General features: G+C 49.0%; 1 protein-coding gene across 2 annotated transcripts; it reads right to left on the bottom strand.

Moving 5' to 3' along the window:
- Positions 1-33,971: 33,971 nt before the first annotated feature.
- Positions 33,972-68,266, bottom strand: CD99 (CD99 molecule (Xg blood group)). Of its 2 annotated transcripts, XM_059909943.1 has the most exons (10): positions 68,146-68,264; positions 53,331-53,363; positions 51,937-51,981; positions 50,620-50,661; positions 49,916-49,984; positions 48,556-48,600; positions 45,460-45,504; positions 43,542-43,655; positions 37,214-37,270; positions 33,972-35,930 (listed from the first exon to the last, which is right to left on the bottom strand). In XM_059909943.1, exons 1-10 carry the CDS (start codon positions 68,210-68,212, stop codon positions 35,905-35,907), a joined length of 543 nt encoding a protein of 180 aa, XP_059765926.1. In that variant the 5' UTR covers positions 68,213-68,264; the 3' UTR covers positions 33,972-35,904. The 2 variants fall into 2 exon arrangements, with proteins under 2 accessions (XP_059765926.1, XP_059765928.1); XM_059909945.1 differs by lacking the exons at positions 33,972-35,930; positions 37,214-37,270 and adding an exon at positions 37,878-40,196 and having other exon boundaries at positions 68,146-68,266.
- Positions 68,267-71,732: the final 3,466 nt, after the last annotated feature.

The raw sequence follows: 71,732 nt of genomic DNA, 5'->3' as shown, positions 1-71,732 counted from the left end.
TGAAAGACACGAGAAACATCGCCTACTGGGAAACCAAAGCCCCGTAGGTCACCCTCCGGAGGCTGGCACTGCGTGCGTCTCTCTCCTGTACGTGCATACGGCCTGCACGTTCACTGATACGGGAAAGAGTCTATGCGGCCGCTCACACTTCAATTATAGAGAAAACCTTACACTCAAAGTTTCATATATACATATACGTATGTGTAAAGATATCTATACACAATATAGATATATTCATATATAATGTTCTATACATACACACATACAGAGAGAAGTTTATATGCATATATAGAAAGGCATATAAACATAAAAAGATGTATACATATATAAAGATATAGATATGTACACATATGAAGGTATTTATACACACTCATAAATATATACATATATAAAGATATATGTACACATATAAAGATGTATCTATACATACATAAAGATACATACATACGTACACATATGAAGCTATACACACACATATACATACATAAAAAAAGGTATATACAAACATAATTTCATAAAATTTTTCTCGTGTTTTTTAAATTTTATAAAAGTGTATAAAAACACATATTAATATATAAACACAAACATACAGGAAGTGTGTATGCAGGTACAAGTATATAAATATAAAGATATGTATAGAAACATACACATACACATAAAGGTATGTATCTATAAGGATGTATATGTGTGTAAACATATAAAGGTACATATATACATAGGTATATACACATATATAAAGGTACATATATATCAAGATACCTAGAGAGAGAGAGAGAGAGAGAGAGAGAGAGAGAGAGAGAGATATCTGTGTGTATATATATAAACACGCACATAAATATACATATACATACTTATATAAGGATATGTGTAGAAAGGTATATATACACAACTATAAAGATGTATAGAGAAAAAAAAAAAAAAAAAGATGTATAGAGGAGACTAGATCTTTGTTCCCGTCACAAATAAAAGAAACGGTAATTATGTAACAGGACAGAGGTGTTAGCTGAGGCGACAGTGGTGATCACACCGCAATGTATAAGTGCATCAAATCATCACACTGTACCCCTTACACTTACAAAATGTTATGTGTCGATTGTATCACAACAAAAATACATTTTAGGAGAGATACATAGAGAGAGACATGCATCTATAAAGGCACGTATAGACACAACATCTGTATAAAGATGGGACTGCAGACACACGCATACGGAGGCACGTATGTAAGCACGTGTGTAAAGGAATGTACGTACAAAGGCACATGTACACACACACATACACGTTCATATGGAGATGATCCCCACTTCTGAAGGGCACCTGTGCCGTGGCCAGTTTGGTCCACCTCGCAAGGCCCCGGAGCGGACAGACGCAGGGACCCGCCGCGATGCGGGGTTGGAGGGGAGGGCCCGCGCGTCACCTTCCACGGGGGGGTCACAGATCACAGAAGCCAGCGCGTACCCGCGGACGGCCCGGGCCTGGGCGTGTGGCAGCTGGCATCTAGGTCCCTGTCGCTCAGGGACCCTGTGGACAGAGCGCAGGGCCCTCGCAGCCCGCCCTCCGGGGAACCCTCTGCACACCCAGGCCTGTGAGCGTGAGGGGGGCACGGGGGGCACTGGGGCCAAACGCCAGAGGTCCTGGCGGCCGGGGTCCCTGCCTGCGGGCGGTGTGCGGGGACCCGGCAGCCTGGGAAGGGCCGCCGCTGAGACAGACCCCCTCCGACTGCAGAGCTTAGAGGGAACACGGCCTGGGGGGGAAAGAGGCCCGGCTCTTCATCCCTCGGACCCCCCAGGTCTGCCTTCCCCTGGATGGGGCCCCTGCTTCCGTACCGTCCATTCGCTCCCCCGCCCGCCTTGCTGCGTGGCTGGCACAGTCCGTTTGGTGCCCAGAACCAGGCTCGGCCCATAGCAAGCGCTCAAGGAAATGCTTTCCGAGTCCTCAGCGCAAGCTAAGCTGCCGTCCTCAGAAGGGGCCCGTCGGGGGGGCTGCTACAAACCTGCCGAGGACGCTATCCTGCCCCTCGCGCCCACCTGGGCGGCCTACTGCGGCCCCGCTGTACAGCCCACACGGCGGACCCCCCGGGGCTTGCCCCCAGTCCCGGGACGGCCTTGATGTCCCAGCCGGGAGCGTGGGGCCCAGCTCCAGGCTCTGTCCCCTCTCCCCGCCCCGCGGCCTCCCCGTCCAGGCCTGCCTCGGGAAGAGCGGGGTGGTAGCTACAGACGACAGCAAACTCCCGCCTGCGGGCCCTTCTCCGGGGACCCCAACCTGCTACTTCCACCCCCCTAGCCTCAAGCAAGATTTACAAAGAGGATGCAGACAGCGATACTGTGATTTTAACCAGAAATGTACATATTTGGTTTTCCTCCCTAATCCAAACACAGAGCCCTTTGGAATTTCCTAAATGATAGGAATGATAAAGGGGTCTTTTGTGAAGTGACAAAAGAGATAAAGGTGTCTTTTGTTATTCAGAACAAGCCCCTTCAAACCACACCTGAGTTTATGTTAACGAGGTGACTTTTGGAAAGCCCTGGAGGATGCTGGTCGCCGGGGCAACCAACCGGTGATTGGAGGGTTGGGACTTCCAGCCTCACCCCCGTGCGGTGGCCGAGGAGTTCACCAGTCAGGCTCACAGGACAGAGCCTTCGTAAAAACCCAGGAGACAGGCTTTGGAGAGCTTCTGAATGAGTGAATTTATCTACACGGTGGAAGGCAATGCACCCCAACTCCAGAAGCTCCTACACTTGGGACCCCCCTCGCCCTGTGTCTCTTCATCTGGCTGTTCATCTGAGTCGTTTATCATATCCTTTATGTGAAATAAAATTCAGGTTCTATGGCAGGGAGAGAAAAATTTAAACATAAGAAATTTTCTCTTCCCTTTGGCCTCCTCCCTTCCCCCCGCCCGCCCCGCTGTGCATGGTGTACCTGCCTTAGGCATTGGTCGGACCTCCCCCATCAGCAGGAATATCTGCTCAGCCATAAACAGCAGCGTTCTCCCAGCATCCACAAGACGACTCCTAACAAGGTAACCTTCCTTCTCCATCTTGTAAGGGACCACAATGATGCTTAGACCTGGGTTGTGTAAACTGTCACTAGTACATGCTGTGGTGGCCAGCCCTCTGTCTCAAAAAACTTGTAGAAGTGGGCCTTGACTTCTAAACGGGGCGGAACAGTTCTCAGACTTTTCCGAGATGCTCTACCTGGGTTATAATCCTCAAATCTGGCTCGAATAAAATTTTCCATGTCTTTCTGAGATCGACTGATTACTTTTTTGTCCACACTTAAAATAAACTGGTAAATGTCAGTCAGAAACGTTAAGTATTTCTCTGAGTTCTGTGAGCTATTTTAACAAAGTAACCGAACCCGAGGCGGGGTCGTGGGACTCTCCGATCTATAGCCAGTGGGTCAGAGTCACAGGTGACGAGCTGGGACTTGGGACTGTTGTCTGCAGTGGGGACAGTCCTGTAGGACCGAGATCTTAACCTGCGGGGTCGAAGGCTAACTCCAGGTAGATGACACCAAAATCGAATTAATCGCTGGGGTGGTTTTGGAAAACACACACGGGACAGACCGCGAGGTTGCCCGTTGGAGAAACCCAGACACGATCCCTGTGGTCCTCCAGAATATTCCTGGCCTCCTTCTTACTGAACTTGCTCCTGTCCTGAGCAGATTTTTTAACTTTGTCAAAATAGAATCAGATTTAACATGCAAAGCGTCGGCAAAGCTCATCTGTGGGCTTAGTCACTGCCATTTCTTAAGCTCTTCTAAGCAGCAACCGTTCAGACCCTTTTCTGGGGATGCTTCTAGGTGAAGTCTGGGGACGGGCATGGCGATCACAGCCTGGGCTGCCCACCGCGGTCGGGTCACAGAGACAGGTCTGTGTTTCGGAATCAGAATAAACCTCAGGGCTTTCAGGGGTTTGGGGCGAGTCTCGCTGCTGGGTATAAGCCGACCTGTGGGAGATCCGGGTGCCATGGGGGCGTCAGGAGACAGCAGAGCCCAAGACGGACGATGGCCATGCCAGACAGGAAGCTGTGCACTCTGTGAGCTCCTGCGGGTCACAAGCCGCCGCCCCGGGCCCCCTGCCTCCCGCCCCCTGCCTCACTCCACCCACCCATATCCTGCAAACACGGGGGGATCCCAGCCCTCAGGTCTGAGCTGTGCCATTTGCTAATACTCTCCAGATGCCCACAGCCAAGTGCAAAGTTGCAAGATGCGGACAGAAAGGAAAACAGGGGAAGCCCCTCGACCCCGGGCTGGGGCCGGGGCGGGGGGGTGGGAGCATTCGGGGCTGTACGTGCTGCTGGATGCATGAAATCTATGTGTTTCCTCTCCAGAAGCCAAAGAGATGGCCCCCAAAGATGCACTCGTGAGAGAAGACGGTCCTATTGCCCTGAGGGTCCACCCAGCAAAAGCTGGCACCGCCGTAACCCACCATCCCCGCTTTGGGAGCCTGGCGTCCCCAGATCTCCTTTCCTTCCTGCTCAGACGTCAAATGCCCCTCTGGCCTCCGGAAACTTGTTGAAGGCCCTGCTACTTGGGGCCACCATGAGATCCAAGGGGATTGTCTCATGATGTGTGAGACCCCTAATGGCTCTTCCTCTCCCTGCCTGCTCCCTGCAGAAGTGACTCGGTCCGTCTCCAAGAAACCCACGCGGAGACGCAGCCCTCCCTCCAGGGTATAAATCGTGCTGCTGGGAGTTATGAAAAGTGTCAGATGCAGAAGGCAGGCAGGGGTCCTTCTGCCTTCTCTCAGCAAGGATCACCCCCTCGGCGAAGCCTTCCCAGAGCCGTGGGGAACCCCAAGGAAGGGGTGTCCCTTGTGTGTCCTGCCACCCAGCACAGGTGTGAAGCAAAAGACAGGGCAGCGTCTCCAACAAGATCAGATGAAGCCTCTGGAGAGCTCAAGGGATCTATTTCCCTTAAAGGCGTGTCTCAGGACTTCCCTAGTGATCCAGTGGTCAAGACTCTGCTCTTCCAGGGGACACAGGTTCGATCCCTGGTGGGGGAAATGAGATCCCACATGACGTGTGGCCAATAATAATTAATAATAATAATAATAATAATAAAAGGGTGTCTCCTGAAACATCTTGGAGCAGAGAACAGCTTTGTGAGAACCCCTTAGGAACATCTTGCTGGGTGCTGTCAATCAAAGAGCACAGCCTTTTGGAGGCGGGGCCATTAGACCTTTCAAGCCAACAACACAGTGGAGGGTATGTGTCCTGATGAAGGCGTTTAGGGGTGAGCCCTCCGTCGCTGAAATTAGCTAAGGCATTGCTCATGCAACTGATCTTTACAGGACCTACTGTGTGCCATGCCTGGCTTCTGGCTCTGGGGATGCATCGGTGGAGGAAAGGCAAAAATCCCTGCGCGCGCGTGTGTGTGTGTGTGTGCTTTTCATTCTAACTCAAGGAAATAAATGAACCACAATTGCATGGCATTGCATGTTACAAAGTATAACATGATCTCCTGCTGCAGGGCAAAGGGATACAGAGAAAGGATCACAGTTTAGGATGTAGAGGTCAGGTCTCGGAGACAGAGATGCCCCCCCAAGCTGAAACCTGCAGGGAAGAAATGATGCTTGGATCTCTCTGAAGGTTGTCTGGTTGGGCATAAGCAACGGTGTTTTGCACCCTAGGAATTCAACGTTCGAATAATATCTCAAGAGAATCGGAAACAGGGGAACTCCCCATTGCCAAACCAGCTGGAAATGAGGATACCCGTAGAGCTGACCTTTCCCCAGCACCCATCTGTCGGCACACGTGTCTGCCCAAGCCCTGGAATTCTTGCGATTCTCCCACCACCATGAGCCGGCATCCCTTCCCGAGTGGTCCTCCCCCAGGTGCCTGGATTCCCAACACGTCACTCGATCTATGGCGGGAACTCAGGCAACGTGGCCCCAAACGGCTCTTGACAAGGGAAGCAAAACTCAACGGAACACCCAAAACAGAGCAACCAAGGACAAAGAGAATCCCCTTCCGCCATAGTGACGTGAGATGCCTTTGGGGCGCATTGCATTTTTTCAGCCCCAGACCAAACAAAACAAAATGCATCCTCTATCAACAGAGGGATTGGTAACAGCAGGTGAACTCCTTGTTAAAGAACCTCTGCATATTTCAAACGCCAACTCGTATTTCACCCTCCCAGGACAGAATTCCAAGATGGTCCGTTGCATCCCTCCCAACGCTTCCGGAAGGCGTCTCAATACTCAGGACTCACCTCCACTGTTGTCAGAGCTGCCAGGCTGGGGACGTGGCATTGGCTTTGGCCTTGGATAGATATCTGTTGGAAAACACCAAGGTGATGTTAGGAAAAGAATGACATCTTCCCGCAATGAACCACTCACACAATACAAAAGACCGAAATACAAAATGATATTCCGGCTTATTTATATTTGCTGTTTATCGCTTTCACAGAACCTCTGGTACTCAAAGTCTCCAAAGCTTTAAAAACCATGTTGATCTCGGGGACCAGAACCTCCTTATTTGGTTCTGAAAGCAAGAAGTTCATGGATTCCTGAAATGAATCTGGCAGACGCTGCCCTGTGAATGTTCTAACGTTTAGCATTATCGCAAACATCAGGTTGTTTGCAAAAGCCCGTCGTCAGTATTAGGACAAAAGCATCGCACGTTTTTGATGACGTGTTACCCTTCCTGCTGTGCGTGTGTACATACCCTCACTGGAGTTAATCTTAACTTTTGTCACAAATGCCCTTAATCTGTCCTTCAAACTTAGCCCAAGCTTCCTGCCCCAGAGCCTTGGCACAAAACACTGTCTCTGCCAGGATCTCCCATTCCGCCTGCAGGGCCTTTCTTGCACAGCAGAATGTTCCAGAACAGCCTGTATTCAAGGGACTGCTCACCACTGCCTTCAATGACTCACCTTTCTTCTCGAGAGACACATACAGGAACTGGGTGAGCCAGGGAGCAAGCATGAAATTTAAGGAGACCTTCTCCTCCTGTATTGCCATTTCAATACTTAAGTTCTAATCAAGTCCTTTCCCTCCTTCGTTTGCTCTGTGTGTCGAGTTTGCTGCGTCCCTGTTTTTACATGTTTTATCGTTTCATTATGAATCATTCCAAATGGGTTAGGCAGAAAGCATATTCACTGAGGCTGCTCAGTGTTCCAAAACCTCTTAATCATGTTCCCCAATAAACAGTAAACCATCAGAAGAACTAGCATCTAAGGGAACGTCAGGCTGATACCAAAAGCCACATAACTCATATCAAATATCAATTCATTATTTGGGGGCACCATTCTAAAGGCATCTCCCCACTGGGTTTTAGCAGAGCTTGAAAACGAAGGCCAGAAAGCAACCTTCCTCTAATTTGGAATGTGTCAGCTGCTGGAACCCTGAGTCATAGAGGGACCCCTCCCAAGCGTGAGGCTTGCTACCCACGCCTTGGGGTGGTGAGTCACCCTGGTCCTGGTGACTCATCTTACAGGATGGCCAGCGTCTAACATTCTCTGCACCCCGTAGGAGGGAAGCCCATGGGAATACGTTTAAGCCGAGATCCCCAAATAGACTGTAGCAAGAAACACTCCCCAGGAGGGATTTCCATCGGCATCTTGTAGAATAACAGCGCTCCATCGGACAATAGTTTGTCGAAAAGGCTGGGGGGAATTTTTACAAGGAATCGATGGAGCTGGGATGTTAAAATTGGAGGGGAAAAAAAAAAAAACAAAGAGGATGAAACCGAGCAGGACCCAGTGGGGCTCCTGGGCACAAAAGCCTTCCTGTGTCCCCCGTTTCTTGATCACAGGAAATAGGCTTCATTCAGCCCCCACGACCTTCCCTGAGTTCCAACGGGCAGATTCAAGCAGTTGCTAATCAGGGAAGGGAGGGGACGCAGAGACAAGGGAGGAGCAGTGAAGAAACAATAGTGCAGCCTGGGGGCAGGTCCTGGTTCCCCCTCCAGGGTACACATGACAATACTGTTTGGCAGCTATTGAAACCCCCAACAAACGGTCGGTGTTGACTACTTGATAAAGCATTCTTCATTCCACAGAGAAGGCCACAGTTTGATAACCTCTGAGAAGCACAAACCCCATCAGGAGACCACCTGAGCGCAGGTGATGTCTAGATTGAAGGAGCGCAGGCCCTGCAGGCACCCTGGTCCTTTTCGGCAACCCCACCCTTTGAACCATGGCTATAAAACTCCTCACCGAATCCCACCCCAGGTAGGGACACAGTTTTGAGGGCAGGAGCCCACTGTGTCCCCCTTTGCCGGGCAAAGCAACGAAGCTATTCTTTTCTACTTCACCTGAAACTCTGTCTCTGAGATTCAATTTGGCATCGGTGTACAGAGGCCAAGTTTCGGTACCAAGGATGACAAAGCAGTGACGTAAGCATCCCTTAGCTAACGCAGTTAGTGGCCTGGGCTGCTTTGCAATTAGGTAACAGCTTCGTAGAACCTTACGTCTTACTTTTCGTGACATCTCCCTCACCATGGCCATGGCCATCGCCACCGTCGAGGAGATGAATTTCCACCCATCTCAAGGCCACACCAAGCTTCCAGGAAGCTTCCGCAGGCCGTCAACTTGGCTAGCGTCACTGGTCACCTCTGCCTGGTCAGCTTTTAGGTCTTTAGGGTTTCTGAATTGCTGAGGACTTTATGGGCTATTGGCTAAGATTACCCCCCTCCAGCCCCTTTTTTTTTTTTTTTAAAGTGATCTATAGGCGCAGTGTCTGCCAAGCTTTTAAAACAAAGGAGAAACTGAGGATAAATGACCTAAAACGCACAGTGCACGGAAAGTCATTAGGAACCACGGAAACAGCTAGAAAAAGACTCGACCTCCAGCCTGATTAAAATTCCAGCACAATAATGACCAACGTCTCCAAATGCTCAGTATTCTCCAAGTGTCTGAGCAACGAGGAAATAAAATAATGCAATCTGCTCCCCCCGCCCCTGTAAAAGCTAAGCTGGCTCTTACTTCAGAAGCAGCCAGATGAAAACTCATAGTTAAAAAAAACAACAACAAAAAAACAGGCACCTTTCATCAGACTTGTTTTGAAATGAATGAACGTTCTTACTTCCACTGTTGTCGGGATTTCCAGGCTGTGGCTGGTAGGGAGGCCTCGGCTTTGGGTAGATATCTGTGGGGAAGACAACAGTGCATGTTTGGAAGAGAAAAATGTCCTTCCGTCAGTAGCAGCCTACAAAATAAGAACTAGAGCTTATATTTTATTCACAGTTGCTGCTCACAGACTTACAGATCACCATCGAGCCGCTAAAAATCACTTAGCCGCTAGAAATAAAACCTCAGAACGTAGAACTTAAAGAAAAAACTGCATACACACAGTTACAAAACTGTTTAGCCTTTACACTGTACGCAAAAAAAAAAAAAAAACACCCCAAAACTGTTTATTCCTTGAAGATTATTTTGTCTGACCTTGCTACATGATGCCATTTTCCTCTGGTTAGTATCTGTCTCCAAGTCTTTACCCAAACATTTACTTTCATTTTGTTTAATAGCATATTAAAGTGCTTTAAGCCCTGTCTTTTAACATAGTCGTTAAATCATTTTACATCTACAGTAATTAACGTTACGTTATTCCTACTATTTTTTTTTTCCTTTCTTTTCTTTTTTGAAATTTCTGGACCTCTACTTAGTTAATCAAGTTTACTTTATTCTTCATTCAGTCAAGTTTATTTTATTCTTCATTTAATCCAGCTTATTCTTCATTTTTCTCTATTTAGTTAATCAAGTTTATTCTTCATTCAATCAACTTTATTATTCTTTTCATCAACTTTATTCTTAATTTGTTATCTCCTGGGCTAATGTAGGAATTATACACTATCAACCTAAGTGTGTGTGTTTCTGTTGAAGTCCTTGTTTTCAGTTCATTTGGGTCTATACCCAGGAGTAGAACTGCTGCATCATAGGGAAATTGTATACGTAGCTTTCTGAGAAGCTGCCAGACTGTTTTCCGCTGAGGCTGCACCATTTTCTATCCCCACCAGCAACGCACGAGGGCTCCAATGTCTCCACACCCTCACCGACACTTGGTATCGCCCATATTTTGATTCCAGCAGTCCTAGTAGGAATGATGTCTCACTGCGATTTTGATTTCCAGTTCCCCAAGGGCTAGGCTTTGCTTTAAACACCTGCCCCCCTTTCACACGCTCCACGTCCCTAGAAACACCTTCAGAAAGCTCGTCTCAGGGGCGCAGCCTCATTTCTGGGCAGTAGTCACTCACCTGAACTCGGCTTCTTGGTGGGCTCTGCGGACAAAGAGAGAACGTACATTCAACACGCATCGAGGATTTACGTGCAGCTCAAAGAAAGAATCGTTAATGCCCGAATAAACAATGAGAATTTCAAGGCACTAACCCAGACATGATATGAACACAAATTCCACTCTGTATTCAGGGGGGGAAAAAAAAAGAACAAAAGCATCCTAAAAACCCATGCCCACCGGTCTCCACGGGAGCTGTGCAGAGGTCCAGCTGGGGGAGCAAAGCTTTCCTGAGGTGGTCAGCTCAGCTCCTTAGGAAGTGAGTTTCCTCCGAGCCTTGCAGGAGGTGAGGGAGCGAGATTTCGGACGCCCGCAGGATGACCGGCTGAGCAAAAAGCATCCAGAGGGCAGGGGCACGCAGAGCTGGTGCCACACAAAGGTGCAAGGTGACTACACGCCTGCAGAGCAGAGGTAGGGCGGGTGACGGCAGATCTGGAGAGAAGCTTCCCCCGATTCCAGGACAATGCTTCTCTCACTTTCTTGCACGTGTTTCTTCACGTGACAAAAGTTTGCGTTGTGCCTGTTGATGCCGGGGGTGTGTAAACGGGGTGGTGCACACCTTCCCAGGTGGTTTCAGTTCCCCGAGGTCAGCACTCGTGGACGGGGCATCAGGTGCACAGTACCTGTCTGCCAGGCTCGGTGAGTCTGGGGGTGGAGTGTGGGGGGGCAGACAGGGGCAGCAGGAGGAGGGGGTTTGGGGAAGATGCTTGGAGGGGTGGCACCTGACGAGGGTGAGGGAGGTTGGAGCTGCCCGGGGGCACAGTGGACAGGGTCCTTCCCCTCTGCAGAAAGCCCTCTCTCACTGAGCATCGTGGGTTCAAGGTCCATCCACGTGGTAGCCTGGGTCAGAGCTTCGCTCCTTTTCATGGCTGAGTCACAGCCCACTGTGTGCATGGACCCCAGGCTGTTTCTCCATCCATCCGTCCATGGACATTTGGGTGGCTTCCGCCTTTTGGCGATGATGAATTACGCCGCTGTAAACACGTATGTGTCTGAGTCTCTCCTTTCAATCCTTCCCTTTCTTCCTAGGAGGGGAACTGCCAGCTCACAGGTTGATGACATTTTTTAACCGATAAAACGCCTCCGGTGATTCTGCACCACAGCCCTCAGCTGTGTGTGCCCTACCCTGGGCGTGATCCTTCTTTATCCACCCCAGACCCTGTGCCAACCACCCTGGCTGAATCTGGGGGGTTACCTCCCAATGCCCCGCAGTGTGGCTGCAACCATTGGCCCTCCTATAACCCTGACCTTGCAGCCTGTCCACTCTGGGAAGGACTGAGCCCTTCACCATTGCAGTCTGACGGGGGAAGCAGTGTGTCAGCCTTGACCTGCATCATTAGGTTTGTCTGCTGCTCTGACAATAATCTCATATCCGCTCTGTCACGGTTACCACTAGCAAAAGCCTCAGTTAGTGGGGAAAACTGGGGAGGGAGCTGGTCTTGCATCATTGGTTGCCATCCTTTTTCTTTTTTTCCTCATGCATTATTTTATTCTTTCTATTTCTTACATGTCTGCAATTTTTCTGATTACAAAATAATGCATAGTAAAAATTCCAGCATATCAGAAATGTAAAGACTTAGATAATGAATATCTTTCAAAATGCCATTCTCTAGAGAAGAAATCTTGTTAAAATTTTATTATGCCTAAGGTGTATTTTCGTTTTAAAAAGCAGCTTCTTTGAGAGTACAGAAGTACTAAGTGTCGCCCCCTGGCTCATAGTCTCTAGGAAATAGTGGAGAAGAGGTGACAGGCTGCTATTGGAGGTCACTCTGTCCCCTGGTCCTCAAGCTTCTTTTTTTTTTTTTTTGGTTGTCATCCTTTTTTAAGTTGAGGGGGTCTGGTGACCACGTCCCTTCTTTACTTCTCGGAAAATCCACCGTAATTGATGTGCGATGAGTGACCTGGGGTTGCCCTGATGACAGAAGCAGCTGATTTTTCTCTGAGTAGACAAGCACTCATCTTTCTTCCCACTGCGCCTGCAGGTCACACCCCTTCCTTCTTCCCCAAGCCCCCCAGGTCTGAACGCTCCTGCCACCCAGCTCGACTGTGGGCCTTAATCCAGACCTTCCTCCCGGGCCCAGGAGATGTACAGTCAGCTTTCCAGCTGACAAGAAGGTCCAGCTGACCCCAAGGGTAGTGGCCACACACAGGCGGGGTGTAGGGGGGTCTTCCAGGTCGTAGATGCCCCGTGAGTAGGGGTGAACCACATTTAAGCGAAGGAAAACCCTCCAGCATATGTGCGGACCCCTGGCTTGGGGAGCCCAGACCTACCAACACGTAAGACCGAGCCCCACAGCTAAGGCAGGACGTGGAGGTCCATCTCCCCGTGCTTGTAATCTGGGGTGAAAACCAGAGCTCTCCCTGCCTGGAATTCGGAATCCCCGCCCCAGCCAACCCCGAGCCGCCACAGAGCTGCCACAGGCTGCGAAGCACAGCATCTCCTGGAGAAAGACGGGCACTTACCGGGGTCATCGAGAGCATCGGCCAAATCAAAGTCACCTTGACCTGTGGGGAGACATAGGGCGTTAGGTCACACCGCGATGGGACCGTCAGGGCCCCCTGACACCTGTCACCCCGCCCCCCTTGGCCCCGTCTGCCCAGACATTCCCCCGGTGCAAAGGTCAAGCCCACCACCCACCGTGAGGTCAGCGGAAGACCAAAGCCCCCCTCTCTCTCCACCTCCCCTGTGGTGTGTTTGTCAAGCCAACATCTCAGCTTTCCTGGCGGGTTGTGCCCCTCACCAAAGACGCCTCCGAAGGACGATGACGGCGCCTCCGAAGGAAGATGACGGCACCCCCGTCTTTTTTTTTTTATTATTGAAGTATAGTTAAGCTACAATATTGTGTTAGTGTCTGCTGTACGCGAAAGTGATTCAGTTATACATATATATTTATTTTCAGATTCTTTTCCCTTATAGGTTATTACAAGATATTGAATGCAGTTCCCTGTGCTGTACAGTAGGTTCTTGCTAATTATCTATTTTATATACAATAGTTGATATCTGCTAATTCCAAACTCCTAATTTATTCTCCCCCCACTTTCCCCTTTGGTAACCATAAATTTGTTTGCTATGTCTGTGAGTTTACTTCTGTTGTGTAAGTAAGTTCATTTGTATTATTTTTTAGATTCCACGTATAAGTGACACCATATGGTATTTGTCTTTCTCTGTCTGACTTACTTCACTTAGTATGATCATCTCTAGATCCATCCATGTTGCTGCCAATGGCATCCCCATCTTTTTTTTTTTAATTAAAATTTTTTTTTAAATTATTTTTTTGGCTGCGTTGGGTCTTTGTTGTTGCGTGTGGACTTTTCTCTAGTTGCAGTGAGCGGGGGCTACTCTTTGTTGCGGTGCGCGGGCTTCTCATTGCGGTGGCTTCTCTTGTTGCGGAGCACGGGCTCCAGGCACGCGGGCTTCAGTAGTTGTGGCACGTGGGCTCAGTAGTTGTGTTGCACGGGCTTAGCTGCTCCGCAGCATGTGGGATATTCCCGGACCAGGGCTCGAACCCGTGTCCCCTGCATTGCCAGGCGGATTCTTAACCACTGCACCACCAGGGAAGTCCCTGGTATCCCCGTCTTAAAGAGGAGGGAGATGCTCCCAGGATCTCAGCTGCCTCGAGCAAAACACATAGACGTCTCGGAAAGCCAAAGAACCCGTGCGTTCTGCAAACATTTACGAGCTGCGACTCTGATCCATGCACACTGTTACCCAATGGGGACGGGACCTTCAATGACACTAGCCCTGCTTCCTGGTTCTTTAGGGAAGAGAGACCCTTGAATATCCCTAAAGGTGGGGACAGGGTGCAGCGGGGACCACAAGGCAGTGGGGGCAATTGCACGTCTTGTGTGAGCCGACCTGGAGGCCTGCCTGGAGGAGGTGTCACGTGAGCCGTGTGGAAGATAGTGGTTTACTCACCGGGAAACTCTCTGACCCCGGTTTACAGCTCAGGGGATGCCTTTGGGAAATGCGGTACGGTGGCGGCTCTGTGGCTGCAACTGTGGATATTTTCCTTTATGGCTAAGACAGACTGCATCTGGGACTGAGGCCCAGAAACACGCTGCCCTTGCCTCTCCGTGACACCCCCGCAAGCGTTTCACAAACATTTCAACCCCGGCTCCCTCCCAGTGCTCAGGGGCTCAGAAATTCTGTTGACGCGCGGGTTTCAGACTTGCTAAAAATACGATGAGGAAGTCTAGGGTCTGGAGAGAAGCGGAGGCTGGATTTCAGTTTTCTTACAAGCTCAACTCGGAGAAACTTGGGTGCATAACAAGTGAGTCGGGGGACTGGCACCGACTGCTCACGGGTACGGGGTTCCTTATGGGGGTGATAAGAACATTCTGGCATTCGATGGTGGTGACGGTTGCACAACATTGTGAACGTGCTAAACAAAAACGTCTGCACTGTTCACTTTCAGAGGGTTCACAGGGTGACTCTTATGCATGTGAATTTTATCTCAAAAAAACCCAGAAAACATTTTTAACGAACTGAGGGCTCCTTTCCTGCCAGTTTAAGGGCTTCTTCCCACACACAGCCCACCCATCCCCTTCGCCGCCTCTAAAACTACAGAAGCCCGATCAGAAAACCTCTGAGCTCCTGACCAATTTGTATCTCATCTTTGGCTGATAAAAAAGAGCTTTTTAGAAGAGCTTTGTTGAGACAGAATCCATAGATTATACAATTCACCCGTTTAGAGCACGCAATCCAGTGGCATTTAGTATGTTTATAATGAAGGCTGTGCAACCACCACTTCTATCTGGTTCCAGAACATGCTTATCCCCCAGAAGGGACCCCGTCTGCATTAAGACTCACTCCTTATCCCCCCTGCCCAGCCCCTGACACCACAGACCCACCCTCTGTCTCTGTGGACTGGCCTGTTCTGGACGCTTCCTATCAACGGACTCACACACCGTGTGTCCTTTTGTGTTCGGCTTCTCTCACCGAGCATCCTGTGTTCAAGGTCCATCCACGTGCTCAAGCGTCTCAGTGTGAAATCCTAAATCCGCCCGGGGCAGGGTTTCCTCAGGCAAAGACACTGCTTTCAGGCCCCCATGACCTGCTCCCCGCTTTGTCGCTCTGGCCGGCAGGCTCTCGGACGGCTCACCGCCCGTCGCTTTGCTCTCCAGGACCTCTGACGGCTGCGACGTGCAGACAGGCCTGCAGGTGGGGGCCTGGAGGCACCAGCCTGTGCCCCCTACTGCCCCGCACCAGCCCTGCCGCGAACACGTCGCTGGGGACCTATTAGGATGCGCAGCTGTCTATGAGCACCTACTGTGCACCAAGTCCCACTGCAAGCATCTGCAGGTCACCCGAGCCTCCCTCCTTCCGCCCACGAGGGGACATTAGTGTTACGACTATGCACTTGTGCCAGCTGAGGGGCCTGAGTTTCCAGGAGCTTAAGGGCAACGTCAGGTTTTGCACCCAGACCCTCCAGGAGCCCCAGTCGCAGCCCCTGTGCCTGGAAGGGGGCTGGCGGGAAGCGGGGGGACGCCGTTTTCCTAGACCCTGGGCGTCCTAGACTCCCCGAGTCTGCCTGGAGGTCGTTTTGACCCGTCCAGCCTGGGGTCAGGGAAGCCCTAGGCCTGGCCCGGCTGGGATGCCGTGGGGGCAGCTTCTGGGGCTGCTTGTCAAGGGAACTGGGACCCCGGTGCGTGGACACCCCCAGGCAGGGGTCTCCTGAGCTGGGACCGGCCCAGGCACTGGCTGAGGGCAGAGGGCACCCACCGGCAGCCCCGCGGTCCGGAGGCCGGGGCTCAGCGTGTTTAGAGGCCGAACCCCGGAGAGCCGTCTCTGACACAGGGAGGTCCCGCATCTGTGCCCATCGCCCCTCTCTTCGGCCAGGCTCTGCGTCCCTCCAGCTTCTGCCAGGTCCCCCTTTGGGGAACGGGCCGGCCACTCTCTGCTCTGGGTCACTGTCTAGGGGCTGGGGGACAGGACTCGGCACCGGCCTTGGGGACACTGAAGACACATTCCTGCCAAGGCTGCCGTGGGGCTGTGGCGGACCCCCCCCCCCCCCCCCCGGCGTGAAAGGACAGATCCCCGTGCGGGGCCCCCAGTGCCCTCAGCTACGAGGGCAGCTCCGGAACTTGCATTCTAGTCGCCCGTCGACAGTTTACAAACAACTCTCACCAGGCTCTTGGCAGGAGCTCCAGGCATCCCGTAAAGAGGCACCGGAAGGGTGTCCTCCAACCTGAGCGTCTGGCCACTCCCTGTTCTGAGATGATCGAAGCCTCTGTTATCTGTCTCCCCCCGCCCCCGGCCTCTCCCGAATCCATCGCACGGCTGGGCGGGAGCCGGCTGTTTTCCAAAAGGGCCTCGGGTCGCCTCTGGGGCTGCGGTAGCCTTGCCAGCTGGCCTGCTTGCAGCCGGAAGCCAGGGAGCGTCCGCTGGGGCTCTGAGAGCAGCAAGTCCCTGCACGCCGCCCCAGCCCCGTCCTGTGTCCCCTTCTCTTTCCAGCGGCTTCCTTCCGTTTGCAGACGCTTCTGACGAGGAGGAGAGGTCGTGGAGGAAGCTGTCCCCGGTTGTGGCGCTGCTGGGAGGCCCGTGACCATGACTGACGCCTAGAGCCCGCGGGCCGCAGCCAGTACGAAGGCTCCCGTACCCTCGGCTGGGCGACGGTCCAGCCCCGCAGGCCAGCCGACGGCCTCTGCTCTCCGGACGGGCTGCAGCCGAGACCCTCCCCGTGTGCTTCAGATCGCAGCCCCACCGGGTGCCGCCCTGCCGGGCACATCACTCAGGTGGAAGAGGCTGATTCAGAGGCTCAGTCTCGGTGGAGCTGGGGGGCAGGGGGGGTGCAGCTCCCCAGGGCAATTACTTCCACTAGCTTTTTTTTTTTTTCCACTGGGCTGGGAACATAAAACGTGTCTCTGATCTGCTTGGTTTAGCTGGCTCGGCGGTTTCTAATCAATCCCACATGTTCTGGGATCTGTAAACACCGAGGGGAAAGCAGCCGCGTGGGTTCTGGGATCATAATGCTGGTCACCCATTGCTGACATCCTGGAGACGGGGGTTTAAAATGACTCACGCTGCTGGGCGGGAGGTCTTAGGGTCATACCCAAGACCCCCTACCCTCCAAAAAAAAAGCTATTTAGGAGGGATTTTGAGACGAAACCACCTGAACGGCCCTTGGAGGAATTCTTTCGTTATCTCTAGTAACCAGTCCCCTCCCTCCCCAGTCAAATTCTACCCCAACAAGATTCTAAGATGCTTTGTATCAGAGTTTGCTTCCCTGAACTTCTCAGACCCACAAGCCTACAGGACAAAGGGCATTTTTGCAAAGGGCAGAGCTCTTGGAATAATCATGACACGGTGCCAAGGATGACGCCTTGCACTAGAAAAAACCCACCACGCCTCCACGGACGCCACGACAGAGGCACACGTCCAAGTTCCCGCTAACTAACCCCTGAATTGTTCCCTCTGAAGGAGAAAACCAGCCCCAGGCTAGCTCTGAGAAGAGGGGGGAAAACTGATTACTATCTAAAGCCCTGGCACCAATTACAGCCGTTACCAGCAGAATTTATAGGTGCTGAATTTAATTACCTTTGCGTGGGTCCATCAGGGGATAAAAATCCCACCCCTCACAGGCAGGCAGGATCTTGGATTTTATTATTCCGGCCAGTGTCCTTGTATCTGCGTCCCCTTCGGGAACAGCTGCCCTTCAAGACAATTGCTTTCCATTTCTTCACATAGGATTTTACAGGCTTCCTCTGAAGCGTGGGTTAATTTAAGCCAGTCCTTCCAGGGATCAACGGTCACAGATTAAGCCACTTTGCAAGCCATAAATCGGTAGGACTTTCTTGTCCTTGAGGGATTTCACCCAGCTGGAGCAGGGACTCCCAGGGAACACATCCCGACTTCCTTCAGGCAAATTTAAGGTGCCCCTTTTGACACTGGCTCAATTGTCTTTAAAAATACTATACTTCAGGGGACTTCCCTGGTGGTCCAGTGGTAAAGAACCCGCCTTCCAATGCAGGGGACGCGGGTTCGATCCCTGGTCTGGGAACTAAGATCCCGATGCCGCGAGGCAGCTAAGCCCGCGCGAGCCCGCGCGCCTCAACTAGAGCCCGCGTGCCGCAAACTACGGAGCCCACGTGCTCTGGAACCTGAGGGCCACAACTAGAGACAAGCCCGCGAACTAGAGAGAAGCCCGGGCGCCGCTGCAAAGATCCCGCGTGCCGCATCTAAGACCCAATGCAGCCAAAAATAAATAAATAAATATACATAAATAAAAACATGAAAAAAATAAAATACAAGTACCATACTTCAATTTTTAAAAAAAATATGTACAGAAAGCATATTACAGCGGCTCTTTCCCAGGATGCTGAGATTGACGGAGTAGAGAAAAGAAAGCATCTGCCTAGGTTAGCAGTTCAGATTCACAAGGGAGAAGAGGAAGGGAAGGGCCTCGGCAGTGAGAGAGTGGAGTCCTAACCACTGGACTGCCTGGGAATTCCTTGGAACTTATTTCGTAAGTAATAGTTTGTAACTCTTGAGCCCCTCCCCCTATCTTGCCCCTCCCCCCCCTCATTTTCCCTTCATCACCTTTTTAAAGACCCCCATCTCCAAGCACAGTCCCATTCGGAGGTCCTGGGGGATAGGACTTGAACATATGAATTTGTGGGGGACACAGGTCATCCTGTAACAGACTCAAAGCCACAGGAGAGTCTCAACCACCGTGCGGGCACCATCCGGCAGCCTGGTGGAGTGGGATGGGGCAGAGACAGTCACCGGGGGGCGAAAAGGAGAGGGTCTTCAGCGCAGCCGTTTGAAGACAGGCCACTCACGGCGCGCTGGTCCACGCCACAGCTGCCCCATCAGCCTCAGGGCTTCTGTCTCAGCGCCTCTCAGACCCTCAAGGGCATTCAAACCAGCCTGGAATCTGGCTACAGGCAGAGTCTAGGTCAGCAGGTCTGGGTGACACTAAAACTGCATATCTCACTAGCTCCCAGGGGATGTCGGTGCCACCGGTCTGGGGACCCCACTTTAGAAGTTCATGATGCAAACAGGAATCATCCTTAGTGTCAGGGGATGGTGATCCTTTTTTGCACCCTCCAGTTGACTGAACTCCCAAGGTCCAGGAGGTCCTCACCCTCCAAGGGTATCACAGCCTCAGTCATGGGGGGAGTCATAGAAGAACCCCTGTCTGCTTCTTCCCACAGGCAGGAGAGGAGGCGGCCTTGAACCTTGACCCCCGTGGGTGAAGCCCCAAAACATTCCAAGGGGATGCCAGTTGGACCAACTTCAGATCCACCCTGCAGGTAACCCCAGGAAACAGCAAGAGAAGAAAATTCCACTCTTTCCTTGAAATATCCCAGCTCCATCACTTTCCTCAACACCCCTTGTGCATTGGTCTTCAGCTGGGGAGAGCTCTGCTCTCTTTTGAAAGGAAACAGGAGTTGGACGGATACGGGAAGTGGCCGCTTCCCAAGAGACCCCTGAAGATGGTGACTTTGGTCTCATCTTCACCCGGAGCCTGAAAAACTGGCAAAGCTGCTTCAAGCATCGGTGTTCGTCCTCAGGGGGACGGGGGCGCTGAGATGTTCCCCATCTGATTCTGAAGGGCAGTGGATGACCGGTTGGGGCCCCCCGATTTGCTGACACTCAGGACAACCAGCTAGAAGACTCGCGAAGCATCCCATGGGGGTCCTGGAGGAAGGGGGGTCAGGCGTGGGGACTCTGCATTTTTACCCTGTCCCCCAGCAATACTCACACCCACCAAACTTTCCCAACTACCTCCCTGGAGTATCCGAATTTTGTGTAGACCATGTGTTATCACCATCACAAGGATAACGAATAAAAAATAATTGGAGGAAAATACTCACAAAGCATTCATCTAATTTTAAGAGCATGCTTTTTGGGTGAAATGGACTCTTTTGCTTTTTTTTTTTTTGGCTGCGTTGGGTCTTCGTTGATGCATGCAGCCTTTCTCTAGTTGGTGGCGAGCGGGGGCTACTCTTTGTTGCGGTGCGCGGGCTTCTCATTGCAGTGGCTTCTCTTGTTGTGGAGCACGGGCTCCAAGCGTGCGGGCTTCAGTAGTTGTGGCACGTAGGCTCAGTAGTTGTGGCGCATGGACTAAGTTGCTCCACAGCATGTGGGATCTTCCCGGACCAGGGCTCGAACCCGTGTCCCCTGCATTGGCAGGCGGATTCTTAACCACTGCGCCACCAGGGAAGTCCCTGAGTTTATTTATTTATTTTTTAATCTTGAGAATGACTTACTCCAAGGAAGAGCATAGTGCTTTGCACCCATCAACTCTTGGGGCTCAAGCATTTGTCAGTTTCTACAGGAGCTGTTTTCACCACAAAGGCAACCCCCTTCAAGGGGGCCATTCGTGGTAATAGGGAAATTGGAGCAGCAAAGATTTAATAGTGCTGGCTCCACCCCACGTCCCGCAATAGCCACAAACACGGAAATATTTCTTAAGACGCAGACGTGTGGGCCTGATTATGCTATAAGGCAAGAGGACCTCAGAGCCCTCCATACAATTGTCTACAGAATCAGCCTCTCGGCCAGTTGAAGTGGAAAAATGAAATCACACTGAACGGTGAATTTTATGTGTCCACTCAGCCAGGCTATGGGGTCCAGTTCGCTCAAACACTAATCTAGATGTCACCATGATGGTATTTTGTTGATGGGATTAACGTCTACAATCAATTGACTGTAAATAAAGAGGATTATCCTTGATAATGTGGGTGGGCCTCCCCTGATCTGTTGAAGGCTTTAAAAGCAGAGACTGAGGTTTCCCGGAGAAGAAGGGATTCTGAGTCAAGGGTGCCGGTTAAATCCTGCCTGAGTTTACAGCCTATGGGTCTGCCCTACAAATTTCAGCCCTACAATCTTGTGAGACAATAGATGATAGATAGATAGATATGGGATTGCTAATAGTTAGATAGATAGATAGATAGATGGATAGATAGATAGATAGATAGATAGATAGATAGATATAGACACTGATAGATAGATACATAGGTAGATAGAGTCTCTCATGCTAGGGCAGGATTTCTCAACCTTGGCAGTCCTGACGTTGGAAGCTGGAGGACTCCCTGCTCCGTGGGATGTCCTGTGCACTACAGAACACTGAGATCACCCCTGGCCTCCACCCATCTGATGACAGCAGCCCCCTCCCACTTGTGACAACCAAAAATGACTCCAGACGTTGCCAAGTGTCCCCTGGGGGCAAAGGCACCCCTGTCTGAGCATGGCTGGCTGCAGCATCTCTACCCCGGGGGCGTCACTATGCACCTGTTGGGTGAGGGATGCATGACGGAGTCAGGAACCACGGAGCAGAGGCCCCACGGTGGCAGGGACCCAAGAGGCTCAGCCCCAGGTTTAAACCAGATGGCCAGATGCTCAGATATCACCTCTCAAGGGAGCCCTCACTCCAGCATGGGCGTCACCAGGGTGCTGCCCGAAATGCAGGTACCCTGGCTCTCCAGCACCACACCCACCTACCTAATGAAGATCTCGAGGGGCTGGGATTCGGGCGGTGCCTTTAAACCTGCTCCCTCCCAGGTAATTTGTCTGCACATCAAGGGCTGAGAATCACTGCCCTAAAGAGGGGGGCAGGTTCAGTGTTACAGATGGGCATGGAACAAGGGCAGTTTTAATGACCAGCTTGTGGGGTGACTTGCACACCCCGAGATTGGTTAGATCAAAGGGAGGTTGGGGGCCGTGAGGAAGGAGGCAGGATCCAGAAAGACTCAACTCAGGGCTGTGGGGTGAGGCCAACGAGGGCTGGAGTCTGGTAGCATCACGTGGGCTGGCTTAATGCCTTGGGCAAGTATCACAACTTCTCCAAATCACCATTCTCAGAAGCAAAGCCCAAACATCCTGCCACATCTGAAGGCAGCAACCAACCTAAAATACCTCGCTCAGCACCTGACTTACCTTTATTCAATGGCAAGTACTCAGAACCGTGATGGGCTGCTGTTAAAAAACTATAAAGAATATCACTATCAGTTTTTATTGCAGTCAGAGCTCTGTATCTGCGGATTCCACATCTGCAGATTCAACCAACCACAGACCAAAACTATTAAATTTAGGGGGAAGGGTAAGCTGGGACAAAGTGAGAGAGTGGCATGGACATATATACACTACCAAATGTAAAATAGATAGCTAGTGGGAAGCAGCCACATAGCACAGGGAGATCAGCTCGGTGCTTTGTGTCCATCTAGAGGGGTGGGCTAGGGAGGGTGGGAGGGAGGGAGACGCAAGAGGGAGGAGATATGAGGATATATGTATATGTATAGCTGATTTACTTTGTTATAAAGCAGAAACTAACACACCATTGTAAAGCAATTATACTCCAGTAAAGATGTTAAAAAGATAAAAATAAATAAAATAAAATAAAATAAAATAAAAATATTAAAATTTTCTGGGACTTCCCTAGCAGTCCAGTGGTTAACACTCTGCACTTCCACTGCAGAGGGAACGGATTTGATCCCTGACTGGGGCACTAAGATCCCACATGCCTCAAGGCCAAAAAAAAATTAAATTTAAAAAAATTCCAGAAAGTTCTAAAAAGCAAAACTAGCATTTGCCATGTGACAACAACTATTTTTTTTTTAATTTTATTTATTTTATTTATTTATTTTTGGCTGCGTTGGGTCTTCGTTGCTGCACGTGGGCTTTCTCTAGTTGTGTCGACGGGCTTCTCATTGAGGTGGCTTCTCCTGTTGTGGAGCACGGGCTCTAGGCGTGCGGGCTTCAGTAGTTGTGGTGCATGGGCTCAGTAGCTGTGGCTTGCGGGCCCTAGAGCGCAGGCTCAGTAGTTGTAGCGCCCGGGCTTAGTTGCTCTGCAGCATGTGGGATCTTCCCGGACCAGGGCTTGAACCCGTGTCCCCTGCATTGGCAGGGGGATTCTTAACCGCTGTGCCACCAGGGAAGCCCGACAACAACTATTTACATAGCATTTACACGGTGTTAGGTATGATAAGTCACCTGGAGATGATTTAAAGTCTACAGGAAGGGGACTTCCCTGGTGGCGCAGTGGTTAAGAATCCGCCTGCCAATGCAAGGGACACGGGTTCGAACCCTGGTCCGGGAAGATCCCACATGCCATGGAGCAACTAAGCCCGTGCGCCACAACTACTCAGCCTGCGCTCTAGAGCCCGCGTGCCACAATTACTGAAGCCCGCGTGCCTAGAGCCCGTGCTCTGCAGCAAGAGAAGCCCGTGCACCGCAATGAAGAGTAGCCCCTGCTCGCCACAACTAGAGAAAGCCCGTGTGCAGCAACGAAGACCCAACGCAGCCAAAAGTAAATAAATAAATTTATAAAAAATAAAAATAATAATAAAAAAATAAAGTCTACGGGAGGAGGTGCGTGGGTTATATGCAAATACGACATCATTTTATATAAGGGACTTTGAGCATCCATGGATTTTTGTGTCCCAGGGGGTCCTGGAACTAATCCCCCTCAAATACCAAGGAATGCCTGTACTTTTTTAGTCTGTAGGTAGAAAAGGAGCTCTATTTAAACGCACACAGATGTTTAGTCTTGTCTGATAAGAGGAGAAGATACAATACATGTAGAAGGGAATTTCAGAGCCATGGTATAATATAGACACAGGAAAATGGTAATGTATACCCAGGATACAATAGATATACAGGAAAAAAGGGAATATAAGGAAATATATATATATATATATAAAATCTAGAGTTATATTTGTATTATAGCTAGCTAGCTAGATGATAGATAGCTGATAGATGTTAGTTAGTTGATAGATAGATGATAGTAGGTAGATAGATAGTTGATAGATGTTAGATAGTTGATAGATGATAGATAGGTAGGTAGGTAGGTAGATAGATAGTTGATAGATGTTAGATAGTTGATAGATAGATACATAGACAGAAGATAGGTAGGTAGGTAGATAGATAGGTAGGTAGGTAGATAGATAGATAGATTTTTTTTCTCAACAAACCAAACACGACAAGCAGCCCCTGGAGTTTCCATTTCGGCTTCTATCAGCTTTTAGAAGACTTGACTTGGTCTCATGGTCCTTCAAGAGCCTCCAGGTTTGATAGTGAAAGGTAATTAAATACACTGGAAATCTGAAACCGCCAAATTATAAACCCCTATGCCTCAGGACTATACCCATGTTCTTATTTTATTTTATACACACAGTTTAGTCATTATAAGAATGGTTAAGTGATGTTCACCATGATGATAGTCTGCTTTTCCGGAGCCTTTGTAACAAGCATCTTGACAGCCTTGCAGGAAGTGTTTGGGGACCTCGTGAACTCCCTCACGCCGAGAGCTGCTGGTGGTTTGGGGTGTGAGGGGGCAGTCCATGCATTTAACAAACTACCCAGGACTCGGGACATCTGCACAACGTGTTCACACCGACGCGCCCTGACCCAGACCTCACGACCTTTCCTATTCCTCTTCACACCTCTCCTGCCTGTGCACGTTCCCAGCAATGTGACCTCAGACAAATGATGGAACACCTCCGTGCCTCCGTGTACCCATCTATAGAAGGGCATCAAGGGACTCCCCTGGAAGTCCAGTGGTTAAGACTCTGCGCTTCCAATGCAGGGATACAGGGGACACGGGTTCAATCCCTGGGCAGGGAACTAAGATCCCGCATGCTGTGCGGCATGGCCAAAAATAAAATAAAATAATATCATCTTCAAAAAGAAAAAAAAAAAAGTTCCGTGTTAGATCAAAAAAGGAAACATATTTAAAAAAAAAAAAAAAGAAGAAGAAAGAAAAAACGCATCAAGCCTGGCAGCCCCAGCCCAGGGCTGCGTGAGAATGAACTTGATTAACACCCGCAGAGCCTGTGGGAAGTCACGCCCTCATCAAAAGAACGTAACCTGGGCATCCTCAGAAGAACTCGGCTAACATCAGCCAGGGCCGGCTCCTGCATTTTTCTCTCTTCTGAAGAACGGCGGTTAAATCCACAGCAAGTTTCCCCAGCACATATGATGAGCCACGTGAGAAGCTGAAGGAATCTGACATCCCATTATCCCCAAAGGAGCAAACCGACCGCGCCTGGTAGGAGGCTGAGTGGCCTGAACCCGCAGGTAAACCCACAACGCCTACTGCGTGCACAGCAGCAGGAATAAACGCTCAGACGGGTTTTGCTGGCTTGGCTTCTGGGCGGGTCTGTGCAGAATCAGAGCTCTGCCCTCTTGCTGTTCCTTCAGCCCTGGTGTCAGTCAGTTCAGGGGCTAACATCTCCCTGCAAACAGAAGCGCCTGGACCGCATTTCTGCGTGACCCACGTGCCGGGGGGGGGGGGCAAGATGCGCAGACAGCGAGGATTCCTGGAAGGGTCTCGGGGAAGATCCTGGGCGCTGGGTGCCAGGATGTCTCACAAAACCACATCTGCCCCTAAGCAACCATCCTCAAACAGGATAAACAGGAAATGCCACGAGAGTGCCATCCAAACGAAATCCTTTAATTCCTAACCTGCAACACTTCTCACTCTTAAATCCTGCCTGGGCCTCCATCTCCTAAAATTCAAATGTTCAAAGGACCAAAGGAGCTTATGCAGTTGCTGTTAAATCCTACATGTCCTGGGTAAATTATAGTTCCCAAACTAGGTCTCTCCCCACCTCTGCTCTCCGACAAACCAAAATCCCGGCATTACCAGAAGAGCCTGTATTGAAGTTTGGGGCGTAAACAATTCAGATGCTTTTAATTTGCCAACAGGAGGGGTGACATTGTTGAGAAATGTCTAAAAACCTGAACGGAGGCTGCCCTTCCAGCAAACCCAATCTTGGGTGATCGGTCCCACAAAACCAAGCTGTGTCTCAGTTCCATTGTCCCCATACGGAAACTCAGCACTAATATTTTAAATCAAAAACAAGGAATTGAAAAATCCCAGCACGCCCCAGGAACACGGGTCACTTTTTTCCATGTGTGACACACCCAGAGATCAAAAGCAGACAACAAAAACAGTTCACTTCTAAGTGCTGTGGTCCACATCCTACACTTCTGGGTCCAATTCCCAGACCCCGATTTGGTACCCGGCCCCTTTTTCTCCCCTCAAAGCCATCATACTTGGTCTGTTTTTTGTTTTTTTTTTTGTTTTTCTACAATCTGGCACGTTAGAGCCATTTCCCGAGTGGTAGTGGTTTGGGGCGGAGGTTTTTTTTTTTGCTTTTTGTTTTAAAGCAGCCAGATAGAAATGCACACCCACACAGCTCTCCCCAGAGCAAACCCTCCCTTACCTCGGATGTGCATCAGAAGACACAGGAACGTGAGGTAGAAGATGCCCCACCAGGGCTCCATCCTCGGTTAACTTTCAGGCGAACCTTCAGTGTGCGCGCTGGGTGATCTCGCCACGCAGCCCTTGCTGGACGGATGTGCTGACTTCTGCTTCCCAGTTTGCAAGGGAAAGAGGCAATGTCTCCAAGCAGAAAGGACGAACCAAACTTGAGTGCCTCTGCCAGAATCTGAAGGGCTGGGCGTTCCGTCCCAAACTGCACGGCCTGGAGCCCGAGAGGCGTGGGCCTCCATGCTGGAGGGCATCTTGGGGTGCCCGCCTCCCTGCGCTACGCTGGCCAACCAGCCTCAGGATGCTGGGGAAACAGGTGGCTCCCCCGCACCAATGGGTGTCCTGGGCTTCGCGTAGCTGGCACACCTGCCTGGCAGGTCTGCTTCTCGCGGGCATGGGAGATGCGCCACGATCAAAGGCGACAACCCTGGGTGCAGGCAGGACCCTCCCTGCCCGGCGTCCTTCCCCAGAACCCTCCTGCAGGGCGACGCCAACGCCGGACCCAGCAGAGCGCCCATGCAAAGATCAGAGCATAGACCCACGTTTAATCTCTGCTCCTGCAACTTGAAGACCCTGTACCTTTAAAGAGTCACGCTGCATCCCGTGGACCTCAGTTTCTTTGTAGGTGGCCGGGGCAGTTAGTCTGGCTGGGGCTGCTGGGGGCCAGAGAAGCAAATTTCACCTGGCCCTCCCTCCGTGTCTTCCACCTGAGCTGTGTAAGAAGTGGTAGGATATAGGCTTCTAGAAAATAACCCCTCGGTGTGGAGGGAAGCATTTTGTTTCCAATTGCATACACTTGAGTTACTACACCTTTCAGATAGAAATTATATCATATATGATATATATATTATTTATATATAAATGTATAAATTTTACATACATCTCGGTATATACATTACAGTACAATCTGATGCAAACTATTATATATAGGATGGATGAACAACAAGGTCCTACTGTACAGCACACGGAACTATTGTCAATACCCTGTGATACACTGTCACAGAAAAGAATATGAAAAAGAATGTATACATGTATAACTGAGTCACTTTCCTGTACAGCAGAAATTAAACACAACATTGTAAATCAATGATACTTCAGTAAAAGTTTGAAAAATAAAAAAAAAAAGAACTGGTTGGAAGCACCAGATTTATCTTTTATTTTTTAAACTTTTATTGGAGTATAGTAGACTTACAATGTTGTGTTAGTTTCAGGTGTACAGCAAAGTGAATCTGTTATACATATACATATATCCACTTTCTTCTTTTTTAAGATTCCTTTCGCATATAGGCCATTACAGAGTATTGAATAGAGTTCCCTGTGCTCTACAGTAGGTTCTTTTATTTTTAAATTTTTTTACATTTTTATTGGAGTATAATTGCTTTACAATGGTGTGTTAGTTTCTGCTGTATAACAGAGTGAATCAGCTAATACGTATACGTATATCCTCATATCTCCTCCCTCTTGCGTCTCCCTCCCACCCTCCCTATCCCACACCTCTAGGTGGTCACAAAGCACCGAGCTGATGTCCCTGTGCTATGCAGCAGTGGAAGCACCAGATTTATAAATTCCAGGGTTTCCATCTCCACAGTGTGGGACATCAGATGAGCTTGTGCATTCATTCAACAAACATTTGATGCACAGCGGTTTTGAGCCAGAGAGGCGGGCTAGATGCCGGCTGTGCGGAGACAGAGAAAGAAAAGTTGTTTACAAAGAGGAGGAGAGACTTGCAGTGTAATGTTCGGTAATATGGGGGAGCACACCAAGGCCGGGGGGCTCCTGGGAGGTTCTGCACCCAGCTTGTGTCCTAGAGTCTTCTGGGGAGGGCTGTAGCCTCACGCTGATTTGATTTGATTTGATTTTCTCTTCTCTTCTCTTATTTTATTTTATATTTTATTTTATACCAGCATACGTGATCTTAGTTCCCCGACCAGGGATTGAACCTGCGCCCCCTGCTGTAACCACTGGACCGCCAGGGAAGTCCCACCTCACACTGAATTTAAAGGCTGGGTAGGAAGGGAACAGGAGGGGAGGGATGGAGAGTGGAGGATGAAGAAGGGGTGGGGCAAAGACACATGGTAGGAAGGGGGGACCCAGGGTTTCTGTGGGACCACCTCTAGGGGGTGCTGAGCACATCGCCCAGGGGTGTGGACCGAATGCTTGTGTCCCTCCAACACGTCATCTGTTGAAGCCATAACCCACAATGGGATGGTGTTAGAGGGTGGTGTCTGGGGAGTGATTAGGGTTAGATAAGGCCATGAGGGTGGGGCTCCCATGATGGGATTAGCATCCTTGTAAGAAGAGACACCAGACAACTCTCCACCAAGTGAGGACACAGGGAGGAGAAGGCCGTCCAAACGCCCAGGAAAGAGGCCTCAGGAGGAACCAACCCTGCCCACACCTGGATCTCAGATTGCAGCCTCCAGGACTGGGGGAAATACATGTCTGTTATTGAAGCCGCCCCATCTGGGGTATTTATTTCGGCAGCCCGAGCTGACTAATGCGGCCCCGAACTGAAGCACAGAGAGGGCAACGTATAAACCGTCTTCCACCTGCTATTTCACTCTCCCTGATGCCCGGGTGCCATAATCTGGGGGCTACAGTGGGGCTTAAGATACCAGTTCTGGCCACAAGGAGTCAAGGTTCCCTTGACAGCAAAGACACAAGGATTAAAAACAAACAAACAGGCCACGGAGCAACTAAGCCTGTGCACCCCAACTACGGAAGCCCGCGCACATAGATCCCGTGCTCTGCAACAAGAGAAGCCACCTCAATGAGAAGCCCGCGCACCGCAGTGAAGAGTAGCCCCTGCTCGCCACAACTAGAGAAAGCCCGCGTGCAGCAACAAAGACCCAACGCAGCCAAACATAAATAATAAATAAATTAATTAAAAAAACAAGCAAACAGAAAACACCTTAACTGCCATGAAGGGCGATCATTCAAGTAAGTCTATGTGCTTTGGGAACCCCAAAATCAAGACCCTCAAATATTTGAGCTGAGGCATGAAGAGTGAACACAAAGTTGCTGTAGGAGAAGGCGGGAAGGACATTCCAGGTGTGAATGTCCTGAGTCTGGGTTTGGGCTGGGTCCCCTGGGAATGAAGTGACAACACGTCGGGGCTTGATTTTGCTAGTTCCATGTGCAACTGAAGATCTGTGTTCTGCAGGTGGCAGGGAGGGGGGGTAACGTTGCACCTTGAATCGGGGGCGGGGACAGAGACGGGATCCTTATGTGAAGATAAACCCACTAGGGGTCTTGGAGGTGGTTATAGATTGGGGCAAATTTCTTCTTCTTTTTTTCAACTGAAGTAGAGTTGATTTACAATGTTGTGTTAGTTTCAGGTATACAGCAAAGTGATTCGCTTATACATATACATATTCTTTTTCAGATTCTTTTCCATTCTACATTATTACAAAGTTTTGAATATAGTTCCCGGCGCTATACAGTAGGTCCTTGTCGCTGACCTGCAGAAAAATAATGCATGTTCTGTAAGAGCAATTCTAGGAACACAAAACAGGGCCGTCCGGCAGCCACGGAGATGCAGAGAATGATGAAGAATTGAAAGCCAAAGCAGAGCTAGCAAACTAGGAGGCTACTACAGTCACCGTGTTTCATTACCCCGGAGGAACTACTCAACGGCTCACGAAGAGGGTCTCAGATGTGATTGGGAATAATTGACTGCTCTGCCCCCTCCAAGACCCTGCGATGCAATTCAAAGAGATCTACAGATGTTGCTTGCAAGCTCCATTTGATTTTGGAAAATGTTCCCCTTCGTTGTTTCATTTGGACTTTGTTCCACCATAAAACAGCAAAAATGGGTGAACGTACGTTACTTAAGTTGGAGGCCTTTTGCTGTAACTTCCGAATTCTCTACATCTTCACTTGAAACATGGTCTGGCGACTGAGGCCAGTGATTATTCCTAATTTCACCCAGTCTGTTATTATTTTCTGCCCTAAGGCTTTTGACAGGGCCTCATTTATCCATATACATGTTGTATATGTAAGGGTTGTATGTATATGTAACATATAAGGTTATATGTATATGTAAGGGTTAACCCTTACAAGCTACCCACCTCTAAGCAGTGGGGAAGAATAAAAGGTTAACATTTGCAGAAGGCTTTGAATCTCTCTGATACACGGAATAAGTGCATGAGAAAGAAAAAAAATTTATCCAGGTTGGGAGAGCAGTTTTTAAATACCCAGACAGGCTGGTTTGATGCTAAACAGACCTAAAAGGAGAAATGAATCTTGACATTTTCTGCATTTGGGGAGCATCTAAAAATGTGCGTATATTTTTCTTGGTCGTCTGGTGTTTTGTTTTTTTTTCCCTTTTACCTCTTTGTAAAGCTCAGTCACTTAGATGGATCATTTTGACGCACACAGGTGCGTGTGTGTGTGTATGTAGGAAAACACTCTAAGGAAAACTGCATGTAAAATCCTACACTGTACGTACAGCCGTCAAGGAGAGCAGATGATGTGGTTGGAAAGGGGCTTCCTTCCAATTTCCCCGTCCATAAACATGAATGAAGCTCGGACACAGGATACAAAATGCATGAACTTCAAAAACTGTATGCTCAGTGAGAGAAGCCAGGCAGAAAAGAGCACATCGTGTGTGATTCCTTTTATATGAAATGTCCAGAACCAGCAAGGCCATAGAGACAGAAGGCACATTGGTCGTTGCCAGGGGTTGGGTGGGGGGAGGTTATGTGTTGAACTGTGCCCCCCCCACAACAAAATCATAGTTTGGAGTCCTAACTTGCAATACCTCAGACAGTGACTTGTGTTGGAAATGAGTGTAGATGGGATTAGTTCAGACAAGGTTGCAGTAGAGCCAGGTGGGATGTAATCTAAAACGACTCACCTCCTTATACTAAGGGGGAAAGCTGGACACAGCACACAGGGAGACAGCCGTGTGACGATAAAGGTAGAGATTGCAGTGATGAATCTATAAGCCAAGGAACATCAAAGATGGGCAGCCAGCACAAGAAGCCGAGAGAGAGGCTGGAACAGACTCTCCCGTGGACCCTCCAGAAAGGAACCAGCCTGCCCACACCTTGATCTTGGACTTCTGTTCTCCAGAACTGCAAGAGAACACATTTCTGTCGTTTAAGCCACCGCCCCCCCCCCCCACCATCTGTGGTGCTTTTTCACAGCAGCCCCAGGACACTCGTCCAGGGAGTCGCCTGATGAATGTCCTCTGGGGTTCATAAAAATATCTTGGAACCAGACAGAGGCCGTGGTTGCACAACATGGTGAAACCATCAGACGTGAGACAAACAGGACTGTTCTTGCTTCGAGGTTGGCCCTTGGCAGCAGACAACGTGGCAGGAAGACCTCCACCGTCCTGCCCCGCGTGAGGTTGGGGAAGACCCACATTGATCAAGGGGTGTCCAGGGCCTCATCGGCCCCATAAAAGTTGGGTGGAAGGAGAAAAAGCAAAAATGCCTCTGCTCCAACCTCCCCCAGGCTGACAAGGAGGAAGGGCTGGGTCACAGAGGGGACGGTCACAGGAAGGGTGCCCTGGGGCAGGGGATGGAGCTGTTGTGTGCTGGGAGATGCAGGGGCTTTCTGAGTGGGCAGAACCCCAATGCCTTTCTTAGGAGGCCCGCTGGTGGAGAGGGGGCAGCGCTTGGGAGCCCCCAGGGGCAGGGAGGGTGAGGAGTGGCTGGTGGGGACGCCTCAGGTTAACCTGTTACACCTGGGGCTTGGGGTGTTTCCAGGAAGGTGGGTCGTGAGGATGGACACGGGCCTGGGGTGACATAAAAAAGAGCAGGAGACCCGACAGCAGGTGGCCTGTGGCCCCGTGGGACCTGCTTGAGGCCAGAGCTGAGGTCCAATCACGTGCGGACAAGTGTGCGTCTGGCTGTACCTGGGCATCTCTTAAGCAGAATGACGGATGCAGGGATGCGTTCTCAGGCATGGGTGTGGGAGAGGCAAGCACTGACCTGGGACAGCAGTTGTTGGAAATCCTTGTGGTAGCAAAATGGGTGCAAAATAGCCACTACCTGCCCCACCACGCCTGACCCCTGCAAGAAGCAGTTTGAAGTACAGGTATTTTATGTATTCAAGCAGGTGTTACCAACCTTTTTCTATAAAGGATCCGATAGGACAGAAAAAAATAAAGAAATACTTCCTCCCCTGGGAGGTCCAGGAATTTAGTGGATGACGTAAACTGCATTTCAAATCAGTGGGAAAACATGGATTATTCAATAAATGGTTTGGGAATAATGGGATTATCCCATGGCGGTTTTTAAAAAACTAAATACCAAGGAATCTCTTCCTCATTCCCTTTACAGAAATGCATTCCTAGGGGAGCAAATATTTTAATGTAAAAAAACCCCACAGGGCTTCCCTGGTGGCTCAGTGGTTGAGAACCTGCCTGCTAATGCAGGCGACATGGGTTCAAGCCCTGGTCTGGGAAGATCCCACATGCCGCGGAGCAACTAGGCCCGTGAGCCACAACTACTGAGCCTGCGCGTCTGGAGCTTGTGCTCCGCAACAAGAGAGGCTGCGACAGTGAGAGGCCCGCGCACGGCGATGAAGAGTGGCCCCCGCTTGCCGCAACTAGAGAAAGCCCTCGCACAGAAACGAAGACCCAATACAGCCAAAAATAAATAAATAAAAATGAATTAAAAAAAAAAAAATCAGCTGTATTTCAAAAAAAAAAAAAAAAAACCCCACAAAAGTGTCAGAAGTATGACAAGTATGACAGCAAGCCCAGAATCCATTAACTAACCTCACTGCACAAAAATAATAAAAATGAATGGGGGAAAATATCACTTCAGAGTTAAAAGGTGAAGGATAAAGTGAAAAAGAGTATTTGCTACTAACTTCACAGTCATATCTTTAATATGTAAAGAGTTCCTACAAATCAATAAGGATAGGACCGATAACACATATAAACATAGGCAAAAGGCACATTCATTTCCCCCAGAAATGGAATGCAAATGGGTCCCCCCCACACAGATTCTCAATCTCACTTGTGTTAAGAGAAATGCAATGTAAAAGCAGTTGATTTGATATCATTTTTCAACTTATAGATTGGCACCGATCAGAAAGTTTGCACGGCAGTGAGGAAACAGATCTGACATTGCTGGGGGGGGTATCATGAATTTGCACAACCTCTATGGCGGATGACTGGGCAGTGTCCATAAAAATTAAATACACACATGCTTTTTCTCCTCACAAAGCCAACTTCAGGCATTAATGCAACACACACACTTGCACAGAGCCACAAAAATGTGCTTACAGAGATATTCATTGCAGCATCTTGATTGCAAAAACTTGGCCACAGCTTAAGTGGGTTGATCAAAAATCCATAATGACCCAGACTTATAACAAATCCTCCACTGGTATTGTCTCCCTTTGGCCCTTAAATAAAATATTTATGTTGACTTCAAAATCTGTTGGATTATGAGTTCTTCATATGGGAGTTCCAAACTGATTTTAAAAAGCAATCGTCATGCCAAGTATTTAATGATCCAAGCCACATAATTTAAATTCAAATTTTCAAAAGACAGACCTTTGATAAAATCATGTTTATTTTAATGTCAACATGAAATTAAACTGAGTCTACAACAATGCACATCCACCGTCCATAAGAAAAGCCCAGTTGACATATTTCTTAAATGTATACTTATTTACGAATGAGTCGTAATTTCATATCCTTAAAAAAATACCCATCCTTTCACTCTTCTCTTCTTTAATGAGGCATTTATGCTTATAGTACTATATGATTGCAATGCTTATAAAATGCCAACGTTATTCAGGGTTACAAAAAGACTATGTATTTTTTTCTTATTATGAAGCAAGTCAGTGTGCACAATCTGACCTCAAAGGCAACCCCTGATGACTCATTGGGGAGAATATGGGCGCTCTCTGCTACATTTGTAACCAGGTGTTCTGAGCCAGTTAGCGAGGGAACCCAAGCCTATTGACTAATCCGGCCCTCAGCTCTTGACAACTGGCTGACCCCATCCACTGATGGATGACATTTATTTGTGTTCCGTCCTGTAGAATCCAGAATTTCATGTTCACCACTGTGCACACCAGGTCATAGGTATTTGTTGAATGAAGCAATGAATGGATACGATAAATAGCCAATCTTTTTTTTTTTTTAAACCATTTCATATACTCAAAAGTTATCATAGTGTCAAAGACAGAACAAGTTAAATAGCCAGATGACGGTCTCCAGCAATACCTTGAGAAAGAAACTCCAAAGGCTTTTAGATAATGCGGTGAGGAGAGGTCACAGAAAGGAAATGGACATCCTCAACAGCAGGGGGTTTGGCTGAGATGCCTACCCCTCAAACAACTGGCAGAGTTTCTGAGCTTCAGAAGTGAGAAAGACCCAGAATTCATGACTGATACTTCATAGCTGCCCTTTCCCAAGTCAGGGGGTTTGTGAAGGCAGCCCACACAGGTGTGCTAACGTCATACCCTTGAACCTGGACAGGCTGATGTGAAACACCCAACAGTTCTTTACACCATCGTCCGTGACAAGATTAAATCTTCCCAGGAAACCGCCACTGCTCTGGGTTACTATCCTAAGAGCTTGACGCGAGGCAAGCCTGTGCCACTGGAAACTTAATATTTCCGTGGAGGGTAGTCTCTGGGTGAGGTCCAGCCCATCTGCAACATCAGGGCTTCTGCACTTCCCGAGATGAACACAAAAATCCAAGCAAACAAAGCCCTTCTGTATAAAAGCAAGCATTCTGGAAGCTGCGCAGGGTGTGTGCACTGTCCTAAATGGGGGGAATGCTTCTAAAGGTGGAAAAGTCATCGTTTGTCACCAGGAGAAGAGGAGGCATTCCGTTCATGGCAAGATGTTATAAAGAGCGAACACTTCGGGTGATCGTCTGTCTTACAGCCGCAGAAAAGGGAACAGGGGATCCATCCCACTAGTATCACAACCTTTTTTAAAAGTCACCCCATGGCAAAACATTAAGTAAGAAGTACTTGGTTTCTAATTTCTTTTTATTAGTTTGGTGTGGGAAAAAAGAAAAATCCTAATAAATGGAAGAACTTTTGAGGAAACTAGCTGAAGGCTTACCTCACTCTATAAAAGGGTCAACCAACGTTAGCAGAGGTTCAGACGCATTCAATTTACAGGCAATTTGTAAACAGCCCGGAGTTTCTGTTTGGGGAACTTCAGTGGGGTTGAATGATGGGGACTTGGTCGGTCAGCCTTTCACAGCACAGGGGAAACGCCTCAGGGCCGTGGAGAAGGTGAGTGTAATTCCCCTCTGGAGGCAAAACTCATCACAAGTCAATCTCACCCACCCAGCACGGTGGTGACGCACCTCAAGATTAAAACTAGGAATCCCAAGTTGAGCAAAGGCACAGACAAGCCGGGGCTTGCTCCCGGCGGGACCGCTCTGTCCCTGCAGGCGATCTTTGCAGAGGCTCAGCAGGCGAGCTTGGGATCCTGCTAGCAATCACTTGGCTGCCGACCTTCTATTTCTCCAGAAGGGTCTGTTGAACTGCAGAGGACCAAGACACAAGAACAGATTTTAAAAGGCATCCCCAGCGGACCCTGACAAGCACGCGAATACCTGCAGGTGGAAAATTCCAGAAGCGGGTGACTCTATTTCTACAGAAGATAGAAGTGTGCTCAAAACTCACTGCTGGCAGAAAGCAAAAACTAAATCTAACTGGTTAGAAAAAAAAATTCAATAAATTTCATACTACGATGCAACGGTTGCTATTAGAAACGGACACGTCGGGAAAAGTAGAAAGAATCTAAGAAGAGGCATTCTCTACTAGCGACTTCTCTGAGACGGTAAGAAATGTCTGCCAGCTACAAATTTCAGAATAAATAATTCTGTAAATGAGGGTCCACGGCGTTGATTCATTTACAACGGTGTAGGGCCAAGATTTTCAGATCAGTTCATTTCTGTTTTGGAGGTCTCTTTCGCATTTTCTCGTGCTTAAAAAAGGATAGCTCATTTTATACATCTTTCCCTTATTTGAAAGAGCAATGAGCTAGGCACTTTCTAAAAGTCTGTATTTTTAGAATTAAAACTATGTTAACTTTTCACTAAAAACTTATCTTGGGACTTCCCCGGCGGTCCAGTGGTTAAGAGTCTGCCTTACAATGCAGGAGGCGTGGGTTCAATCCCTGGTTGGGGAACTAAGATCCCACATGCCACGGGGCGTGGCCAAAAACTTAAAAAAAAACAAAAACAAAAACTTATGTCAATTCCACAGGCATCCTATGAAATAAATGTTGCCTTTCTTGGGCAAAGGAGTGGGTCTCCACATACATACACAAATAAAAGAAAGAAACACACACAGGTGTAGAGACACATAGTTTGTGTTTTCCTGCCATTTTCAGAAGTGGTCCTAATCACTGAACATCCACCTCTGGCCCTGAAAAGTTTCCATAATTTGTACCACCTCCTCTTGGTCCAATTCTCCACTGGGTTGGGAGGATTCTGTAAAAGTGACCGCAGCACGTGAAAATGCTGCAAAAGGTGCATCTCAGAAGATGCACGCCGGCCAGCTGCTGACTCCGGCCATGCGGCAATGGGGCGACACTTGGAAAATTCTCGTAGCCGACATTTAAAGAGAACTTGAAGCAGACTTAGGTCTCATCAGAAGCCTCCAGGCCCTGGAAAGCCTATGTAGCATCTCCCCAGAGAACCCCCTTGAAAACTTCGAGACACAAAGGATCCCATCCAAGAATCTGAGCAGGGCCGCGGTGAGAGGAGGTAAAACAGACCCGCGGGGGGGCCGCGAGGGGGCCACTCGGGTCGCTTCTTACCGGGTGGTTCTGCGTTGGTGCCCTGATGGTTCTCCATGTTGACTTCGCCCTGGTCGGCTGCAAGCAAGAACAAAACGCCCCAGGGGGGTGAACACAAAGACAACACACCCTGATGGTCACTCTCAAGCTGAACTGGCCTCCCACCTCCTGCCCCCAAGCAGAGGACCGCCCTGGTCATCAGGGCATGAAGGGCACCTCGTGGGGCCTGGTTTGTTCGCTCCTGTGCTTTTTCAGTCTATCATTTTATTTCCCTATTTCTACTCCCAAAGTTTTCGAACACACGTCAACGCAAAGAGGACCATGCCGCGCCCCACCGGCCCCCAGAAACGATCTCCCAACATACAGTGTGAGGTGACAGAATTCAAAATGCACGAGCGAGCGGGGCGGGGGACGGGACGGGACGGGACGACAGGGTTGAGGGAGGGATGGAGTGGGAGTTTGGGCTTAGCAGATGCAAACTGCTAATGCTGAGGATGGAACCACACAAGGCCCTACTGTAGAGCACAGGGAACTCGATTCAGTATCCTGGGATAAGCCATCATGGAAAAGAATACGAAAACGAACATATAACTGTATAACTGAATCACTGCTGTACAGCAGAAATTAACACAACGTTGTAAACCAACTATACTTCAGTTAGAAACAAACAAAGACGCAGGAGAGATTCCCAGTCAAAACATGTTTATTTCTTTACTGCATGTTCGGGAAGGGACACGGAAGCACGTATGACATGAAAAGGACTGAAGTAGCTCACGGGACCCATGACAACCGTTCTCCTGTTTTCCCGAAGCTTTGATTTTCGCAAAACACCAGCATCTGGGGTTAGCATTACGCGTGAACACCCAACACCCTTTTTCATCCCGGTCCCAGAAACACGCATCCCCCGTCTGCATGAAATGGATTCCACGAGCCCTCACCCTTTCCCCCAACCACGAAAGGAGACCCCAGTCAGAGACCAAAGTTCTAAGATGACAAAAAAAAGAAAGAGAAACACCCAAAGAGGAGAGAGTTTGAAGAGATCTGTGAAAACACTGCAGGATGGTCACTGCCAATGTCACGTCTTCTGCTGGCCGGGCAGGAGGTAGGCTCTGAACACACGCACATTTTAAGAGTGAACTATTATGACGAGAAATCCTAAATGTGCTTTACTTTCACATGACAAAGAATCTCCCTACCAAAAGAAAAAGAAAGGAAGAAAAAACCCAGTACAAATATTCTAATGGGTCCGCAGAAACCCTGTATCTGGCTACGTTCAAGGAAAAGAAAAAAAGAAATGCCCCTGGGAAATAATAAAGTACAGCCAGACCCAAATCCATTTGGGGCCAAGCGTTATTTCCAACAAGTAAAAGGCACGTTCAATCCATTATCTGAAGAGACATTTGGGGGGAGGGGGAGGGGATGCTGGCACACTTGGTGTCACCAACGCCCAGCATTTGGGGAGAGCCTGAGGGAGGGTGGGTGCTTCGTGGGCGGGGAAAAGGATCGGCCCCCTGGGATTCTGTTTAGCTGGAGCCGTATAGTCAGGGATACAGGGCCGATTCCCCGTTGCCAAGCGCCCAACCCAACCCCAGGGACCCCTAAGAGGAGACCAGGGTTCCACAAGGTGCATTGTCCCGCTGCAACCTCAACACTTAGAAGGCCAAACACAGCACATCTCAAAATCAAAACCAAAGCAACTCACATGCTTTGAAGCGAGGAGCCGCTTGAGCTATGAAGGCAATTACAGCAATGGCAGCTTTAGGGGTCTCTATGTGTGTGGGCTATTTACGTAAACACAGCAAGCACTGGGGCCAAGGGCAGACCCCAGAGACCACTGACCGGCAGGGTCTCATCCGGAGTTCACACCGAGGACTTAATTCTTGGGGCACAGAGATTCGATTTAAATGCACCCCTGTGCTAACCGGGACACGGGCTTTATTTCATCAGAACCAAGAAATCTGCAGACGCTTTCTTCAAAGACCCAGACGGCCGGCAAGGTGACCACTGTCAAGGCCATCAGGGTGACCGGCGGAAGAGGACCAGGCCCACGGGAGGGGCACGGAGAGCCTCCGTTGCAGGGTTCTTAACCCACCTCCTGATACTAACCCCCAAAACCTGCCACTCGGTCACCAGATCACCACCAGTCATTTCACCCCGGGAATGGACGTCACCCTGACGCTCGGCACACAGTCGGAAAAAGAAAACTAATATTTACGCACAAGAAGGAGATGGTCTGATGTTAAAAAGGAAAAAAAAAAAAAATGCAGCAATGACTTCCATGCTAACGGGGATATACAAGGATGCAAGAATTCTAGGGTGTCAAGATCCCAACACTCACTTCTCCACTGACCTTAGAAATTTAAGATCGTGAGATTTTTAGGTTTTTCCGAAATAGGTGGATTTTTTTTTTCCCCCCGCTGCAAACTGGGAAATTCACATAATTGGCAAAAGCCGATCCGAGAAAGAGTTAGGAAATATTTCATGGAAATGGACCATAAAAATCCAGGGGCTATGGAATCAGAAGGTTAAAAATCCCATCATGAGCGTGAAAGATGAAACCCTATGACCCAGGGCCGGCTTTGCCCCAGGACTCTGAAAGCGGGACGGCTAACCCCCCTGCAGGATCCGCTGGCAAGGACGGGGGATGGTGAGAAACCCGGCTAGCTCACGGAAGCCCCCGGCGGCACCATTTCCCCCTTCTGTTGGATTTCACTTTAAAAGGAAATGTCTGCATTTCTCTTCCTTATTCTGAAGCTACCTGGGCCTTAAAATGTAATATCATACGCTTCCGTGCACCGTGAAGGGAGAAAACATATAGGATTCAAGGTATGGCATCCGGTCTGGGAGAAACACATCACTGCGGCAGTTTTACTAATAAGGAAAAGGACAAATGACAGCAAGGTCTGCTTTCGACTCTGCGTCTTTGTAGATAAACGCGGATCGGAAAGGAGGATCTTGAGGCCCCGCCTGGGGTTTTCTGCTCGTCCCTAGGTCTTCGACTCATCTGAAACGGAAGGTCAGAAAAGGAAAATGAAAGAAAAACAAACACCGAGAAGTAAACGTCTGAAAGGTTTGCTTCAGGTGCGTGCCCACAGCCCAGGGAGCAGTGCAAGGTGTTAGGAAGACGCCCTCTGGGCTCACAACTTGAGGAGACAGGCTGACAGAGCAGAGCCTCGCGGAGCGGACACCGGGATTAAGTGGGGGGAGGGCAGGGGGGCGGGAGGAAAGGAGGAGGGAAGGAAGGAAGGGAAGAGAGGGGGGAGAGAGAGGGAGGAAGAAAGAAAGAAAGGAAGGAAGGAAGGGAAAGAGAGAAAGAGAGAGGGAAGGAAGGAAGGAAGGAAAGAAGGGAGGGAGAGGACACGCCAGTAGCTCATTTCACCAAAGCCTCAAGAATCTGCCACCATCAAGGACAAGGGAAGCAGCTGGCGGATGTGCGGTGAGCAACGAGAATCAGCCGTCGAGCACACCCAGTGACAACAACCAAACACTGTGCCCTGTGCAAGCGGTCAGGCTCAGCACCATCCGTCATTTAAACTGGTGACTTGAAGCCAACCCACGAAAACGCAAAGACGCACATCCACCAGGAGCCTGCGTCCCAAAACGGCTTTAAGAGGCCAGCTTGCATCACTTGGAAGAAAACCAGATTAACTCCTAGAGTCACAACTTCAAACCTTTAGGAATAAAGGACAGAGCTACCAAACTTTGCTGGCCGTGGAGGTTTTCTCCTATCTTCTCACGGAGAAGCTCTTAACTAAGTATATATCAAGACTGACAGTACTAGATTGATGTATCTCCACGTTGGGAAAACACATCTGCTTCCCCCCGTTAAGTGCTCGAGAGGAAGCTTGGCGCAAATTCAACAGACACTACAAAATTCAATACAACGAGGTCCTGGCAAGTCACTCTGTAAACCGCCATGCTCAGAGCATAAATGGTTTACCCCAAACCACGCTTCCTCCAAGGCTGGGAGCTCACTGTCCAGGGTGTAGCCATATCCCCCTTACCAAATCTCCAAGCTCACCACTGCACACCCTAAAATAACCACCCCGAAATAAAGCCTATAAAATAGTCCTGCACGGACCTGAAAAGGTCTAGGATCCTCATGCACCCGACGCCTGGCCATCTCTGTTCATAAAAACACATAACTGACAACAGACACTAAATTCACTTTATAAGGCAGGTCTATAAACCGCAATATCTACCCACGTGGTCAGAAAGACGCTCACTGTCTGCATTAGACTCGGTGCTTCTATGAGAAAAGGGACCTAATTTTCTTTGCGTCAATGCTGGACATTTTACAGCTGGAGACAACAGTGCCTAATTACTGAAATCAGAACTACCCGCTTCCTTCCCCCATGAAGGTTTGCCCCCCCCTTTCTTTTCCTTTTTCTTTGTGCATCTACATCAGCCCAAGACCATGAACCTGTGAAAACCACAAAGCAAATCAAATATTTAAAGTCACACCTAATGTTAATTCAGCCTAAGAAGAGAGACTGAAGGACGTGTTCTAGGGGAATGACTGTAGCCAGCCTCTCTGGAAGCAGAAGTTGAATCCTCGCCTGCCCTGAGCCAGTTCTTCAGAAAGTTCGCTTTTGGTTTTGAAAATCGTGCGCTCAACTCTTTCTACCCCGGAAGCTTTCCGTTTCCATGCCCACCCCTTCCCCCTGCAATGGGGGAAGAGTGCTTGAACCCAAGACCGAGACCCAGGGGTGGGGTAGGGTGGGATGCAGAACACTTGGTTTTCCCAATTTCTGAATCCCTTTTCCAAATATTAGATGATGTCAAGTCTATTAAGATTCTTGGGTGCTTCCTCAAATCCCTGTATCTTGACATATGAACATCCAGAGTCCAACTCATATATCCGATTCACACGGTACATCATATATCCGATTCACACGGTAACAGAAATGCTTTGGTAATTCCAGAGTCCAACTGGGGTTCGCCTGAAGATTTTCAGAAACTTCTGGGGCCAGGACTTCCTGCGCATTCTTGCCTAGCGAGCGCCTTCCTCTCCTGGCTGAGCATCAAGCTCTGAGTTTGAGCATTTTCAGAGAAAGGGGGAAATGTAATTGAAAAGGAAACAGAAATTCACTTCCATCGAACCCCTAGTCTTTTAAGTCTTTGCTCGTTCTAGGAGAAGCAAAAGAAAAAGGTGTTTTCTTTTGTTCTGTTTCCCCCGACTCGGTTCTAACTGTAGATCTTTTGTAAGTATCTCCTGGAACTTGGTCATCTGTCCATTTGGGCATCGCTGGATGCCCACCATTCCGCCAGCCAACCACACTTTCCTGAGCGCGGCCAGATGGAAGGCGCCCACTCCCACGAGGGAAATAAGATGCACTCAGGCACCCTTACCCTCCAGCGCAAGGAGAGGGATATAAAAATGGCCTCTTATTTTAGGTCTCTGAATCCAAATGCTGTGTCAGACTTTCAATTTCAGGCTATAAATAGTGTTTGTGAACCTAAAAATCTGGAATGATGGAAGATGAAGGTAAACTGCATCCCTAGAGGGTAACTTTGCCTCTATCAAGTCTTCTGGGAATTTCCCAAGAACCCTCAGGAAAGGGTCCTTTAGGCAGATGACACCAATGGCCAACGGCAAAGTATGGATAAGGACTTAGGGTCATACACAGAAGGGAAGTTCAGATACCACAAGCCTCCTCCGAGGAGGATGGGCCGCCACGGTCCATGGGGCCACCACAAACCACACTGCAACCCACCCCTCGCTGGTTCTCAAAGCAAGACCTAGACAGAGCCTTCCAGAGACGCACAAACATTAACTGTGCTCAAAACAGAGGAACTCACTGATGTCAGGACGAATCCTAAGTAACTTAGCATTTGAGTACAAAGTCCCAAAATGCCCAGTGATGGAATTCCGATCTCTGGGCTGGTAACGGTGGCATTCGGCGGTCCATGTAAATAACAATGAATGAATCGTAAGAGCGAACATTTCATCAACACTCACTCTCTGCCAGGCAACCTGTCAAGACTTTCACACATGACCTTTTTGACCTTCACACATGACCTTACTGACCTTCACACATGACCTTACTGACCTTCACAAAAATTCTAAAGCGCAGACTATCATCTCTCCTCTTCATGGGAACCCCCGCCCCCCAAAACGGAGTGGTTAGTAACTTGCACAAGCTCACACGGCTAAACGCAGGAGATGCTGGGATCAAAGCCACAAAGTCAGATCCCAGTTTTCTAGCGACTTCAGGACCCCCTCGGCCGCCTTCCACGTGTTTCGTGCCAACCTGAGTTCTGCTTTTTAGTGCTTTTTTTTTTAAGGAAAGCACGGTTTTCAAAGTAGCAAGGCCCCACGGAAAGGACGCGGCGGTGAACGCCTTACCGTTCTCTTTGAAGCACAGCTTCTTCTTCTGGTAGGCGATGAAGCTGGAGATGGCACCGGCCACGGCCACTGCGACGGCACCAACGATCCCAGGGACCACGCCTGGGGAGTCGGCTGTGGGAGGAAGCACAGGGCACCGTGACAGGCAAACACGTAACCCTCACGGACGGACCACGGGGCCGGGGGCCGGCGGCCCTGCCCGGAGGGAGAGGATGGGGCTGAGGCCTGAGAGGCGCGGCCCCCAGGGTAAACCACGGAGGGACCGTCACTCCAGAGCCTCTCCAGGAAACCCACGTCGGAATTCATTTGACTACGTGAGCTGTTTCCAATCCAAGAACTGGCTCCCCGTGGGATGCCAAACCCCACCTCTTCCCCACCCCTAGGACCAGCTCAGCTGTCCTCCCAGCCCAGTGAGGAAGCTCTCAGATGGGTGACAAACCCACAGCGGAAGCGGGCCCAGCGGGGACCATTCAGCGGCCGTGTGACCTCAAGCAGCCAGATGCCCGGCTCTTCATGTACCTTCTGAAAAATCAAAGTCCCCGACCTCTCCGTTACTCTCAGGTGCTCTACGGTGACGGTGTTTCCATCCGCCGTCAAGAATTCTAAAGCTACCTGCGTCCGTCCCGCATCCACAGCTGTTTCTTGACACGGCACGTGCACAAGACATCCTCCCCCACGAATAAAAAGGACGGTGTGATGGATGGTTCGTCGTATGTGTCAGCTGGACTGGCCAGGGCCTGCCTAGGCAGCTGGGAATACTTCATTTCTGGATGTGTCCATGTGGCCGTCTCCAGAAAAAAATAACATTCGAACCCGTTAGCCTGGGTAAAGCCAGCTGCCCTCACCAACATGGACGGGCACCGTTCAATCCACTGAGGGTCTGATTAGATCAAAAAGGGACAATGTGCCCCCTGCCTGAGCTGGCACGTCTATCTTCTCCCGCCCTTGGACATGGGTGCTTCTGCTTCTTGGGATTTTGTACTCAGACTGGGACCCACGCCATTTGCTGTCCTGGTTCTCGGTGTTTTGCACTGGGACTGACTGGCCACCTTCCTGAGTGTCCGGCGTGCAGACAGCAGATCGAGGCCCTTCTCAGCCTCCGTAACTACGTGGGCCAACTCCTTATAATAAGTGTCTTTCCACTCATCTCTATACATCCTAGTGGTCCTGTTTCTCTGCAGGACTCTGGGTAATACGGATGGCGTTCCTCCTTAGGGCACTTTGGGAGGGCGACCGAACTTAAAACGCAGATCCCGTCGGTACCAGCTCCAGGCAGACCTCATGCTAGTGCGCTTCACGGATACTGTGGGGTTTTTTGTGTTTTTTTTTAACAAATGGAAGGTTTGTGGCCACCCTACGTCAGGCAAGTCTATCGGCGCCATTTTTCCAACAGCGTTTGCCCACCTCACGTCTTCGTATCACATTTTGGTAATTCTTCTAATATTTCAAGCTTTTTCATTAGGATTCTATTTGTGACGGTATCCGTGATCTCTGGTGTTACTCCTGTGACTTGCCGAACGCTCAGAGGATGGTGAGCCTTTATTAGCAATAAAAGTTGTATAAATTTAGGCCTGTACGTGGTGCTTTTTCTTAGCCTTGATGCCATTGCACACTGAATAGACTACAGGGCAGTGTAAACATCCCTTTTAGATGCACTGGGGAACCACACAATTCGTGTGACTTGCTGTACCGCGATATTCGCTTGACTGCAGCGGTCTGGACCTGAATCCCCAGGATCTCCGGGGTCTGCCTGTTTCCGCTGAGCCCCCTTGCAACGCGTGTCCAGAGAGCCGTTCTTCATTCCAGTATCTTTCAGATGACGCTGCAAATACTAAAAGTGAGGCTGTGACCACTGGCTCCCGCTTCCCTCAGCAGGACACGTGAGGAACCCAGGACATCGGGGACCAGGGGTACGTACCCTGCTCCTCCCCGTCATGCCTCTGCTTTCCGCCACCACCGCCTCCTGCAACAGAGGAACAAGGCTTGGTGACAAATGGCGCTGGGGAGACGCTCGGTCACCGAAAACTCATACCAAGGACCAGCTCCTCCGACCTTGGGTTGTGAAGGTTCCTTAAGAGAAATGACCATGGGACTGATGAGGCCATTAATATCAGGGTGTCCCTTTCCACTGCTGGAAGGGGCGGTCCTCATTCTACGGGACGTATCACCTGTCTCGCTCCCGTGTACCTGAAATCCAGGCTTGGCACCTGACTCAACCCCCTGGCCCCATGGTGGGCTCCAGGAGACCCACTGAGCCCTCAAAGTCCCCCAGGGATTCGGGGAGAAACCCAGCAAGGGCCCCAGAGCCCAGCTGAGACCCTCACATGGCTATGGGGTCATCCCAGGCACACTCCTGTTAACTCTCAGGCCCCCCAGTCTCACTAGGGGTGGTTGTCGGCCATGTGCTATCCACGGACCCACCACCTCTGGGTATTGTCTTCATTTGTGCTTTCCCCGGGGCTAAGGGATACCACCTCAACACCCCCTCTACTTTTTCCACATTTAATGCCAATGGATACTTGATGTTTTTGTTGCTGTTTGTCTCATTTTGTTTTTTCTTTTTGCCCACACTATGCAGCTTGTGGATCTTAGCTCCCCGACCAGGGACTGAACCTGCACCCTCGGCAGTGAAAGCGAAGAGTCCTAACCACTGGACCGTCAGGCAATTCCTGATACTTGATGTTAAGCTGATGCTTGTACAATTACGAGTGCACAAACCAGGAATCCACCCAGCGGACTGCACACTTGTGAGGGTGCCTTTAGCTCTGTTTCCTGTCAGCCGGTCACTCCCAGTGTGTCTTTACGGTATAGTCACACAGGCACTGCATGTTACATGGCTATGAAGCACCACTGCCTGCTACAAAGGAGGGGCTGCATGTTACACAGCTACAGAGCCAGCATACAGCCTGTTACATTCAGTGGGTAAGAGCACATCACATGGGTATCAAACTAGAACCCTGCCTGTTACACTCCTCAAAGTGGGGCGATCTTGTACAGCACCTAGAGATGTAAATTTAAACGGAAAACCAATTTAGAAGGTAGACGGCTAGCCACTGTAGACATGACTTTGGGGACCAGGGTGGAAGGGGTTTACTCTGAAAGGTATGTGAGCTCAAGAGGGGAGGTAGGGGCATTCCCGGTAGAAGGCAAACGAGATGATCAAAAAGCATGTCACCGTAAGGGCGTGACTGATATAAACAGACTTATGATGCTTTGGGGGCTGGTTCATCCATTGATGCCAATCAATGGCGCTCCATCAAGCAAGGATTCAAAGCAAAAATGTTTCCAGTAACATTTAAGGCAGGCCAGGGAGGAATGAACCCAGCAAACTCTTACATGATCCTCTTACCAGTGGGACCATCAACGATCCCAGCCATTCTGGAAAGCAATTTAGCAACCCATGAAGGGATGTAAAAGTGGGAACTCCTTTCAGAAACCCTACTTCTTAGAAACCACCTTAAGGGAACCATATCAACCATACTGGAGAACATCCAATATCAAAGCATAAAGATATGTACAAGAAACTGGTGCAGAATCTAAAAAGCACAGCAAACTAGTGAAAATAACAAAAAAGAAGCAGCCTCACAGATACAGAGAACAAACTAGTGGTTCCCAGTGGGGAGAGGGAAGGGGGAGGGGCAAGATAGGGGTGGGGGATTAAGAGGTACAAACTACTATATATAAAATCAATAAGCTACAAGGATAGATTGCACAACACAGGGAATAGAGCCAATATCTTATAATAACTTTAAATGGAGTACAACCTAGAAAAATACTGAATCACTACGTCATACACCTGAAACTTATACAACACTGTACATCAACGATACGTCAAAAAAAAGTATTAAGGAGTATCAGGCAGTTAGCTAATAAAAATGTTACTTTTCTATTTAAAAAAGAAGAAACTGGTATAACCTAAATGCTTAAAAAGAGAAGGGAGAATAAACAGATTTTACATTCAGGGGGAAGAACACGGGTCAGGACGGGAATGGGGAGGGGCCATCAGAGCATGAAGGTCCCTCCCCAGGGATGTCAGAGCCATGGGTCACCTCCTGGGAAATCTTCACATCATCTTATTATTATTCACCGTTTACGCTCAATTCTCCAAGAAATAAACAAGAACCAGAGCTCGACGGCAGAGTCAGAAATAAAAGATTTCCCGAACTGGGGGCTGGAGCCCAGGCTTTTCTACCTGGCGGGGGGAAGCTGGAGTTAACTGCCATGGAAGGAGCTTCCCTCCAGGTGGACGTCCCGAGGCTCTGAGTTTGCAGCCCTCCTAGGAGGCTGTGGGCCAAGAGTGACGCCCAAATTCAAGGCTGATGCACAATCTTTCTCCGCCTCCTGAGGGTGACCCAAAGGAATCCTGGTGGAGGAGATCTTTACCTTGTGTCTGGCTATGCGTTATATATTATATACACATATACTAGACGTAATACCTATTTTAGATTACATAGGCATAATAGATGAATATAGTGAAAATATATGTAACATACGCATACGCTATAATTTATACATACATAAATACATAAAAATGACCATATATTTCATCAAGTTATAACTATTCTAAGCATATATTAATCTTATACTTATTTATTTATTATATTTAAATACTGCTTTGGCTCCCATATTGACCTAAGATTTTAAAGACAGAGGGGTGGAAACAAGGACCTACTGTAGAGCACAGGGAACTCTGCTCAATATTCTGTCATAACCTATACAGGAAAAGAATTTGAAAAAGAATAGACACATGTCTATGCAGAACTGAGTCACTTTGCTCTACACCGGAAACTAACACAACCTTGTTAATCACCTCTACTCCAATATAAAATAAAAAACTGAGGGACTTCCCTGGCGGTCCAGTGGTTAACACTCTGCCCTTCCACTGCAGGAGGGCGCAGGTTCAATCCCCGGTCGGGGAACTAAGATCCCACATGCCGCACGGCGCAGCCAAAAGATTAAAAAAAAAAAAAAAAAAAAGAAAGAAAGAAAGACAAAAAAAGAAGGGGAACCCTACCTCCATCTGAAGTCCCATCAGCCAGGTCCAAATCCGAAAAGCCATCTAGAAGGAAAAAGACAGGATCATCTGTCACATGAGAACTGTCGGCAGTGTCTTGATGTCTTGGGGTGAAGGGAAACACATCAGAATCAAAAGCAGACCTGGGGTGGCGGGGAACCCCATAAAGGTACTTTGAATCTTTCAAAGATACAATTATTGGACTTCCCCAGTGGCGCAGTGGTTAAGAATCCACCTGCCAACGCAGGGGACACGGGTTTGATCCCTGGTCTGGGAAGATCCCACATGCCGCGGAGCAACTAAGCCCGTGCACCACGACTACTAAGCTCGCACACCTAGAGCCCATGAGCCACAACTACTGAGCCCGCGTGCCGCAACTACTAAAGCCCACGCTCCGCAACAAGAGAAGCCACCGCAATGAGAAGCCCGTGCACCGCAACGAAGAGTAGCCTCCGCTCTCTGCAAGTAGAGAAAGCCCGCGCCCAGCGACGAAGACCCAATGCAGCCAAAAGTAAATAAATAAAATAAATAAATTTATTTATTTAAAAAAAAAGAAATAAAACCATAAGAAAGCATATGAACATGGCTTCCATTTGCTTTGCAACTCATACTTCTAAAATAGCAGAGAAACATAACATTTTCAAAATTAGGGATTAGTTATGATAGCATATAACTGCCAAGAAAAGTCATATGATAAAAATTATTAAATGACATAAGAAAATGCTTATGGAATACTCATAAGCAAAAAATAATGTTATGACACAGTGTGAATAAAAGATTGACAGTTTTACTTAACAGTTGTTTCATTTAAATTGATATAGAATACTAGGGAGAATAACCATCTTCACTGTGGTACAGGATGGACAGTATTTCTATTTTTCTGCATTAAAAATTAAACAAATATGTAAACAAACAAAAAAGCCAACTCAAAATCTGAAGTTTCAACAGCCATTCAACTCAGAACACTGATGTTAGTCAAATACTCAGAGAATACTATGATGTGTCAGAAAAAAGGTGGCAAAAACCTTTAAAAAACAAAACAAAAACCAAGAGCTTCTCTAAAGGGAAAGAACAAGCTGATATTTTTCTCCATATTGATTCCCTATATTTAAAATCTTACATTTAATTTTTTAAAGTTTCCATTAAAACCTTGGAAGTAAAATCAGCAAACTAAAAATCAAATCCGAACCAAAAATATATTTTTGAAAACTGTTCTCCACGACTGGAAAATTGGCATTACGTTGCACAGAGAGTTCACGGTAAGATCATGCTAAATCTGAAATTACCTCCTTTCAGCTGACATGGAAATCACTGTACTCTGAAAAACACACAAGGACCCACAGGGGCGAGAAGGTCTTACCAGAAGAGCCGGGCTGGTTGGGGTTTGGATTAGGTTTTGGCTTGGGTGGTTCGGGTGACACTGGGTCATCTGTAAAAGAGGAGAGTTGCAATTATGAGCACTTTACAGTCAAGAAAACAAAACGTGCATTTGCAAACAGATGGTTTACCAAACAGCTAGAAATGGAGGCATGTCCTCTGTCATGGCGGGGCAAGTACTTTGTCATGATGGGGATACCCATACACACAGGCACCTGTGGATTTCTTTCCATCATCATCCAGCTGCGATACTTAAATTCACGTATTTCCAATAGAAAATAAAGCAGATGGCTGGACCAGCTACAGAATTTGTGGAGCCCAGGGCAAAATGAGAATGCAGAGTCTCTTGCTTAAACTGTACTAAGAAATTCAATAGGGCGGCCACAGAGCAGTCAACCAAGGAGGGAAGCCCTTCTGAGTGTGGAGTCCTGTGTGACCCTACGCGCCCATGAGGCCAGCCCTGGCAAGGATATTCAGTTTGTCTTATATCACCCCAAAGACTGTAAGAGCTTTAAAATAAAAGTAGGCATACGGATAAAAGCCAAAAACTCAACCACAGCAAACAATACATCTATTCCTTAGGTTTTCGTGGTAAAAACTAATTGGACTTATTTAAAAGAGACAAGCCTCTTTGCAATGATAAATAAGCAAGTCAGACACATAGGAGATTTAAGAGGTACTACTTACTGTTCCCTCCACCAAGGGCGTCTTCTAAATTGAAGTTATCATCTAGAGGAGAAAAACAGATAGTTAATACTGAAGTTGTGGGTGAAACGAGGAACAGAAATGACTTCCTAAATAGACGGAGGAAACATTGCCTCTCCACATCTCAGAACACTTTCCTGAATGTCAGTCTGACCAAGGTCTCAACAGAAAAACCAAATTCCTGACCATATTCATATCATCCTTCTCTCCAAAAAAAGGAATAAAAGGCAAAACCAAACCAAAACAATGCAAGTAATTTATAAATCAATTACGCCCCATGGACCGAGTTGAAATTCCAACTTCTGCCTGTAGACAAGTCTTCCCCGGGGACTGTTTATCCTAGCAACATCCCCTACCAAGTTGCCAACAACTTCCGCAAGGTAGATACTACGAGATTAAGGGGGGAAGTCTGTGGCCAGATTTGGGCTTGTGCCCACCAAGAAAATGATTCAACTGACCCAGGTGTGCTTGACAAAATGATGTGACAACTCCTGATGGCTTCCGAGGTTGCCTTCTTAGTTTTAAGGACTCTTTGCAAGTCCCAGCAACATCTAGGTGAGCTTGCGTATCCACCCAACACGATGTACTGACCCATCACGAGTCACGACTGGGAAACAGCGTCGCTGCCCCAGGGAGCGCGTGACGGTACAAAGTCCGTTGTTCAATAATGACTTGTCCAGCATCCTTTGCGTGCCTGCACAGGTCAAGGACCTGGCTCTGAACAAGGCTATCTTTTTCCTCATAAGATGCCACTCTAGATGAGAAGCCCAACATTTGAAGAGAGCTATCACATTTTTTTAAAAAATCAGTGGTAAGAGCTCTGTAACTTTGGGCATCGATTTTACTGTGGGTGACTAACCACCAATGAATCTGACCCTTGGTCAATTCCATGATCCGTCTGATTCCTGACTTTCATTGGAAAGGTTTAGTGACAACTAGTACGTTCCTCCTAGAGGCTGAGATCTAAGTTTGCTCATGGGTTATACGAGGGTCCCAGGTCCTAAAATTGTTCCTCCCGAGAAATGAGTAACCAAAACCAGGGACAGACACTCAGAATGAAAGCATCCCGAGATGCCTTCCAGGGGACCCAACAGCATCTCGCCCAAGTGTCAGCGTCCGTCCTCTTACAGCCACTGTGGACTTGAAAGCACCAACATCACAGCGTAATTCAAGTATTAACCAGGCTGGATCCAGAGCCGGTGAACAGCTGACTGCGGCTCACGCAGCTCTTGGGAAAACTGGGGCGCACGACAACGATTTCTCGGCTGTGTTTGCATGCTGGGCACCTTTGCTTCTTACCGGTGCCTTGCTTTGGTGGGGCGGGAGTGGGTTTCTTGTCATGGTCTAAAGAGAAGAGACATGTCTGTCAGTAAGACTTGCAGCTGGGAAACAGAATCAACTCTCGATACGGTTCTGTTTCCTTAAAAAGACTCAGAGAACGTGTGAAGCATCATTTTTCCCTGACAGTTGAGGCAATGGCCAAGCACTGCAGGACGATTCCAGTGAGCCCCCGAGGACCCACGGCAACAGGAACATAGGACGATGTCGACCACGGCTGCCACCGAGACCAAGGGCCCCTCCCACCTCATGACGCCAAGTGGGGGGCTGTGAGTGAAAGAGGAACCCGGGAGAACACAGGACGCGAGGGAGAGCCCGGGACCTGTGCGGGAGAAGGAGGGACCCGGGACCCTTGGCTCAAAGGCTGTGCACATTCACTACGTGAAGCACACCTTTTGCTCCTTGGGACCCCCAGGCAACCAAGGCAAGGTGGGCTGAGGTTATTAGGACCACAGACACCTCTCCGGCATCTCTCCTCACCAGCCAATGAGGGGTCCATCGTCAAGAATAAGACTATCCCCCCGTTGGCTTTTGGGAACATTACTGCCCTCACGGTTTTGACTCACACCTCTGCATCGGACCCCAGGAGTTAAAAAGATATCTTGGGGCATTGACATACATACAGTACTATGTATAAACTAGATAACTACTGAGGACCTACTGTATAGCACAGGGAACTCTACTCAGTGCTCTGTGGTGACCTAAGTGGGAAGGAAATCTGAAAAAGAGGGGATATATGTATATGTATAGCTGATTCACTTTGCTGTACGGCAGAAACTAACACAACATTGTAAAGCAACTGTACTCCAATAAAAAAAAAAAAAGATGTCTTGGGTTGAATACTGGGTCCCCAAATTCACATCCACCGGGAACCTCAGAACGTGACCTTACTTGGAAACAGTGTCTTTGCAGATAACACTGGTTAAGAAGAGGTCACAGCGGATTAGCACAGACCCTTATAGACGAGTGCCTTTATCAGAAGGAAATTGGAAAACATAGAGGCACTGATGCACAGCAAAGTGGCCACGTGAAGGCAGAGGCAGAGTTTGGGGTGATGCAGGCACCAGCCAAGGGATGGAATCAGTGAGCCCACGGGGGACCAGCCCACAGGGGACCAGCCCACGGGGGACCAGCCACTTCCGCAAGCTCATGGCAACCCTGTGTGGCATTCATCCACCACCACAGAGTGTGGAAGTTATTCCACCAAAAAAGATTTATTTACCCTGACAAGGGCATCTTGATTTTCTTCATCCTATGTGAGTCTCTAGTTATCATAGTAAGACATATTTCAAAAGATTTACTATAGTCCAATAAAATATTCCCTGTAGTTTATAAAATGTTTTAATATTACTCACCATCAAGGGCATGCGATAAATCAAAATCTTGGCCTAAAAGAAAAAGAGTCCAATTAGAAATAAGTCAAATAAAAGTAAATTGGGAAATTAAGAAAACAATTAAAAAAGGGCATGATTTTGGATTTTGAGATGTCTGGCGGCTTTGAAAATGCATCACCATGTTGTGATTTCTCATTTGAAATATTCACTCTCATGCGAAAACGTAAGAATATGTCAGCTTATGTTTTAGATTATGGACGACCTTAGAGTTTAGCAGCAATTAAATTAGTGGGAAACCATGATAATTCTGCACGTGCATTATTCTAAAAAAGCAGGTGTTTTGAAACAGGTGAGTCACAATTTCCAATACATGATGGAGAAAAAACATGGAGAGAAAAACCCCTTGGAGTAGCAACATCTCTATAATTACACAACCAAAATGTACTTGTCGTAGAAACACCAGACAACCCAGAAAAAGGTAAATTTTCTTTTTAATTTCCTGTGATCCCAGAGAAGGGGGGAAACTGCCTTTAATTCCATTGTTCTTCTATCCTGTTGCTACCGCTTTACTGAAGCAATTTCAATACTATTTCTGTTTCTATCCAATTAATGATGGATTGAAGGAAAGCAAAGTAAGGGAATTTGGGAACAGTCCACTTGGACCGTCCAGTCAGCGGAAAGGAGAGTGACAGCGGGTCGGAGGATCATCCTGCAGGTGCAGAAGCAAAGGGCACACGTGTCCCATGTCAGGAAGTGCTGGGCGTGTAACAAGCCATCTTCATCCCTGGGGGCCTCCAGAAGGTTGCAATGTGTTCAGTCCCCCTCAATGTCTCACAGACAGGTGTCAGCCTGTAACACTCTCTCTCGTGTGTGTGTGTGTGTGCAGCTATGTGTGTGAGCGATTGGGTGTGTGTGTGTGTCCGTTTACTGAGTGGTTTGGGATCCATGGAGTTTTGTGTATAGGTATGAGGGTGGTTTGTATGTGAGTATTTGTGTAGGGGTGTGTGTGTGCTTTGTGTGTGTGCACATGTGTGTGTCTAAGTGCAGTTGGCATGTGTGTATTTGTGGTGTGTGTAGTGTATGTGTATATGTGGGGTTTTGTATGTGCATGTGTATAGTTTGGGCGTGTGCCCATGTGTAAGTGTGTCTACGTGTAGTTTGGGAAGTGTATTTGTGTGTGTGTGATTTTCCATGTGTGTATTAAGAACAGGCAAGCAGGTAAAAAAGAATGAAATAATGCCATTTTCAGCACCATGGATGGACCTAGAGATGATCACACTAAGGGAAGAAAGTCAGACAGGGAAAGACAAATACCCTATGATATCACTTATATGTGGAATCTAAACTATGACACAAATTAATCTATATACAAAGCAGAAACAGATTCACAGACATAGAAAACAAACTTATGGTTACCAAAGGGGAAAGGGAGGGGGGACAGATAAATTAGGAGTTTGGGATTAACAGATACACATGACTATATATAAAATAGATAAACAACAAGGACCTACTGTAGAGCACACAGAACTCAGTATCTTGTAATAACTTATAAGGGAAAAGAATCTGCTATAAATATATATATATATATATATATATATATATGTATAACTGAATCACTTTGCTGTACACCTGAAACTAATATTGTAAGTCAACTCTACTTCAATAAAAAATACTATATGAACAAGGAGATGTGCCCCCAAATCAAAAACAAAAAAACCTCAAAAAGGCAGCAGAAGCAGCATGATCTGGGAAGGCCCTGCGCTGGACGGACCCCCGCCCTCTCGGGGGGAGGGGCGCTGGTTCCTGCACCTCAGAGCCCGGAAGGGACAGGTGTGGTTTCAGCTCTTCCTGCAGCACGTGGCAGATGCTCACGAGGTAGCCAGGGGGGCTGGGGAGGGTGGGATTTGTTCAGCCCCGAAGAGCCCCCCGGGCAGGTGCAGAGCCTACACATACATGCGCGTCTCTGGTCCTGTACGTCTGCCTAGAGACCCACAACCGTTATCACTCCCTCTACGCTCCCTCTGCCGAAGCGACAGCGCTGGGACCTTCCTGAGATGTTCAGCGTCCCTGCCATCGGGACGCCTCCACACCTGACGGGGAGGGGGGGGGGTGGCGGGGGTGCGGGCAAGTAGCCCCAAACAGAGCGATTCAAGGAGTGGACGATGCTGCGTTTCGGACGGGGATTTGGAAAGAACAAGCAGACAAGGCTCTTTGGAATGCTGAAACCAACAGCAACACACTTGAACGTAAGCTGTTTCTACACGTGGCGCGTGCGCGCGCATGCTCCTGTGTGGGCGTGTCTGTGTACGGATGTGCACGTGAGTATACTCGTGTGTCTGTGAGCACGTGCACCCGCGGGCGTGCACTCTGCATCTGGGTGAACTGCACGCGTGCCCACGTGTACCTGTGCGCACGCATGTCCACGTGCACTGGCGCGTGTGCGGCGCAGGTATGTGCTCACGGGCGCGCGCGCGCGCGCGCGCGCAAATATGCACCAAGCGTGAGTGTTGCGTATGTATGCGTGTGTCTGTGCCCTGCGTGTGAGCCAGCGTGCACGTGTGTGTGCACGTGTCTGTCTGTCTGGTAGCTCCGTGTCCAGGGCCTGGAGCCTCCCCAGCCCAGCTGGGCCCCGAGCCCCCGCCCGGCTCCGAGGGGAACACCTCCAGACGGGGGGCGGCCCCGCCGGACGCAGGGCCTGAGTCACCCCCACGGCGCGCACACACCCCCCGCCGTGCACGCTCCCCCCCCTCAGCCGTCTCCCCTCCCCCCCTGCCGTGCACCTCCCCCCCGCCGTGCACCTCCCCCCTCAGCCGTGCACCCTCCCTCCCCCCCGCCGTGCACCTCCCCACCTCCCCCCGCCGTGCATGCTCCTCCCCAGCCATCTGTTCGGTTTCCTCCTCCCGAGCCCCAGGACACAAGCCCCAGGACGTCCCGTCCCCAAGGCCACCCTGGGCGCGGGCTCCTCCTGGGGACCCTGTGCAGCCGCACGTGCCTCACAAACCCGCTGAACCGCGAATCTGAGGTTCGCCAACCATGAACTATGCAAGCGACAAGCGCACAGCACGAGGCCCGAATCCGGTTTCCCTTAAATTCCATCAGGGTGGCGCACTGACGCAGCCATCACAATGAGGATAGAAGTACTACTGATGATAATTTAGAGAGATGATCAGTTACACAATTTATACACGGAGCTTATAAATTATACAAATGGAAACAGAACAGAAATAAATACTGGAAACAAAACTAGAACAGAAAGAAAATATAGATCGGGGCTTTCCTGGTGGTGCAATGGTTAAGAATCCCCCTGCCAATGCAGGCGACATGGGTTCGAGGCCTGGTCCTGGAAGATCCCACATGCCGCGGAGCAGCTAAGCCCGTGCGCCACAACTACGGAACCTGCGCTCTAGAGCCCACTAACCACAACTACTGAGCCCGTGAGCCACAACTACTGAAGCCTGCGAGCCTAGAGCCCGTGCTCCGCAACAAGAGAAGCCACCGCAATGAGAAGCCCGCGCACCGCAACAAAGAGTAGCCCCCGCTCGCCGCAACTAGAGAAAGACCGCGCGCAGCAACGAAGACCTAACGCAGCCAAAAATAATAAATAAATAAAAAAATTAAGAAAAAAAAACTAGAACAGAAAGAAATATAGTTGCAATAATAATTACAGAAATTACAAACTATAGAATTTATCATTTATATACAGAACTTATAAATTATATAATATATAAAAATAAGTAGAAATAAGCTTTAGAAACAAAATTAGAAGAGAAATTAAACATAAATATAATTATAGAAGTTACAAATTATGTCATTTATACTTTAGACAGAATTTATAAGCTATATAAATAAATATATACAAATAAAATAGAAATAAATTATAGAAACAAAATTAGAAAAGAAATAAGATATAAAGTTGCATAATAATAAATTACAAATTATATAAATTATAATTTATACACAGAACCTATCATTATGTAAATGAATATATGTTTAAATATAATAGAGATAAATTCTAGAAATAAAATAAGAATAGGAAACAAATTTTTTAATTATAAATTAAATAAATTATAAATTATGTACTTTATAATTTATACACAGCACCTATCAATTATATAAATGAACATATGTATACATATAATAGAAATAAATTCTAGGAATAAAATTAGAATAGAAAATATAATTTTATAATAACGAACTATAAATTATGTAATTTATAATTTATACACAGAACCTATGAATTATATCAATGGATATACGTATACATGAAACAAACTCTAGAAAGAAAATAAGCGTAGAGATAAAATTTAAATTTTTATAATAAATTATAGAAATTATGAATTATACATAAATTTTATCATTTATACACAGAACCTAATAATATAAATACAGGCACAAATAAAATAGAAATAAATTCTAGAAATAAAGTTAGAATCAAAACAAAAATTAGGCAGTTGAAAGATTCCTTGGGCTTTCAGATTTTCATACTAATGAGGTAAGAATCACGTAAAACTAACAGTGGCCATGGAGGAATTTTCTGCATGGCCTGCACGCTCCTGGAGCTGTCTAGATAATACCGTTGATCTGCAAGACTCTCCTTTAGGGAGGAAGAAATGGAGACCCCAGAACTCGCCCCCAGTCCCCTGCAATGTCAACGGCAACATCAGGGTCCCCCCCCCCCGGCCCTGGCCCCGTGCAGGCTGGTCCCTGCTGCTCAGGGCTGGTCCAGGGCCAGAGGTGATGGTGAATGCTGTTTGATCTTATTTTATTTCTAAATATTAGAGATGCCCTTATTCTTCTGTAGCGAGGAAGGAATTGCTCCAGACATAGTTTTGCCGTTTCTCGAGCCATGTAATTTAACATTCTGCCTTACAGATTTTGTGACAAGCAGGGGAAAGGTTCTTCTCTTGTACCGTAACCCTGGGGGTGCCACTCTGGGCTGTGTCAAGCTTTGGAAGAACCCAGAGCATCTGGGGACGCTGTCGGCTGGGCTCCGGGTGCCGTGGACCAGTGAGTTGTAGAGTTTGGGGAGCCCAGATTCCTGGGCCCCGATCCCAAAGACACTGACTCAGTGGGTGGGAGCCGGGCCTGTGAATCTGCATTTCTAGCCATCTCCAGGTGGGTGGGCTGGGATGGCAGGAGTGGCCCAGGACCCTCAGCCCAGCTGTAGGGAGGTAGTTCTAGGACCCCAGTAAATTCAGTCTCCCTGAGCTAGGAAAGCAAGTCGTTGTTCCCCTGAAAGATAATCTCCAGGATCTGACTCAAAGTCCCAAATCCATTTCCAGTTTTACCACCCTTCACCCTGGGTCACCGCCCTGCCCCTTCACACTGGCCCTAAATGACCCAGTCAGAAGGTCCCAAACTTGATCAGTTCATGGAGGCTTTGCATCTCCAGAAACTGGCCCAAGGCCCCGAAACTAGACCTGACAGTTCTGTTTATGAATCACAGTCAAGGCACATCATCCGTAGTGGTTTTGTTCTTAACAGCTGCCGGAAATGCTGAATGAGCTAATATTCAATCATGGCTCCTGGGGAACTCCAGGGTTAAGTTCCTGCACCCTCAGGTCACACTGCCATCAGCTAATCGCACATGACCTTGCTTCATGCATGTTTCTGTGGAATTTGATCTTATTTAATCTGGAGTGTTGATGCTCACAGCACTCTTTCTCCTGCCTAAAGGAAGCTCATCTCACACACGTATTTCAGGCACACGGCAGCCTTCTTGTGCTTAGAAGCAAAATCGCAAACATAAAGCACAAAAATGCAAAAATGTGGCACTACACAGATACTTGTTTACAATCTGAGACCGGAAAGGTGACTCCGTTTTTTTGCAGCTGTGCACAAATCCCTGAACTCAGAGAGTATCAATTTGGAAGTTACAAATAAATTGTAGCAAGTAGGCAGATTTGCAAATACGGAGTCTGTGAATGCTGAGGATGGATGGTACAATCACTACTATGATTGGCCAAAAAGGTCACTCGGGTTTTTCTGTAAGATGTTACGGAAATACAATAGATGTCACTCTATGTCCCTCGAAAATTTACAATCCCCCCAGCATCCTGTGAATGATTTGAGGGGTCACACAGTTTGGGCATCTTGTCCGTCCTTGGGGCTTCCCTCGAATCCTCTACTTGGCCATAAATGCCAATCTCTTCTGTCCATACCAGGAAAACTCCTATTCAGGCCTCAAAGCCCCGATAAGATGCTGCCCTCCTACAGGAAGCCCTCAGCATCCCTCCCAGCCAGACTAAAGCATTTCCATGGGTGATTCCTATGCACATTACAGTTTCAGAAGCTCGAATACAGATCTTGGTTCTCAACTCTGGCTGCACATCCAAGGAGACCTCCTAAGTCCCGAGGCCCAGGCTGTGTCCCAGGCCAATTAAAGAAAAAACTTTGGGGGCCGGTTTGGAAGCCACTGGTATAGATTTTTATTTCCTTACTATTCCTTAACACAGCTGGTCCCTTCTCTCTCATTTCTGCTGTCTTGGTCCAGGCTCTGCCAACACCCTCGGCTAAGGCGAGCAATTTCTTCCCCTGCACACTGGGTAGCTGGTTCAATATAATCGGTTTCCCTGGCAGTCCTATGTATTTTATTTTATGCATTAAAAAGAAATGTTATTCTCAGAGGGAGTCCCCAGGCCTTCTCAAAGTACCTGAGCATCCAGGGAAGAAACTGGTTAAGGGCTTCTTGTATTCTTCCTGGAAGGATTTCGGGGGGGTGGGGGGGGGAAGAGGGGAGCCTTAAAAATGAAAGCAGAAATGGAGACAGGAGCATAGGTGGAGAAAAATTTAGAAAATGAAATCAACAGGATTCACTAACATCAGATATGGGAGAAGAAGCTGGCAGGAATGAAAGGTGACTTTTCATTCTGAGAATCTGGGCAGACGGTCCTATCACAAGAAGCAGGAGTGAAGGAGGAGGTGCAGGCCGGGGAGCAAATCATGAGAAGCCGGGGATGTGGGACATTGTAGACACCATGGGCGCAACCAGAGGGGCCAGATCTATCAGCAGTTACGGCAGCCAGCCTAGGGTGGAGAGCGCTTTGGGGGTGGGACTCCAGGGGAACCAGCATCAGCCTTCCAAGAGGTGGAGAGGGAAGCTTTGTCTATGGTAGCAGGATGCAGCCCACACCCCAGCTGAGACGCATCTTCTGGTCTGTCCTTCCCATGCCCTGGTTCCTTCCCCAACTCTGAGTCAGCGCCTTATCTTGCAGGAATGCAGAGATTATAACCCACTGCCTGGTGTGTGCTTACGGTGAGTCTAGGTGCTGGTGGTTTCAGAGCAGTGAGATAATGGTCCCCCCTCCAACTAGAAACCATTTGAGATAGGTACTGCAGCTATCTATCTATCTATCTATCTATCATCTTCTATCTATTCTGTCATATCTATCTATCATCTATCATCTTTTATCCATCCATTCATCCATCATCTGTCTTTTGACATCTCTCCATCTATCCTGTGTCTATCTATCATCTATCCGTTATCTATCTTCCACCATCGGTCTGTCTATCCATCCATCATCTGTAAACCTATGATCTATCATCCGTGCACCAATCAATCATCAATCCCACCTATCCAGCGCTACCTCACTCCAGACAGGCCACTAGTCTTTAATTAATTCCTCAGCAAGGGGTCGAGTCAGGGCGGGGGGAGGGGGCGGGGAGGCTGCCCTCGTCTGTCCAGCAGCGCCGCGTGTGGACCTCTGAGAGACAGTCCTTGTCGTGCATCTCCCGCTCCCTCTGAGACCCAGCCACACCCTTTCCTCTTCCTGTTCCGCGGTGTTACTCTGTGTCAAATACCTAAGAATTCTCCTTCCTGAGGCTCCTTCACCTGGTGGGGCACATTCTGGGCCAACTACGGGGCAAACAGCACCCCTTTAACTTCCATTGAGAACTGACCCCAGACCCTTTCCTAAAAGAAAACAGCTAAGGACAGCAGACGCTGATCGGCAATACTTGAGGTCTTGCCAGCGGGACAAGGTCTATAGGCCGCCTTGTCTGTGTCTTGCCCCCAAGACAACGTCATCGATTTACTCTTTGTGCACCAGTAGGTCGGGTCCAGTGCGTTCCTGCGGCCGCATTGCCAGAGCGCGATTGCACTGGGCGGCCTGGGGAGGGGGAGGGGGAGAGGGGGAGGGGGAGAGGGGAGGGGGAGGAGAGGGGGGAGGGGAGGGGAGGGGGAGGGGAGGGTGGAACGCCCTGCGATGCACAAACAGAAACAGCCGGAATTGGAATTCGCTGGCTGCATTGTCTGCGGACGACGAATGCCTTCCAAGTCCCGGAATACAACAGGTCTGGCTCTTCGCCTTCTCACGAAGGGCGGTGAACAGGCAAGAATGAAAATGAATTCTCTCTCTCTTTTTTTTTTTTTTCTCAAAAGCGCCCTTGGGAGTCATTTCTTGGCTCTTTGAAAAGTTGCTGACGCCCTGCAGCTTTATGGCCTTTCTTGAAAACAAAGGGGTTCTATCAAAAACGTCCAAGTGCAGAAGGCAAGAGCGATGGAAAAGGGGTTCAGATTTGCAACGGATTTCAAACGCCCCTGCCTGCCGTCTGCGGAAATAAAGACATTTTACGACACGGCCAGTCCACTCAGACAGATGAACGGGCACCAAAGCCACACCGATGCTTCCTTAGCAAAGCGTGGGTAAAGCATGCTGGTGTTTTCTACTCTAATCTATTTGATCTTCTTCGTTTCAAGGCTGCTGGACGTGCAGTAAATTCCCAGCCTGTCCAAGGGTCCCTAACCGCCACTGGAAAAACACCGCTTAGAGGGCCTATATCTAACTCTAGGGGGAGAAAAAAAAAAAAGGGGGGAGTTTCTGGTTTTCTGTTTACGAGATTTTTTAAAAATAATACGAGTAGCAAGACAGTGGCCACACCGAGTCATTCAAGACAAAGCTGAAACTAACACAGTCGTGTACCAACACCCAAAAGTGCCGTAAGAATTAGGCGAAGAGGGGCTTCCCTGGTGGCGCAGTGGTTAAAAATCCGCCTGCCAATGCAGGGAACACGGGTTCGAGCCCTGGTCCGGGAAGATCCCATGTGCCGCGGAGCAGCTAAGCCCGTGCACCACAACTACTGGGCCTGCGCTCTAGAGCCCACGAGCCACAACTACTGAGCCCACGTGCCACCACTACTGAAGCCCGTGCGCCTAGAGCCTGTGCTCTGCAACAAGAGAAGCCACCGCAATGAGAAGCCCGCGCTCCGCAATGAAGAGTAGCCCCCGCTCGCCGCATCTAGAGAAAGCCCACGTGCAGCAACAAAGACCCAATGCAACCATAAACAAATTAATTAATTAATTTAAAAAAAGAATTAGGCAAAGAATACAAACAGGAGATTCCAAAAAGCAAAAAAAAAAAAAAAAAAAAAAGAAAAGCAACTCCTGTGTCCCTATGTGGACAGATACAGATGCAGATGTGAAAGACACAGGCAGACCTCATTTTATTGCGTTTAGCTTTACTGTGTTTTTTACAAACTGAGGGTATGGGGCAGCCCTGTTTCGACCAAATTTATTGGTGCCACTTTTCCAACAACTTTTGTTCACTTCGTGTCTCTGTGTCACATTTTGGTAATTCTCGCAATCGTTCAAACTTTTCCATTATGATATGTGTGTGATGGTGGCCTTTGATCAGTGATCTCTGATGTTACTACTACAACCCTCTGAAGGCTCAGAAGATGGTCAGCATTGTTTAGAAATAAAGTAATTTTCAATCAAGCCATGTTCATTGTTTTTTTTTAAAGACGTAATGTCACTGCACATCCGACAGACTACAGTCTAATGTAAACATGACTTTTCCATACACTGGGAAACCAAACAATTCATGTGACTTGCTTTTACTGGGGTGGTCTGGAACCGAACCCGCAATCTCTCTGAGGTGTGCCTGTCCCATTAATTAGGTAAATACACATAGGAATTCTGGTTAGTTACCCTCTTTCACCCAAGAGATTAGGCACAAACAAAAAAAGAACATCTAGTGTTGGGTGGTCAACCAGAACTCCCTGGGAAGGTAAAGCCAAAATCAGAAGCAATATGGCAGCATCTCGTAAGACCAACCATTTGTGTATCCTACACAACCTGGCCATTCTCCCAGAAGGACACAAATATAACAAAATATTCATGGTTGTTGACTGTGATTGAAGTGTGTGTGTGTGTGTGTGATGTGGGTCTTTGTCCTGTAAGGTTGGAAGGGTGACTGTAAATTAAAAATAAAAGCCCTGGTGGAAACAAAGGAAGAGACTTCTCTTCCCTCGCCTTTTGCTTCCAGAAGCTCTTTCTCTGTCCTTTTCCAAGGTGGGTAAATATTTTTAATGGCTAAAGGAGCCTGTTTTGACAACCTGTACCGAATGGGTGACATTCACTTAGCTGCTTTTAAAAGTGCATCTCTGCAGCCTTAGTGGGTCACCTGTGATCCCTGTCACATCCTGATATCATGCTTACTCAATCGTAAAATGGGTTTCTTTCCCTTCTACCTTGGCGGAGAGGCTTTCTGGGTCGATGCTGGGTTGAATTCTAATTCCCCAACAACACCTTCCCTGTTCCACCAAAGACGCTCTGGTAAACACTACCGCCACAAAGGGGCTGCCGTGACTTGTATCATGAAACCCATGTTGATGAACTATGAACTATGCCTGCAGGTAGTTCATTTTCAAGTACGTGTCATCCTCTGAGGGTTAGAAAACACCCCTCTGTCTGCAGAAAACACTTCCAAAACCACTGTATCCCCCCAAAAGGACTCTTGGAGATCTGTAAACACACAGTCCATCGTTAACCCTAAGAACTGGCAAAGGAGATCAAAAAGCAATCTCCACTGATTTACGTGGGACGGACCCCCGGGTGTCAGAACAAGCCACATGGGGACTCAGCGAGATGTCTTGTGCCAGATGTGTCTCCCCAACTGCCGCCACCAGGGCTGGGCGTCCTCAAACAGCTGGGTGTCTGAAGGATTCCGTGGAAAGCCAGGACGCTGAATGAGTTGGCACCTCACCCCCTCTAAGACGACCTCCGTCTTCTTTCTAACCCCGTCTGTAAGTCATACACGGCATGGGATTCTTTTCTCCCTAAAAGAAGCCACCGTGATTGGAAAATCTCAGTAGGAACAAATACATGGGCTCCATGTGTGTGGTAGTCGGTCTCCTTTGGGAGGAAAACCTCAGCTGGAAAAAATTCCAGATTTCATCCGTGAAATACCTGCATCCTACAGGTCAGATGGATTTAACTACTCGACCACCTGCATTCTTTTTCTGAACAATTAGCGTATCATCCAGATGAAGAGAAGTGCATCCCCCGCCCATGAAGAAACCCCCCCCAAAATTAAGTCTTTTAATATCTCCAGATGCAAAAAAAAAAAAAGGGGTGGGGTTGAACTATCATAAACTGAGAATGAAGAAAGAGCCAAAGCCCTGAAGGAAATAACACGCAATTAACTTTTTATCAGAGCCAAACACGCAGGCAGGAAAATGAAACTCACTTTCTCTGCCTGGTAAGCAGAAACAGGCAGAGCTGGATGGGAAGCTGGAGAAGCTCACACCCGCTTGGGTGGGGATGATGAGGGAATCCCCAGAAACGGGTCAGTTGCTCAGGAAATCTCGCTTTCCCTAGGCGTTTCTGGATTTTCAAACAGCACTGGCTAGTGTGCAGAGGCTGGGATGGAGCGTGGGGTCCTGGATTCAGCACCTTCCTGGACCCATTTCCCACCCGGTCCGCATTTAGGTCGCCCAGGTACTAGGAGTTTTAAAGCCCGGGATGTGAATGTCCTACCTGGAGGAAGATGACTGAATCCAAACCCCCAGCTACCAACAACCTGGAATTTGTGACAGAAATTCCAGGGTGTCTCAGCCTCAGCACGACTGACACCTGGGGCTGGAGGACCCTCTGATGCGGGGCGTCCTGGGCACTGTGGGGTGTGGAGCAGCTTCCCTGGTCTCCACCCACCGGATGCCAGGAGCTCCCCCCGCCCCAGTGACAACCAGAAACGTCCCCAGACATTGTCATACGTCCCCCTGGGGGATCAAGTCATCCCAGGTTGCAAACCACAGCCATAGGTAGACAAACAGATGGATGGATGGGTGGATAGAGAGATAGATGATTGATATTACGTCTCCACGCTCGGTCAGGGTTTCTCAGCCTCAGCACGACTGGCATCTGGGGCTGGAGGACCCTCTGATGAGGGGCGTCCTGGGCACTGCGGGCTGTGGAGCAGCTTCCCTGGTCTCCACCCGCCACGTGCCAGGAGCACGCCCCCTACAGTTGAGACAACCACAAACATTTCCAGACATGGCCGAGTGTCCCTGGTGGCGGGAGGAAGCAGTGCTCTACTGAAAGCCGAAGTTGCCTCTTTCCTTCTAGGGCCCCTGCGTCTCTCCACTCCACACTATCCCACGGGGATTTCCAGAAAAACCTGGGAACACAAGAGCCCTGGGTCCCAAGGCCTCGGAAACCAGGCCAGTGCTATCTGCACCCCGATGAAGATCTACCCCTGACTCAATGGACTTCTGCAGCCAGAATGGAAACGAAGCCAAACCCCGATTTCTATAGGGAAGTGTGTTCTGCACTTCAGCAACTCGAAAGCAAACTTTCCTGATAAAACCCCGTTTGTATCTCAGGAACAGTCCGTTCCCTGCCTCGGACCCAGAAGGATCCGGCGGGGGAGGGGGAGGCGCCCTCCAAGAGATCAGCGTGTATGAAGGCTCTGTCCTCCCTCTGCTATTTTGGGGCGAGGCTGGCTCTCCACCCCCCCCCCCCCCCCGCCCCACTGCAACCCGGAGTAGCTGGGAGCAACCTGCATAGAAATCAGGCAATTCTAGGCTAATGGTGCTCTGGGTTTTTTCTAAACATTACACATTTTTTATACAGGGTAGACTATAACTTGTATGTGAAACCTGTTAAAAAACAAACAAGCAAAAAACAACTGTCACCAGAGACAGCTTCCAACTCAGCCAAACCCTCACACTGGCCAAGACTGTGTTCTCCACCCCTGAGTTCTTGAACTGTGGGACTGTCACCGTTCTTTGCCCTCACACTGGCCAAGACTGTGTTCTCCACCCCTGAGTTCTTGAACTGTGGAACTGTCACCGTTCTTTGGCCCTGTGTCCTATCTGCCTGATGAGATGTTTCCCTTCCCCCAGCAGATGGTAACTTCTTGGGCGACCAGAACCCCTTGTGACCCATCTCCCTTGGGGCGCGGCACACAGTTAAGGGCTCAGAGGGGAATTAACTCGTGAAACATGAATGAAGGTGTAGCCAGGGGGACGCACGAAAAATTCTCGTGAGCAGGTGTGACTCAACCACACAGCAGGAAAAACAAAAACAAAAACAAAACTAATGAAGAACTCTGTGGTGAGGCAGCTAGGTGGGATTTAGGGCAGGAAAGAGAGAAACAGGAAACCCATCCCAGGCCCTCCCCACCAAGCTGTAAACTATTCCAAGAGGTCCCCATGGATGAGGCTGAATTTCTTCTAAAGCCTGCAACGAACACACAACTCCTAGGACACATGGCACATATTTTAAAAATGCAGATATCAATTAGCAAATCCTCCCTAAAATAAACATCAGGCGGGGGACCAGGGCTCAACATTCAACCTCTAGCGCTGAGCTGGAAATTTCCAGGTAAACACCAGGCCTTCTCTGTCCTGTGTCTGGTTCCTAAAATGTGTCCACCACCGATCAGACCACTCCTGAAAGACACTGTCCTAGTGGCTGTCCGCTTAAAAATAACCATATAAAGGAGAGAAAACAACCGTTAGTCGGAGAAACCTGTTTTTTAAGCCACGCCCAGCAGGATCCCAACTTTCCTTTTAAAAGAGAAGAGAGAGAGAGACACGAAAACAGGATCTCAACTTCCATTTTAAAAGGAGAAAGAAAAACGCAGGCAAGAACCAGAAAGAGGCCAGGTTGGCTGGGGAGTGTGGGCGTCCCGGGCGTCCTGTCCTTCTCCGGACACTTTTTTGGGTGCAGTTTTCCGAATTATCTACTCGGACACACGGACGATCGGCTGAGAATACGTGTCCCTTGGCGGCGTCGTTCTGCACCCGACCGCGCGCTCGCCAGAAGTCCCCGCGGCCCGGACACCCCACGAGCTGCTGGGTGTTTCTAGAGCTCCGAGTTTTTCCTGCCTTCCTCCCCCTTTCCTGGGTTTCAGGCTCCCCGACCGAGTCCAAATTTAGTCCCGGGCCGCAGGGCGTGGCGCCCGGAGGCGGCCACCGAGCGCCCGAACAAAGACGCGGTGCCCGGGCCCTGCCAGCGCTCTGGCCGGGGCGCGGGGCGGCCGCAGGGGCGCACACGCGCGCCCGGGAACTGAAGGGAACCCCGGGGGGAGGGCGACTCGGGGGACTCGGGCGCCGCCGCCCCACCCAGGGGCCTCCCAACTTTTAAGAGTCTGTGAATCTGAAAACAAACGCTGACGTTCCGCCTGCGGAATGAGTCCAAAGGCGCCCGGGCAGAAAGCGGGGAGGAAAGGGTAAGGCCGCCTCCTTGGGGCGTTGGCCACCCGTTGGCACAGCGGGTCCCTCTCGGCGGGAAGGAGGGCTCGGGGCTCCCTGGCGCGTCCCCCTCCACGCGCCCCCCCCACACACAGTGCGCCCCCAAAGTACGTCCCTCGCCATGCGCCCCCCAAGGTGTGTAGGCCCCGCACAGCGCGCCCCCGAGCTGCATCCTCCCCCAGTGCGCCCCCCAAACTGCGTGCCCTACGCACTATGCCCCCCGAAGTATGTCCACCCCACACGGAGCGTCCGTGCCCCAAGTTTCGACCCCCTCCCGCGGCCCTTCCCTGGGGCCCCGACGCGGGTCCCCAAGCCAGGCCCGCGCCCCCGTGAGCCCCACCGGCCGCCGCTCACTCACCCCGGGTGGGCACCTGGGTGCCAAGTAGGCCGAGCAGCAACAGCGCGAAGGCCACCCGGCGGGCCATGGTGCGCGCCGCGCCGCGCAGGGTCTGTCCCGGGAGTGGCGCGCGGACGGCGGCGGCGGGAGGGACACCCCCCGGGGCGGGGCCGGGGCGGGGTGCAGCGCGGTCGCCCCGCCCCTGCCCCAGCCCTTCCCGCAGGCGACCGCCCCGGCCCAGGTCTCCGGGGAGCCGCAGGGGCAGGGCGCGCGCGCGAGAGGCGGGGCGAGGCCATTTCCTCCTGATCCGAAAGGGTACGGCCGCGTCTCCACCCTTCCACCCCTCTTTAACGGGGACCCCCCTCCGGGCGGCCTCTCTAGATAACGGAGTGAAGCCCCCCCCCTCCGGGGTCTGCTAAGGGTGGACCCCCTGCCTCGGGTGCAAGAGCCCGCGGTCCCCAAAGTCCAGTCTGGAGTAGCAGAAGGCAGAGCACGGGTAGGGGTTTTGGGGCGCAGGGCCGCCCTTACTTCCCAGCCTGACCAAGGACCTCCTTTGCAGAAGCCTCCGCGCTCCGGAAACGTCTCCCCGCCGAGCCGGAGGTGGGGAGGGGTGGGACATGTCTCCCCTCCCCCATCCGAGGCAGCTGGCGCCCAGGTTGGGGTGGGAGGGGCATCTCTGGCGACAGTCACAAGCCACAGCTGCAGTGTGGGTGCCCTTACCTGTCCCAGGCTTAACAGTGTTTTTTAAATTAAGACACTAGCTTAAAATTCTATCCGTGTTCCTTCAGGACACTGGAACGAAGGTGTCAGACTGAGAAATAGCCCTGAGTCACATTCCGGGATTCTACCCTCCCGACCCTACCGACCCTACCCATCCAGGGCCAGGTCCTACCCATCATGCCCCTCCCGCTCCCGGGATGACTCAGGGCCCCTCCTCCCTGCCCTCCTGACACCTGGCCTAACGCCGCCATCTGCCGCCATACACAACGGACACGTGTACCCCCTGGGTCAGACACACATCTGGCCAGAGGTGCCTGGACCCACACCCCAGGGCCCCCAGACTGCTTATCTTACAAGACCAGCAGTCTGAACCAGCAGTCCAGACACACCTGGACCCAGGGAGAAGGTGGTTCTTTTTCTTGGCCAACTGAAACCCCAACACATGATTGTAGTCTACAGGCAGGAAGGTAATGTAATCATTTTCAGGGGAAAACAAAAACCAAAAAACCTGCCTTTGAAGTGTCCCTTCTTGTAGCTAACCTGGGTTGACCACTCAGCCAGAGAGCCCCCTACCTCCATGCAAATTTCTCTATATATCTTTTTCTACTCCTCGCTTCTCAGCCTTGACTCTGCCAATTACCACTTTCCCTGTCCCAGACCACAGTCTTGGAGCCCATAGAGGGTATGGACCCTGGGCAGTTGTAAACAAGAGGACCTCCAGGGCACTTCTGAGTGAGGAAGGGGATGCTGGAGCTGCTGCAGCCATTTTGGCACCTTGAGGTAAGTCAGCCCCCGAATGAAGCACAGATAAAAGAAACCATGTGCTTCCTGCCAAGGTCAAATTCCAAAGACCCTTCCTTGGGAACTTTTCAGTTCACCCCAGTTACCTTCAAAAGAAAGGCCCTACCTGGCAAATCTCCAACCTCTGACAATTGAGCTGTACCACGGCTGACACTTTGCTCTTTTTAGAAGCTTCTGGAGGCTGTGTGCATTTGGTCACTGAGGGGCTGAGTCCCCATCATCAGCCATAACCTTAGGCACCATTGCTCTCTGAATGCCAGGCCTGGAGGTTTTTTATTTATGTCCCTACAGAGAGGCATTCTGAAGACTTCTGTAATTTATTAAGATGACTTTTGGCTACTTTTCTTTTTTTTTTTAAGTGCTGCCTTCCTTAGTTCAAAATAAAAATTTCCATAACATCATGCAGATGCTTTGGCTTCAAAAAGCTCTAACTTCCAGAATGAAAATTAAATTAGTTGAAAAAGCTTCCTCACTTGTATCCAAACACCATAGAACCCATGTGAAGTCCATAAGCTGGGCTGGGAGCTGGCTGGATCGCATTTGGGAACAGGCCTCTTGCTCCGAGTGGGGAACCCTGGGGAGTCATCAGTTAGATGCATTCAACTGTAACGTGCTTAATACATAATGAACTTGGAACCTGCCTTCACTGATCACTTTAATTGTTGCTACCAAAAAAAACCCCCAGAAAACAAAAAGGCTCACATGCTCCCCAGGCATCACGGAGCCTAAACTGTCAGATGTTTGCCTGAATTATTTTTCAGGAACTTGGGTTCAGCTGTGTCCAGTTTGAGCTCAAGCCGGGTAAGACTGGTCAAGACTACAGACCCTCCAACTGGGCATTTATGAGAGTCCACTTGATGACATTTTCACATCCCAGGGCCAAAAACTCAACCCTCAGAACAAGCTAATGCCAACATTTTCTGAACAATGGTCCCATGAAGAAGCCTGGACCTTAGTTGCACCTTTGCAGAGTGACGATCAACTCACTTTTTTCTTTTTTCTTTATTGAAGTATAGTTGATTTACAGTGTTGTGCCAGTCTCTGCTGTACAGTAAAGTGACTCAGTTATACATAAATACATATATACACACACACACACATTCTTTTTTTTATATTTTCCATTATGGTTTATCACAGGACAGTGAATACAGTTCCCTGTGCTCTACAGTAGGACCTTGTTGTTTATCCATCTTATATATATTAGTTTGCATCTGCTAACCCCAAACTCACAGTCCTTCCCTCCCCCAATCCCCACCCCACTGGCAACTACAAGTGTGTTCTCTATATCTGTGAGTCTGTTTCTGTTTTGTAGATAAGTTCTTTTGTGTCAAATTTTAGATTCCACATATAAGTGACATCATATGGTATGTGTCTTTCTCTGACTTACTTCACTTGGTGTGATAATCTCTAGGTCCATCTGTGTTGCTGTAAATGGCATTATTTCATTCTTTTTCATGGCTGAGTAGTATTCCATTGTGTATATGTACCACATCTTCTTTATCCATCCATCTGTTGATGGACATTTAGGTTGCTTCCATGTCTTGGCTATTGTAAATAGTGCTGCTATGAACATAGGGGTGCATGTATCTTTTTGAATTAGAGTTTTATCTGGATATATGCCCAAGAGTGGGATTGCTGGATCATATGGTAGCTCTATTTTTAGTTTTCTGAGGAACCTCCATCCTGTTCTCCATTGTGGCTGTATCAATTTACATTCCCACCAACAGTGTAGGAGGGTCCCCTCTTCTCCACACCCTCTCCAGCATTTATTATTTGTAGACTTTTTAATGATGGCCATTCTGACAAATGTGATCACCACATTTTTTTCTTATCTTCAATCACCTTTCCACACGCTCCCCACACCTCAGCTTTGCCCCATAAATACCCTAAGCCCTTCGCCTTCAGGGAGGCCAATGTGAGATTTCTTCTCCTGTCTTCTCACCTGGCTGCCTCGTGAATAAACCCTTTCTCTCTGCTGCAAACCTCAGCATCATAGCGTTTGGCTTGCTTGGTGTCAGGCAAACAAACCTGGTTCAGTAACACGTGCATTATACTGGTTGAACCACAGGACGTGACCAAGGTTGGAC

Source organism: Balaenoptera ricei, chromosome X, assembly GCF_028023285.1.
Source record: "Balaenoptera ricei isolate mBalRic1 chromosome X, mBalRic1.hap2, whole genome shotgun sequence".
In the NCBI taxonomy this organism is placed as follows: Eukaryota; Metazoa; Chordata; class Mammalia; order Artiodactyla; family Balaenopteridae; genus Balaenoptera; species Balaenoptera ricei.
Note: the sequence above shows the minus strand (reverse complement) of the source record. Positions and strands in the feature narration are given on the sequence as shown.

What these genes read in the sequence shown, in the direction of transcription:
- CD99 (XM_059909943.1), bottom strand. Translation starts at nt 68,212, where the DNA reads ATGGCCCGCCGGGTGGCCTTCGCGCTGTTGCTGCTCGGCCTACTTGGC. An exon ending in CAACCAGCCCGGCTCTTCTG is followed by an intron (nt 48,601 to 49,915) that starts GTAAGACCTTCT and finishes TTTTCCTTCTAG; the next exon opens with ATGGCTTTTCGGATTTGGAC. An exon ending in TGATGGGACTTCAGATGGAG is followed by an intron (nt 45,505 to 48,555) that starts GTAGGGTTCCCC and finishes CCTCTGTTGCAG; the next exon opens with GAGGCGGTGGTGGCGGAAAG.